The following is a 72,089-nucleotide window of genomic DNA, read 5'->3' as shown; positions in this document are numbered from 1 at the left end:
TGAATGGACTTGGGACACTTCCCCTCTCCCGGCCCACCTCTCCTCATTCTGAGAAGCTAGGTAAGTTTCACCCTCTGATCCTTGCACTGACCTGTTGGGGCCTGCCTGTTGAGATTGGACCCCTTTCTCAACGAGACTTGTCTGCCCAATGCCCCTCTTGTCTTCACGCCTCCCAACTGCAGGGGTCATGGTTCAAGCAGAAGCACCACAAACCTGATCTGAGCCGGGTGCAGCCTGGACCATCTGTAACTGCTAGGCTCCTCCTATCTGGAGTTAGCCAGCCCACCTCAGAACCACACTCATTTACTAAGGGGCAAATCTACGAGTGACAGCGCAGTCATCTCCCTCTGGTCTATATCCTCCTCTTCAGACATGAGCAGCAAGAGCGAGCCACCCTCAAGGGCCCTTGGGACCCCCATCACCCTTCTTATCACACAGGACTACAAGAAGAAATTCCTAGACAACATTTACCTTCAGATTGGCTCACTCAAAATTGACTACAAGAGCTGTATTCACTATCTTACCGTTGTGGGTACAAGAGTGGATGACCTAGAGTGAATGATGGATTCGCATGCTGATGACCAAGAAATGCTGTGGCGACTGATGACCACCCTAGAGAAACCACCGATTAAACTACAGGCCAAACAGGAGGACCTCGAGAACCACAGCCTCCACAACTGCATGTGCATTAAGGGGGTTCCGTGGGGTGCTGATGAGGGAACATTAAGACACTCACAAGAGACCTGCTGCAGGCAATCTGGGGAGGGGTGGAGGACCAAACCCTGATCCTGTTAGGGCACAGCACATTGCAGCAATGGCTGGCTGCCCCGACGGCTCCCCTTGAGAAGGCACACAGCATTACAGCAATGGCTGGCTGCCCTGATGGCACCTCTGATATTCTTACCAGAGTCCACTTCTTCCAAAACAAGGAAACCATTTTGAGGGCAGCATGTGCGGTAGTAGACATCATCTTCCGAGGACACAGAGTACAAATCTTCTAGGGCCTTTCTTTGTTGATTCTTAAAAAGAGGCAAGACTTAAAGTCTATCATGGATAGGCTACGTGACCAGGGTATTAAATACCAATGTGCTTACGCATTTGGGCTACTCTTTCAGTGGAATGGCAAACAGAGAATGGTGAGGTCTCTGATGGAGGCCAAACGTATGCTGGGCCTGCCTCAGGGGTCACACGAATGGGACCCCTCGTCCCCCACCTGAGAGACCCAATGGATGACGCCCTGTCAGACAAACTGTGTGTGGCTATGACCCAGACCGCACTCCAAAGCTAGAGCCCTTCACAAAGCTAAGTAACACACTATATCACACCTGCACAACATGAAACAGAAATCCTCCTAACCTCCCATCGGTAACGCATGATCACCAATGCGACTTCTTTATTTTTTCTGATTCTTACCACTTTTATATTTCTATTCACAGATTTCTGCCCTAACACTGCCATCCTGTTCTCCTCCCCCTTCCGGGGCTTTTCTTCATTGAGGGTGGTTCCTCTGTAGAGACTGGTGAGTCCTTCCATCCATCCATTAATGGAGTGGTCCACCATGTTGGGCCCTGTTGGCCCCTTCAATTTATTGACGCTTAGAACCTTCCTGTTAAGCCTCCTAGTATGCACCTCATTGGAACTGGGGATCGAACATACTATTGCTATGACCTGTTTTGGCCGAAGCTGTTATTCTGCTACAATGCCTGCTCCTCGTAAGTCATGAGGACCCTGACCAACGTGAAGCTCCTGTTCTGAAATCTCCAAGGGCTCAACTCCCCCAGTAAGCATATGTAAAGATAGCAGTATCTTCTCCAGCAAGATCCTGACATAATTTCCCTACAAGAGACACATCTGCTTAGGGATGACTGTCACCAAATGGCCCATCCCAGAAACCCTTTCCAACACTGAGCATACACTAACTGTAAAAGACTAGGCATTTCTATCCTATTTAATTAAACAAAGCTTTTATTTTAAACAGATCAATGTTTCTAGGGCCCCAAGCAGATGGTTCCTGACACTGACGGTCAAGAGGGGGAGAGGACCAGTCTAACCTACCTTAATCTATATGACACTAAACAAGCAGATGGCATATTTTTGGGAAGGTGCTCAAAGACCAACTAGGCACTGCTAAGGGGGAACTCATAGTGGGGGGACATTTTAACCTAGTATGGGACCCTGAGCTCTACAGGAACACAGCGCATTTTCAGGGTACCATGTCCAGACAGCTTAGAGGGAGCGGTTGGACTCTGAACAGGTTGCTGCATGGCGCTACCTACAATAAGACATGAGAGACTACTTTTATTCTCATGTACACCTTTCCTACTCCCATATTGACTATATATTCATTGCCCGCTCCCTCATTTGAGGCCTTGACTACACACGGATATCTGACATCTCCATTTCAGACCAGGCTCACATTGAACTGACAGGGGTGCAACGCACGAACGTGCCACACAGCCTCCCCGCTGGTACCTCTTTCTCAACTCCTACGTGGCCCAGTGGATACGGCCTCTATCAAAGAGGTCATCACCTAATATTTCGTGCTCAATGCCCTCCCATACACCCCCCATATACCTTGGGACAGTTTTAAGACAACTATACAGGATATCATCTCTTCCATCTCTATTGCAAGAGCTCAAGAGGTGCACTTGTTGGAAGCTAACCTCACCAAAAAGATCCCCTTCTTGGAATGTACAGACAAGTAACACCCCTTGGCGTGTACCAAATGGCAGCTGGCTGTGCTGCAGGGCCAACTAAAGGTGCAACAGGTCAACAAAGCCAAACGGTCTCTTCTGGCACTTAAACAAATTTACTATGATGGGGGAGACAAGGTGGGCACCCTCCTTGCCCAGTGATTGCACACCTATATGCTTGATTCTATATCTCCAAAATCCACACAGAGGATTCTGGTTGTGATATTTGAGAGTCTGCCAATCAAGAGACCTTTCAGACGTATCAACACCTCTACACTAGCAATAGGGAAGACCTGTTCAGGACTTGGAGGCATCGTTCCCAGCAGCAGAGCTCTGCAGAACTCTTAAGAAGCTCTCCGTAGGGAAATCTCCAGGCCCAGATGGCTTGCGACTACTTTCTATTAGGTGTTCTTCTCCCAAATGAAAGATGATTTGCTTTGGCTCTATAACTCTTTTATTCACACCACTGGGCTCATGCCAACGATGTCTGCTGCTGAAATCACACTCATTCCCAAGCCTGGCAAAGACCATACCCTCTCTTCAGCGTACTGACTGATAGCTTTGTTGAATACCAATGCTAAAATTTACACTAAAATGTTGGCAAACCGATTCGAGTCCCTTCTGCCTGGTCTGATAGACCCTGACCAAGTTGGTTTCAATAAGTACTGACAAGGTCACAATAATATCAGACATCTTGCCAATATAGTGGAAAAGACCCTTAAGCACAAAATCTCTGCCTTTCTTCTTTCTCTGAATACAGAGAAGGCATTTGATAGGGTGAGCTGGATCTTTTTTGCACACAATTCTCCATAAGATTAATCTGAGTCCCAACATGATTAGCAAATTATGGCCTACTATGCAGCGCATCCTGATAGCACGCAACTCTGACATCTCACCTGAGCTCCTCCAGGCTCCTTCCTGAGCTGGGAAAGGAGCGAATGCAGGATCTTACTGGACCATTTCCAGGGACTGACAATTAAATCATTTGAACAATGTAAAACTGGCTTCAATATCCCTGACACACTACAACACCAATACTTGCAACTGAGTCATTGGGCATTGTCCCCCCCAAGACTTTAAGGGTCACTCGGGCCTTCACAACCTTTGAAACCTTGGTTTGCAACTTCAAAGGGTCACAAGGCCTTATTTCCAAAACAACAGTCCTGCTTGTTCCCTAGCCACCATTCCAAGATGAAATGGGAGCTTGATAGTATCCAGGACATTTCACAGAAACACTGGGAACTTCTGTGGCGTGAAGTCCCCAAAACCGACAGAAGCATCTCCCACCAAGAAACGGCATACAAGCTTATGCTACAATGGTATTACACCCCTGCACACCCACATTCTATCTGCTCTGTATCCACAGTAATTTGCTGGAGGTGCAGAACACAGGACGGAGATTTTCAATACATATGGTAGTCCTGCCCCTCTCATCATAATATACTTGAAAGAAATCCTGGGTCACATCAAAAACACCCTGTGGTACCCGATCTCAGCAGACTATTGCACAGTTATTCTAGGAGCACACTCTGTAACACGCGAGGCAATGACCCACGCAGATTGGTACCTCATATAGCATATGATGATAGCAGCAAAACAGCTCATAGCCTTAGCTTGGAAATCCCCCCATCAGTCCTCCTATCACGGCCTGGTTCACACAGCTTTGGCACACTTTAGCCATGGAGCAATTGTACCATAAACTCTCACTCTCAGAAAATAAATTTACATGCCTCTGGCAGCCCTTAATTGACTACATGTCCCGGATAGAATACCTCTGTTTCATTCTGCTGAGACTTCATGCTATTCACTTGTTTAAGTAAATGCTTGGTGTGGTAGCACAACAGCCTGATGAGCTGTGCCATGGTAGTCTCATGCGGCCCTGACGGTACTTCCCCCTGCCCCTCAGTGTGGCCAAAGTGCGCTCTTCACAGCACAGCTGGAGACTTGTTTGTTAAGTTCCACTTTATTCCCTAACAAAGTTGGGCCTGTTGGCCTCTTTATTCCCATGTCCGGATGCTGCTGGGCAGAGTCCTACAGCCTTTCTTCCACAACCCCCACCTATAGTGGTTCCCCTCCCTTGAGCAGGATAAAGGGTGGTATGGAATGGGCTAAGCCCCCCTGATTATTAGTCAGGTGATACAGACATTGGGTTTCCTTTAACTCTTCCTGGCTGCTTACACCATGGTGCCATCATACATTCTCTCTAGTCAACCTCTTCCTCCACCGGATAGCTACTAGTATATTATATTAACTCTTTGTTTGTATTACATTCTATGTTTGTAAAATAAGCTTTTGCCTTGGCACCTGTAGCTCATGCTATCCTTATATATGGCTGCATTTTTTTATGAAAACTTAATAAACCCATTTGGAAAAAAGAAAATAGGCATTACAAGAAAATTGGAAAAAGTTGATCATAACACTTTACCAACCACCATCATAAAAGGACACAGATCCTTATTAATGCAGTGTTCACCCAATGTAACTTAGTCCACTATAATACAGCTCGTTTACCGATCACCCCCTCATAACAATGCCTATCAGGGTGTCCTTCTGGATTCTAACACAGACATTATCATTGATTGGGAACATTAATCCATTTTGGGTGACTTCAGCACCACAACCCTTACCTCTAACTGTGAAACTCTTGATCTCCAACAGCTAGTCACTGGCCATGCTCTAAATGCAATCACAGCCCTCAAGGCACTGATTTCAGCAACAAGTAGCTTCCCCACAACCTAGAGTGTTCATCACATCATTAACTTCAACCAGAACCTTTCCATCTCATCCACCACCTTTTTTACACAAACACTTACCAGACCATGGGAAAAATTAGCGTGGGTACCTTTTGGAGAGAGCTACCTGCTAAATAACTGGTGGACCCATGGTGACAGTGTTAGTGCGTCTGACCTTATTTGGTTTCTTATTGTTAGATTATAAGGTGACGCGTTAGAAGTTCGATAGATCTTTTGACTAAGCTTAGAGTAGTTCCTACCATAAGACCCAATCCTAAAACAAACCAATGGCAATACCAATCCATAACATCAATAATCTTGGGAGTCAATAATTTCCATGCACAATGACCCCTTGGCATGAATAACCACACCTTTTTAGTTAGAATGTTTATTTCCTTATATTAACAATGCTAGTATCACGCAACTTAGCCTCAAAATCAAATGATAAACAGAAACAATACTGAAATCATCAATAAAGAATCATAATGTAATCAAAGCTTGGACCACTACACATTCTAAAGTTACAGTACATAGCAATGGCAAGAATAACTGTGCAAACGAAATGGCATACATTTAGATTCAGCAAAGAAAAGACATCAACTGTTGTTAATCTTTAGCAAGCATCATCAGTGAGTATCCTAACTAACCTTCTGATTAGAATAGCATGTTTGGGCTTCATGCAAAACAATTTAATCAACAGAAATTTGGAAAACATCTAACTATAGCTCTATCAAAATTAGCGGTTGGTACCTAAGGACAAAAGCAAATAGACATAATAATCAGTAACATCGTCTTTTACCTTGCCTCAGTATGGTTCAGCAAACGGTAACAGTCTTCACCAATTGGACATCTTGTTCAGTCAGTAAAATATCGGAATTCAGCAATGAAGTTCAAGAAAGAGCTGTCTCAAGAATAGACAAAATAGAATGTCTCTTCTAGACAACAAAGTTTAGGAAAGTTAAGCACATCTCGTCTCAGGACGGTCAAGAAGGATAATGCAGAATGGCCCCTCTCCTCTCGGAGCAGTCTGGCTAAGTTACATTCCATAAAAACTATTTCCCACGTTGCTATTGTTCAAGGAATCGTACATTTACGTTTAGTCCAATGAAAATAGAGCCCCAAATCAAAGAATTTACTGAACCCAGTGTTCACATGTCGATGATTGGCTCCTCTTCTGTTTCCGTCGTCGTACTTGTCAGGTAACAATACTGTATTGGCTTATACTTGAGTCATTGCTTCCATTGTCGCTCCTGGGAACCATACCTTTACACACATGAAGTTATACATAGTATCCACAGCTAGTACAACATTTTCTAGCGAGCAGTTCTCATGGGAAACAATTTCAGCTACTAGAATTTGGTAAACGCAGTGGAAAATCACAATTTAATTCTTCAAGCAGCCATCTTATGTTTCGTTTAAGCAATGCAACTTGACATGAGGCCATATAACTAGGTACTAGACCTCGCTAAATTGACGCCTATGATTAATAAAGCAAATACATAATACATAACCATTAATATGACATATTACTACATTCATCCAAATATAAACTCAACATTTTACATTATAATCTGTTTGTAAGTATACTTCGTGATTATTGTTGGTCACTCAAGTAGGCACATTTTCACACTTGTGTATTAATTTTCTACGTTAACTCATTTTCCATGCAGATTCAACATTCAGAATAGATGAATATTTATCAGTAAAATTTTAGCATTGGCAATAGTTAAATAATTCTATCATAGTCTTTCGGAGTGAATCCCGAAGTGAATCCCCGCCAGGTCTCATGAAATCAATAACACCGTTGGAAGGCAGGCTGGCTTAATGTGGATGTAAATTTACAAACATCAGAACCCAGATACACACAACACTGCAGAAAAACTACAACAGGGTCCATCATCTGTTAATCAGAATTCAGACACTACTGCCACTCCTGTTGATCCCCACTTATGAAAATGCTCGATTGTGTGGGTGATGCTTCTCGGTACAAAGTTGCAAGCTTTAGAACATGCTCATTAACCAAATGATTATCAATAACCAACTTGAGTTCAGAAGGCTTTGAAGACATCCATGCTTTCTGTATTATAATACCAACTAGACTAAACTCAGAAGGACCACTGGTCATATTATGCAAGTTGCAGTTTTATATTTCACTCTGTAATGCTTCCCTCTAAAAAGATACATGCAACATAGTTCTCATCTGCAGGCCTATGTGTAGTGATACTTTATGTACCACATTTATGCCATACCTCCAAAACACATGCACCTTGCCTAGTGTATTACCCAGACACCTAACTATAACAAAAGCATATTCACACATGCATTCCAAAGGGATACTCACGAACCCAATGCAGATCGAAGCACTCCACGACCTCACCTGGGTTTTGGATGTTTATACAAAAGAAACAAAATGGAGTACATGGCTGACCAGAAAGCCCCATGTGTCTTGCAAGGGAAATGAAAGTTCTGTACAAATACAAATAGAATGTAATGCAATCTATTTGCAGAGGTCTGTCTTGCTGATACAAAAAGGTACTCAACTGAATTGGAAGAGCAGAAGCTGATAATGGTAGCACACAAAACTTAAAGGAATATGATTTTTATATTAAATTGATAAAATGTGAATGCTACGTACAAGAAGGAGAATGTCTAGGATATGTGCTATCTTCTGGGATAGTAGCAAAGGATCAACGCAACATGCAGCCAGTACAACCTTTTGTACAACTTAATAATCTGAAATATATCCTGTCTGGAGCTGCAGTTTTGCACAGGAGGTTCATGTCTAGATAGTCAACTTTGGTGGCTCCTTCGACTAGACTGTAAAGAAGAGAATGTTGAATTAGAACAAAAACAGAGTAGGTGCTACATGAAGATCACCTCAGGTATCTGTCATGCAGTAACAGCCTAAATGATCACATATTAGAGTCAGAGTGCAAGGACATGGCTTACAAATAGACCTTGTTGCTATGGGGAAACTGATCAACAAAATGTAATTTTGGTTGAGTTTTCAAAATTCCACGCACATTAGCTTCATTTGAGGTGAATAACATTGGCTTTTGAAGAGCTGAAAGCTGCTTTATAGCAAGCGCCACTGCAACAGTAACCAAATTGTTCTCTTCTATCTTCTCCCACATCTGCCTCCTTCACACTTCGTCTCCTTTTCACTCTTTTGCTTTATTCTTTTCCTCTTCCTTTCTCTGGGCCTGAATCACAAAGGTAAACTTAGACCAAAAGTCTAAGTTTAGACTAAAAGTCTAACTTCACTTGTAGTAACGTTAGACTTTTGGTCTAAGTTTAGACTTTTCGTCTAAACTTAGACTGTTGGTAGAAGTTTACCTTTGTGAATCGGGCCCATTCTTTCTACTCACTTTTTATTTTTCACTCTACCCTCTGTCTTTTTCTTACATCCCAATCCTTTCTTCCTCTTCCCCTATACTCCCTCTCTCACTTTTTTCTTATACTATCTTCTCTCTCTCTTGCCTACTCTTGTCTTTATCTACTTTGAAATTACATACTGTTTTCAGTTACTTCTGTCTCTTCACTCTGCTACTGCTTTCCTTACCTACTTTCTCAATTGTTCTCTCTCAGTTTCCTTCCTTCTTGTCAAGTTCTGCACTTATCCCTCATCACAATGTCTCCTATAAAATTGCCTCCCTCCTTTTTCCTCTCCTTCATTGCCCTCACCCTTCTCCCAATTTCTAGCAATCTCCTCTGCCCCTGCTTTCATTCTCTCATTCTTCTCTCGCTTCCCTTTCTCATTATTCCTGTCCACATTTTTACTCACTCACTCAACTTCTTTCAATTTTCTTTTCCCTACTCTCCTTTTCTCACTTCTTTTCTCTTTCTCTTTCTGTTTCATCCCCTCACTTTCTCAGTGTCCATCCGCCTTTCCTTTATGTATAAGTTAAATGACATTGTCAAGAAATGCTGAGATGTGCTGGTACTGGCTCTACATTAGCACTGCACTGAAGCACTGATAAATTGTCTCTTCAAAAATACAACAGTGCTGTTTCCTAACATTATAAATGAGAACAAGCATTTGCCATGCAATCGGTCTCGGGTTTGCTTGAGTTAGAGCTTTAGCGTTGTAAATTCCTAACTGGACTTTTCCTGCCACATAAATTGAAAATGAAAAGTAAAACAGTTGACATAAGCGAGCCAATTCAAAGCGCCACGGCCACCATGAGCATGAGTGCGAAGGAGAGACACAAAAGGAAAAAGAAGTTTGCTCGCAGTCAAACGTATTGGCAAAAGTGCAGTTATCCATGTAACAGTGTCGATGGCCAAGGCAGAAACTAAACTGCCCCAAGCAGGGACAAACGTAAAGCATTTACCAATGATAACAAAGGATGTTTGAAAGGCAAGCCTATGAACAAGTGATAGTGATGAACGTGCGGTGGGTGTGGTTAAAAGCCCACAAATAGATTACAACACGTCAGAGCGCTTGCGCGCTCGACCTTAAAAAGAGCATTGGAGTTAGCAAAATATAGGCATACAATCTATGGAATGAAAATATCTGAACACAAGTATTTTTTTCCCCCGGGCCTGTGTAGGTGGAAGGGCATAAGAAATATGCAGACATAGCTACCAACTAAGGGCCAAGTTTACTGGAGCATTTTGTGGCTGAAATCCCTACGATTCAGAAATTCACAGGATTTTCAACTGCAAAATGACATTTTAGTGTATTCTAAACACCATTTATGATTCGGGAAAAACTCTTCCCAAAACACAAATGGTATTTCACCACTCTTTCCCAACTGCAATTAGGAATTGGCATGAAAGGAATGCACCTTCTTAATTACAAATTAGTATGAGATGTATCAATTGATTGCCATCGCTATTGCTCTTGTAAATAATTGAATCGTTATTAACTCCAAAAAGGAAGTGATATTAGGTCAAAGGATAAGCTGCCCCCATTGAACTTAACCTTAGAGAACCATGTCAAATGACCTGGGGAGGAGCAGGCAGTGGCCAAGGAGACCACGGCCGGCTCCTTCTGATATATTCTCAGCCAGGGTTCTTGTAAGCAACATCAGGTTCTTTAACGAAAAGAGGCTGCTCCAAGAAATATAGACTGTCTGGTTTCCCGTTAGTGCAGGGATGGTGGTTTTCTGCTTCTTGAAAGCTACCATCCCTGTGACAATTGCGAGGGGTTGCAAATGAGATCTGTTTCATTAATTATTTAGACAGATCATTCTGCTACCCCCTACAATTGGGCATTTTGCTATGCGACCTATACATAGATAGGTAGCATCATAACAAAAGACTGGTCTCAAAAAGTCGATGCTTAATTTTCGATTGCTATTTGCAATCGGCCTTTTACAACATCTGGAAGTAAGTACAGAATAGACAGAGCTAGAGAGCAAGTAGAGCCTGTCGTATTGCAGCAGACAGGAAAATTAGCAAACCCAGAGGGGTGTTACTCATACCAGCTGCGCATCAAATGTGTATATTCATCCAGTTTAATTTTTTATGTATATAAAAACACTTAAAATGTCTAAATGTAAGGCACACTTCAGCTACTGTAATAGTTGTCAGCAACATTTTACTTTGTGCTTTTTTATTTAAACCATGTTCTAATTTATTTGTTACACACTCTTCATATTTTAGTTTTATTTTGCAGCAAATGCACAAAATGTCTTTCTTCTGACAGCATTAAAAGTAGATATGTTTTGTGGAACTAAAGGCAGAAGAAGTAACTTTAACAGTTAATTTGCCACAAATTCTACATTTTTACCTAGTTTTACTCTATACACCCGGGATCTGGAAGAACAACCCTAAATTCATCAGGACCACCCCAGCGCTGCTTCGATTAGGAAAGAGTTGACCACTCTTAATTTTATGAAGAGTACTACATCAAAATGAATTGACCCTCCAAAGCTCAGCTTCCTCTCCTAGTACTTACCAACTTTAACATTGTCTTTGACCGTGTATAGTGTTCCGCTGCATTTTGGCTAGGTTTGCGCTATAGAAATATCATATGCACACTTCCATGCATTTGTACACGAATAGTTGTTTGTGATTGAAATTGGACAGTATGAATGAAAGCTTTTTATTATAACTTTTTATAGCTAGATCCAATCACTGAATAAATAGATTGTTATTATGTTGACACTTGATTGTTTCCCATAGCTTTTATGCTTTAAAATGTCTTTCTAAAGCATCCTGTCCTGGAGTGGCGTTACAGAGGTTATTTCAGTTCTAGATTATTTCTAATTAAGATAATGACTATATAGGCGTACACGTATTTCATGTTTTTTCATAGTAGATTATGAAATACATTTCAAATATGTAAGTGCTTAGGCTACATCATATCTCTGAAACACAACTTTGAATGAAAGAACAACTGTTGTATAGAAAGTTTTATTACATTCATGTTCTTTGAGAAATTCACTGTAGAGGGGCAAGGTTTTAACTTTAAAGGCCACCAGATAGTGTTGTGGAGTGAGAGATCCATTAGGACTGTAAAACATTGCAAGTCCTCAAAAGGAGACTCAGAATATCATGGCCAATCCCTAGGAATGGTTAGGAAGGGTGGTGGGCTGCAGCCTTCTTGCAAGGGAGGAGTAGAATTGGTTCTATGCATTATGGCCTATTTCCCCGATGGCAAGAGACCTTTCTTTGCATGGAAGATAACTGATGCCACTGGAGGGAAGCAGAATCAACCCAAGACTGGTGCACAGTTGTTGAGTCCCAGAATGCCAGGTCCTGCAGCAACACATACATTTCAGGCAAACACCCGGCACGAAGACATAGCTGCAGAGCAGGCTATTTCAAAGGATCCCTGCATGTGTACATGTGTAAGAAGCCACCAGGTTGCAGAAATGGTGGGTACTGTCTTGATGGCGATCGTGGCCACTGACTATGGGTATGAGGAGGGCAACATAATCTTGTGAGAAGCTTGTATTTAGGCACACATTCTTCTGGGTGACTGGCACATACACCTGCTGATAGGATGATGCTATTTTAGAAAGAGGCAATAAACCATGAACCATTGGTTCATGAAATTTCCTACAAGAGCTCTGCGGCCATTTTGTGATCAGGCAAAAAGAACCATTGGTGGCTCACATGACTAACTACCTTTGATTTATGGAGGACTACCAACCTCAATCACTGCATAGCAGACTCTTAAAAAAAGTATTAGAAATTCTGCAAATGTGCAGCATAGATTATCCAATTAAAGTTTTACCAAAAACAGTCGAAGAAGGCAAAGCAGAAAATCAGCAGGCATTCAGAATCCAGGATTGCAAGTTAGGAAAGCATGACGAGAAGTATGACTGAATTCTGGCTCCCCACCTTATAAATAAGTACACAGGAGGTAAGAAGGAAAAGGGTGAACACGTAAAAAGAACGGAAAACGGATTGAGATGTGACCAATTAAACTCCACTCAAGGCATGGGTCCACAAATGTTGCAAGCACAGACCACCATTAGAGAAGGTCTGCAAATCCTCATTCGCATGGCGAGAGAGCAGCCAACTTCTCTTAATGCTCCCAATGGCAGGAGGATCAGACTTGCTGCCCCATCTCACCAAAGCCAAAATACGAGTACATTTTCTTGGTGTACCTAAACAGAAGAACTTTGTATAATCACCGATCAGACAAAGAGGTGAGAGCGGCCATTCAAGCTCAACTGCATGTTTGGAAGGCCTACATTTCAAAATTGATTTGGTAATGGAGGTGGAATTGCACCATGGTTTGTGAATGCTTGACCACGATCAATTTGTCAGTCTCATTTTCGTTGATGGCATCTCAAAGCCGTTTTAAAAACGTTTTAACATATACCTTGCTTTCTTAGTCAGAGAGACTACTGTTGGGCACTTGCTGTAGCACATAGGAACACTTCTAATCTCAGTGTGAGCTATACAGATTCTGCAAATATGAACATTAATATATCACCAAACAATCAAACAGTCCCCACTGCAGTGGAGACCAGAGACATGCCCTTGGACCACCAACTGATTTAACAAACCTAGGCAGGCAGGATTCGTCAGGCTTTCGTGCAGATCGCGATACACAATCTCTTCCCATACTGTGCGTACTTAGGCAAACAAGTACGCCGTAAATATGCATGGATTAGTTGAGACAAGTGAGGCTATTCAAGACATGCAGAAGACCGGAAGCTGATATAATAGACGTTAAATCCATTGAGCACGAGAGGAACGGATACACGAAAAACCTTACTGATAGCAAAGCATGTTTATGCTTAAGACGCGTGTTGCTATGAAAACACACAAAGTGTGCAAAAAATATGAAGAGAGCTAATAGCTATTTAAGCAAAACACTTGAAAAGCTGAAACCTCCCACACCCTGCCTGCATTCCTCACAGTCCTTCAATAAGTACAGCCAGGCTGGCCTTGGAATGCTCCACACACTGGATAACAGCAATCTTTATTATAGGACACTTCGACTTATTTCATAATGATTTTCTTCCGGTCGACCAGCTGCGGTTGCTCAAGGCAGATTAACCAGAGCGGTACTGACTAGCCCTTGTGCAGGATGCCGGCTTATGACTTAATTACACAGGATATCGGCAGAAATAATGTCAGCCTTCTGCATAGAAATATTTACGGCTTGGTCTAAATGTCAAGACTTTGTGGCATGCGTTCCCAAGTATTCAGCGGTTCTGGCATAAGAGAAGAGGGCAGCCATTTGCCTTCGCCGGCCATTTCAAGTGAACTATCACTCAGTTGTCTCTGACAGGCATGTAGTCTGAATGAAATCATAAAAGGGAACTTCACACCATGAGAAACGATGCAGTTTTCAAAATGTCTCCTGGAAAATGTGCGTCTGTCTTGTCTTTTTGCTGTGACTGATCTCAAGAGTCACGTGTACCTCAAGAATGTTCAGTTTTCTTCATTGTTGCCTATGGATTTAGGTGGTGGGCATCGGCACTCGTTAGGCTAAACCCTGTGAATGAAAGCATTCCACCAGTTTTTAAGTCGAGCATAGCAGCGTGCAAGCGCTGCTTTCCGGACTTGTTGGTATGTATCTGGGCTTTTAACAACGACCACATCACGCCCTTCACTACCACTCGTTCGTCGGCTTGCCCTTCAAAATGATATTGGTAAATGGCTTGAGTATGTCCCTCCTTGGGGAGGTTTTGTTACCGCCTTGGCCATGCCCCTGTTACAAGGCTAATTGCACCTCTGTCGATAAGTTTGACTGCAAGCAAACTTCTTTTTCCTTTTGCGTGTCTCTTCATGATGATGCTCATGACTGCTGTGGCACTGTGAATCGGCACACTTATGTGAAACTGTTTTAACTTTCAATTTATTTTCAAGAAAAGTCAGTTTAGTAGTTTATAACACTAATGTCTCTAACTTGAACAAATACGAGACCCGTTGCATTGCAAATGCTTGTTTACCATTGGCTGACATTGTTTTGCTTTTTATTTTTTGCCTTTGTTTTAGGCTGTCCAGGTTCAGTTTGGCACTCACAAGGAGCAAAGCCTTTTACACTACCTCTCCTTGTAGTCTTCCATTTGTGCTCCTTTCTGTAGAAAGGCCTGCAAATTTTGTTCTTATCTTATCACATATGTTGTGCATTCAAAAACAGAGGTCAAATAACAGGCTCTGTCTTCCAAGAGAGTTTGGTGTTTTTATTCTCTGACTTCAAATTGAGAGGATTTATGTGACAATCTTGCTGGATAGTGGGGGGTAGGAAAGAGTTTTTTTCTAGCACACAGCAGCATTTAAGTGAACTGTGCAAGTATTTAAGAATATATCAGCATTAGCAAAGCACAAATTAAGCATTTTTTAAATTAATTCAGAAGTGTGTTGGAAACAAATACTTTAAAATGATCAAAACAAATCAGTACACTAACTGTTGCCATTCCACACATTATTGTTTGTGGTTTTTACGAAAACTGTTTGTCTGTGCAAATGTAATAGTGATTTCAATTGAAAATGTATTGTCTGTAATGACAGTGTGCTACCACACCATGCAAACCCCACTGTCAGCCACCCCACTCTGTGCCACTCCACTCTACACCACTCAGATTTACACCACACTACTGCACTCTAGCCCACTCCGCACCACTCGCTCTATGCTACTTCAGTCTATGCCACTGCACTCTATGCCTCTGTACTCTACTATGCACCACTCTTCTTCATGCCAATGCACTCTACGCCACTCTATACTACTGCACTCTAGACCACTTGACTCTACTCTGCACAACTTCACTCTACACCATTCCATTCTACAACACTGCACTGTAAGCCACTGCACTCTATGCTAATACACTCCATGCCAATGCACTCCACTTGTATCACTCCACTCTACGCCCCAGCACTCTATGCTAATCCACTGTATGCCACTCTAATCTACTCAGTACCACTGCACTCTATACCACTCTATATTATTACAATATGCCACTCTACTCTATGCAATTGCACCCTACCCTGCACAACTCCACTCTACACCACTGCACTCTACCCTGCACCACTCTACTCTGACAGTTCACTCTGTCCTGCACCACTCAATTCTACATCACTGCACACTATGCCACTCCACACCACTGCTCTCTACGGCACTCTACTCTGCAACACTCCAGTCTATGATACTCTACACCACTGAACTCTGCCATACGCCACTGCACTCTATGCCATTTTACTCTGCACCACTCTATACCACTGCACTCTATTCTATGGCACTCTACACCACTGCACTCTATGCCAATGTACACTGTGTCACTCCACTGTGCACCACTGCATTCAATGCCACTTCGGTCCAATATTCATCACTCTATTCTATATCACTGTTTTCTACAATGCTGCATTGTATGTGGCTGAATTCCATGCTGCTGTACTCCATGCCACTACATTGTACTTCACTACACTCTGCAACACTCTCCCCAATGCACTCTACATCAGTCCACTCTACTGTACCTATTCCACTCCGCTGCACTCTACTACACTGCACTATGTAGTTCTATAACACTGTACTCTAAGCCACTGAACTGTATATCACTTCACTCTACTCTGCATCACTTCACTCTACGCCACTGCACTCTGCAGCACTCCACTGTGCACCACTGCACTCTGCAGCATTCCACTGTACACCACTACTCTATATGCCACTGCACTGTACATCATTATACTCTACTCTGTGCCACTCTACGCCACTCTTTTCTGCACCACTCTGTGTCACTGCACTTTTGCCACTCTACTCTGCACCACTGCACTCTATGCCCCTGTACTCTATGCAACTCTAATTTACACCGCTCCACTCTACACTACTCCACTCTATGCCACCGCACTCTGCACCACTGCACTCTACTATGCAACACTCCAGTGTATACACTGCATTGTACACCACTAAATCTTATACAGCTGCTCTCTTCGTCAGTGCACTCTACATCACTATACTCTGCAACACTCTATGTCAATGGACTCTACACCAGTCCAGTTTACTATACGCCACTCCACTGTATTCCACTCTACATAACTCTACTGCTTAATTTGAGCAGGTGGTTTCTGATGCTCGGAACCAGCGCATTATTATCAACACTGGCTCTTATAAAAGCTTGCCACATGTTGGCACGGTTTGTCTAATTTTGTGAGGAGCACAACAACAATAATTATTAATAGTGAAATATACTTTTAAATCACTAATACCTGCCACACAAAGTTGTAAGAATAGTTTGGGTGGCATGCATTAGTCATTTTCAATGTATATTTAAAGTCTAACTTGTCACACTTGTATAAGTGTGATGATTAGTTGTGATGGTGCTGTCACTGAGAGCACTAGTAGAGGCAATGGGTGGTACAGACTGCAGTGGCCTTCTGACAAGGGCCCTAGCACTTAGTTTTTTTACAAATTAAGTACTGCACTTCAGTACACAACACTCTTTGCCATTCCACTCTACAACACTCCACACTACTCTCCTTCATACCACTAACTTTAAGCCATGCTGAATAGCAGCCACGCTGGTGTGCAACATGTCTATAACACATTGGCAAAGCCAATAGCTCTTTGTATGGGTGAGATCTATTTGCTTTGCCAATGCTTGTTTTTGAAAATCAGAACTTCTGTTTTTATCAGCAGAATTTGATGCAGAGCAAGAGAGGGAAAAGCAAAAAAGGATGAAAAAAGAGATGAAAATAAAGGCACCTTTTACCACCATATTATGAAAGCAGGTTTCTAGAGAAGTTTATGTGTGACAATGTTTGTGCATATTTGTTGTGTGCCATTGTGATGTATTATGTTGTTTTTTTGTGCTGTTTTGCTTTATGCTGAACCAATGCAACGAGATGTTGTGTTGTACTATGGTTGTTGTGTTCGTGTTTTGACTATTTTTGTCACATTCAAGCAGACTTGAGAGAAACTACATGGTTCCCACCAAGAATAGATTTCACGCCCTTTCCTTAGAAGAAGTCGATTGACTGGTAACAGTTCAAGGAGTGGGTAGGACTAGGTATATTCCTAAGTGCACCATACCTGATCTATCGAAGGGTGGTGATGGTTCAGTGGGGGGGGTCCAGGAGTTGAAAAGATGGTTACGGGAATATTAGTAACACAGAATTTTAGGGATGAATCTCTAATAGATGGAGTGCCTGCTCAAATGACCTCTCTTACATCAACTTTCACATCTCACATAAAGAGTAATATTCCCCCACCAACAATGAACGCAACACAACATGCACTTCTGGGACAGGGCATAAATACATTGAGAGATCATATTTTATTTTGGAACGTTGCGGGCTTGCGCACTAAAATTGAGAATAAGGATTGGCTAGATTTCATCGGACCTTTCTCCTGTGTGTGCTTACAAGAAACTTGGTCAGTGGACCCAATCCACATAAATGGGTTTAGGACATTTCACGCCCCTGCAGTTCCTGGTTCACGGGGTAGGGCGAAAGGTGGATTGTGTACTTTTATCTCTAATAAGTTTGATTTAATAAGGCACATCAGTTTAATTTCTAATACGTTTTACTAACTGATCAAATGCGAATTAAAAAATAAAGCCCAATTGGTGATTATTAATTTTTATAATAATGCCCCCCAATCAAGATTCTTATCTATACTTACGCTATTGCAGGATGACCTGGATTGCGTATGTGAGTCTACACATAAAGAGACTTTTATTGTTTGGGGGGGTGATTTTAATGTACACCTGTGCCCTCAAACTGATGTGAAATTTTGTTCTTCTGGCACAGGAGGGAATGAAGATTCACTTCATTTTATACATAATCACCATGGTAATTTGCTGAATGATGTATTATTCAAATTTGACCTTCTTTTATGTAATAGCCTAAACGATAGTAATTTTCAGCTAATACCAACTTTTAATGGAAGATGCGCTAATACTGTAATTGATTTTATACTAGTGTCTAATAATTTTGTTTTTTGTATATTTGAGTACAGAATTCATGATATCGCCTTTAGTGATCATTACCCTCAAAGTTTAAGCCTCATGTTGCCCCAGCCTACAAAAAAATATGAGGGTCCAGTAGAGAAGGTAGTGAACATTGAACTGGGTGCAAGAAATGGTAATACTATTCGGTGGTCACAGATTGAACCTATAGATTTTACGACCCAGCTGCTGAGCAAATTCACTAATGAGTTTGAAATTTGCCTATCAGATAACATCAGACCACAGGATTGTATTAAAGCATTCACCCCAATCACTACTGGAATCAAACAGTCTCTCACTGTAAGTTGGGGTAAATCTCGATCTCGGGGAGAAAATAGATGGTTTGATAGCGAATGTACACAAGCCCACAAGAGACTTAAACAGCACTGACATAGCCAAAACCCCGATAAACATGGAACTACTCTCCTTAGGAAAGAGTATTACAAGACCATACAAAATAGGAAACAGACCCTAAAAAACGAGGCCTGGCACTCTCTTCACGAAGCAAGTCTCCAGAACGATAATGTTAAATTCTGGAGGATTGTGAATTCCCCCCTTCTGTATGATGGAATGTCACCAACTATTGAATTAGCCATCACGGAAGAGGAGTGGGTCACCTATTTCTTTGGAATATACTCCTCAAACAACTTAGCCTCGGACTCAAACGCTGATAGACTGGATTTTCATTGCATTACCCCACCATTTAGCTTAAATGAGGTTACCAATGCTATTAACGCGAGTGAGAGTGGGAAAGCTCCAGGCCCGGATGGGGTTCCAATTGACATCTATAAGTCCAATGTTTTGCTATGGGGTCCACTATTGACACAGGTCTTGCAAGCCTGCTGCGCAACAGCCCTTATTCCAACCTGGGCAGAGTCCATCGTTGTCCCAATATTTAAAAAAGGAGATCGCCATAATCCTGCATGCTATCACCCAATCTCATTGCTTGATACTCTTGCAAAGATTGCTGGACGGAAGCCAAAAATATTCTCTCAGACCTACAATATGGCTTCAGGGCCGGGATAGGGACTATGGAACAGGCCTTGAATTTAGATTTTATAATCGGTAAATATACGAAGGCTAAGTCAGGAGCCTTATATCTTATATTCGTGGACCTGACCTCTGCCTTCGACTGTGTGATCCATAGCAAACTTTGGTCTATTTTATTGGATCTGGGGTAGATATCACCATAGTTCACTTCATTAGGGAACTATATACTGGAGCTAATACTAGGGTACGTTACGGGTCTCAGGGGGAATGCACCTCCGTTTTCCCTAGAAAACGGGGGGTACACCAAGGTTGTGTTTTAGCTCCTCTACTGTTTGCTTTATATATTAATAAATTAGAGGAGGTACTATCCACTGCTTGCAGAGACTTCCCACAAGTTGGCCCCCGCAAGATTCCAGCACTTTTATATGAAGATGATGCTGTCCTGATGGCACTTACCCCAGTAGCCTTGCAGCGATTATTAACAACCTTCGATAATTACATGGAATACTAAGGCCTCAGAATTAATTATTCTAAAACATTTTCAATGACATTTGGCAAAAAAAACTGCAAAAAAAACCCAACTCATGTTAAAAGGCCTGAAAATAGATGACACAGAAACATTCTCATATTTAGGCGTCATGTTTGACAACAAAGGTTCCTGGCAGCAAGCTATGAGGTCTAGAAAATTATTATTTATGAAAACTATCACAGCTGTCAAAAATCTTTCTAAAAAGGTTGGTAGGGTTATCCCCAAAGACATGATGGAAATTTACAATGCAAAATATGTTTCTGTTGCACTATATGGGGCAGGCCTTTGGGGATATAGGAACTGTAATGCCCTACAGCTAGTTGAAAATGATTTTTTAAAGTGTATCCTAAGTGTTCCAAAATCTACCTCAACCTTGTGTGCCAAACAGAAATGGGGGTAACATACATTACAGATCTAATAAATATGCAACCTATTATACTTTGGCACAAAGTTTGGACCTCTGACTCTGCTAGGTTGAATAGGGCCATTATAGAAGATGTTCAATTACTAACTTACTTGTTGCAAATTCCATGGTTGAACTATATAAAGAACTTTTTAACGGACCTGGGCCACCCTGAGCTTTATTATACTCCAGAGAAAATGGAATCAATTTCTAGGAAAAATTTGAAAGCCATCTGCCTTGCTCATCTGGCGGATTTGAGGTGGACCACTGAGGCAAAGAAATCTAGTGTAAGGAGGAATCTTCTGCTGCAGCAAGTTGATGGCATGGAACCATATCTAAAATATGTACTGAACCCGAGACATCGTTATGTCCTTACACGCCTAAGATTAGAGAATTTTCATCGTCTTGTCACTTTCCCGCACACCAATGACTGGACTTTAGCTCTGGAAAAATGCCCCTGTGATTTAGTGTCTGATCAAAGCAACATGCACATTGTCTTTTTTTGTAAATTTTATTCTGAGCTGAGGAAAGTGTTCGTGATTCCTCTTTTAAATTCAATGCATTTTAAACAATGTCACCCAGCTTTTATATACTTGCTTTCTCTCCCATCAATTATGATTTGTAATGGATTAGCTTTATATTTATGTGCAATAATTAAGGCCAGATCTCATTATTAGGTAACCCAGTGAAGCCTTTAACTCCTGTAATCTTTTAAGTCAAATTTTTATTTTCCTTCTAACCACACCGTTCTAACGATTTTAAACTGTTTTTTAAGAATTAATATATGAACTTGTCTTTTGTAGTGAACCTATCATATGAAACCAATTGTTGTACGGTTTGATCTATCTTATATTTCTCTTTTTTTCTCTCTATATGATTGTTGATTGGTGCTAATTGTATGTACTACCTGCTTTTATGATTGCAAGATACAATCGAATAAAGGCCCTCATTCTGACCTTGGCGGGCGGCGGAGGCCGCCCGCCAAAGTCCCGCCGTCAGGTTACCGTTCCGCGGTCGAAAGACCGCGGCGGTAATTCTGACTTTCCCGCTGGGCTGGCGGGCGGTCGCCTTCAGACCGCCAGCCAGCCCAGCGGGAAAGAGGCTTCCACGATGAAGCCGGCTCGGAATCGAGCCGGCGGAGTGGAAGCTGTGCGACGGGTGCAGTTGCACCCGTCGCGTATTTCACTGTCTGCGCAGCAGACAGTGAAATACATGTAGGGGCCCTCTTACGGGGGCCCCTGTAATGCCCATGCCAGTGGCATGGGCCCTGCAGGGGCCCCCAGGGGCCCCGCGACCCCCCCTACCGCCATCTGGATCTCGGCGGTCCGACCGCCGGGATCTGGATGGCGGTAGGGGGGGTCGGAATCCCCGCGGCGGTGCAGCAAGCTGCGCCGCCGCGGAGGATTCAATGGGGCCGCGGTACACTGGCGGGACCCCGCCAGTGGTGCTGGTCCGACCGCGGCTTTACCGCCGCGGTCGGAATCCCCATTGGAGCACCGCCGGCCTGTCGGCGGTGCTCCCGCGGTCCTCCGCCCTGGCGGTCAAAGACCGCCAGGGTCAGACTGACCATCAAAGTGATTTATGATGGTGATGACTATTTTTGTCTGTTGTTTCCTATTATTGCCTTTTTAATTGTGAAGTTATGTTGCTTTGTGTTGCTATTGTGTTATGTTCTGTCATTTACTTTAGAGACGTCAACAAATGCTGCTACATTTCCAGCCAAATGAAACATATGCTTTTAAATTTCCTGTGCTAAGCAGCCATGCACTATCTAATGTGGTAAAATGGCGCTGCTTCAGCTCTTCAACTATTTTGTACACCAGTCAGCCTAAAATTGTGGCATCGATGTGTCTTAAATAAGCACTTTTCCTGCTCACTATATGGGATACAGTCATAAAGTGTAGGATGATAGAAGAAAGGTGCATGATGTGGAATCAAGATGAGGGAGCTTTGGTATTTGGCAGCCCTGGCATTCAGCAGCTTGTGCCAGCAACTTACTCATTAGAGAAACTTTGGGCTCCTGACCTGTTCTTATGTTTTTTAATTTACAAATCAAGCACTGCTTGTGTGGCATACAAACACCTGGTACGCTTATTTGTTGCACTAAAATAAGGGACACTTTTTGCATCTTCACCCTGCAATGCGGCCGCATTTGCTGCATGCAACAGTCACTTAGGACACACTCACAAACTTTCTACTGTACTATTCCTTTTTTCATTAGATTGATGCCACATAACATATGTTATTATATCTGCACTGTAATGTATACACTTTATTTCCATTTTCCACTGTAGCTAACCAAAATTAAAGTTTTCAGAAATCATATTTTTTTAAAACAAAGATCCTTGTGAAATTATGCAAAATTACCCGTACATTTGTGTAATATACTTCGGGTAAGTGAAAAGTAAATATGAGGCAAAAAAGAGAAATTAATCAGGAATTTCACAAAGCATTTTTTCAATGTACATTTTCTATGCAATTCTAATTCTACAGTAAAAGGTAAGAACATTGTGAATTCTATTTATTACGTTCTGCCTGTGTCAGTCGTTTTTTCTACTTTCTACGCTCTTATGTCCCAAGACCTCGGAAAAATGAAAATTATACCCAAATGATCACATCAGTACAACTCTCTGCAGTGACACCAGTATGGCCATGGCAGAATGCCGAGATATAACTCGTTTGTGTGACATCCCACATCTATAAATAAATAAATTATAACACAAATAAAGCTAAGGTTTTCTGAACGGTTTTCTGTACTTAACCAAACTCCGCACGTTTGCGCTCAACATACCCCTTCGGATTAGAATAATACTTCCAGGCCTCAAACAGAAAGAAAACCACAAAATCCATATGCTGTCACAGTTGTTAAGGCAGAATTTGTAATGAGTTTTACTGATGTATATTTACGTATTTTGAGTGCTGAATTTGTGTAGAAAATGTACAAAGTTAGAGAAAAATAATGCACGCATTTGAAAGTGCGCCCACCTGAGTGGCCGTCAATGTTCACAAAGTGTACTTATTAATAAGAAATATTGAGCTTATGTTTGATTAATGTAATAGTATGTCATATTAAGGGTTATGCATTATGTATTAGCTTTATTAATTGTAGGACTTAACTTAGCGAGGTCTTGGCCTAGATGCATGGCCTCATGTCAAGCTGCATTTCTTATGCATTTTATCAAGTAGATGCTTAGAGAATTAAATTATGATTTTCCACTGTACTGTCCATGTGCTCTTAGCTGAAGTCCATTCTCATGAGAAACTGCCTGCTAGTAGATAATGTACTTCTAGTGCAACAATGTTTAATGTAATGTGTGTAAGACTGACTTTCCTAGGAAAAGACAATTCACTGACTGGAGTATAAGCTGCAACAATATTGTTACCTGATGAGAGAGACGAAGAAAGGTGGCAATAATCGACATGTGAACCATGGACTAGTAACATTTGTAGATTGTTGATTTGCTGATCCAAACTGAGGAGAGGTATACTGACTATGATGTTGATTGCTATGTCTATTTGCTTTTGTTTCTAGCTACCAACTTCTATTTTGGTAGAGCCATAGTTAGATGTTTTCCAAATTTGTGTGACCATGGAGTTTTGCATGAAGCCCAGACATGCATGGAGTTTTGCATGAAGCCCAGACATGCAATGCTAATCTGACGTTAGTTAGGGTTCTCAGGGATGAAGTTTGCTACATGTAATAACAGCTGATGTATTTTCTTTGCTGAATCTAATTGTATGTAATATCGATTGCGCCGTTATTCCTGTTAATAATTTGTACTGCAACTTTAGAATGTGTAGTAGCTCAAGCTTTGGTTAGATTGCGATTCTTTTGCTGCTTTGGACATATAGGGCCTCGCCCTCCAAAACACCACGCCGCGGTCAAAAGACCGCGGCGGGTATTACAAGTTTTCCCCTGGGCTGGCGGGCGGTTGCTGAAAAACCGCCCGCCAGCCCAGGGGAAAACGACCTTCCCACGAGGATGCCGGCTCGTAATCGAGCCGGCGGAGTGGGAAGGTGCGACGGGTGCAGTGGCACCCGTCGCGTATTTCAGTGTCTGCAAGGCAGACACTGAAATACTTTGCGGGGCCCTCTTACGGGGGCCCCTGCCGTGCCCATGCCATTGGCATGGGCACGGCAGGGGCCCCCAGGGGCCCCGCGACCCCCCCTACCGCAATCCTGTTCATGGCGGCTTTCCCGCCATGAACAGGATGGCGGTAGGGGGGGTCAGAATCCTCATGGCTGCGGAGCGCGCTCCGCAGCCATGGAGGATTCACACGAGCAGCGGAAAGTCAGTGGGAGACCGCTGACTTTCCGCTTCTGACCGCGGCTGAACCGCCGCGGTCAGAATGCTCGTTGGAGCACCGCCAGCCTGTTGGCGGTGCTCCCGTGGTCGGTGGCCCTGGCGGCCACCGGCCGCCAGGGTCAGAATGACCCTCATAGTTTTGTTTCTGTCTGTTTATCAATTGATTTTGAGATTAAGCTATGTGACATTAGCATTGTTAATACAGGGAAATAAACATTCTAACTTTTACATAAAGGGGTGGTTATTCATGACTGCAAGGTTAGTCACATTAGTCAATTAGTTCCAAAACAGGCGAGGATCAAGAACGAGGGGTCATAATCCAAATTTTTATAGTAATATGAATGAAATGCAAAATATTCAACCCATGCAGCAGGTCTAAATGCCACGTGTACAAATGACACAGTTGCAACCAATGCAATGGTACCTGGACAGCAAATTCAAATACGTCAATCCCCAATGGAACAGCAGCATGGGATGCTTCCTCAACAGGTCACAGGTCAGAGATCTAACCCGAGTAATAACACAGTTCACCAATTCCCGTTATACAGTGAGAATGGAATAAACAATGATTGGGTAAGCAAGAGTTCGGATGAAGAGGAATGTGTGCTTGCAGCGTCTTTAGAAGTATATCAGAGAGGCCCCTATGTGAAGGGAAAAGTCATGGGTCACAGAGTTTTATTTTTTGACACAGGAGCTACACAATCTACAGTGAGAACTGCAGAAGTTCCAGGCTTGCCCCTTTCAGGAAAGACAGTCCAGATTGTGGGAGAAGTGAATCAGTATTTGAGCAACCCAATTACAGAACCAGTTCAGGTTAAACATGGCAACTTTAAAGAATTGCACAAATTCATAGTCTGTGATTTAAATCCAGTATCCCTACTGGGAAGAGACTTGTTGTGTAAAACAGGTGCCTGATTACTTGCTCAAATGACAGAATAGAGATACAGATGAATAGTGAAGATGAGGATGACCCAGCTCTAGAGAAAAAGTCTGAGATGATAAATGAGGAGTACCCCTGATTAATTTATTTCCAGTGTTCACAGAGAAGGAGCTTTCTCCTGATTTGCAGGGGATGGTTAAAGAGAAAGTGTGGGATCTGACAGGGAAAGAATTAGGTCTGATAAAGGGAGTTGCACCAGTTAAAGTTCCTGTAAAGCCGAACGCAATTTTTCCTTAGATGCCCCAGTACCACATGCCACAGGATACCCATATGATATCCTCATGAAGGCTCAACTCACCCGTTAAGGTCTCAAGGCGCTCAGGGGGGAGTGTAGCGTATACCGGTGAGGTGTTTTTAAAAAGCCATGAAGGTTGCTCAAATAATTGCAGGATTTGTAAAACAAGGGGTCATGAAAGAGATGTTGAGCAGCCCATGTAATTAACTGATAATGGGATTGAAAAAGCCCTGTGGGAAAGTTCGGATTGTCCAGGATTTGAGATAAATAAATCACATTGTGATCAGATGTTGCCCTGTGGTGCCAAATCCAACTGTGATTCTGTTTCAGATTCCATGTGATGCTGAGTGGTTCACTGTCATAGACTTGTCACAAGCCTTCTTTTCTGTGCCTCTTTATGAGGACAACCAATTTCTCTTTTGTTTCAAATTTTTAGACAGAGTTTAATGTTGGTGTTGAATTCCTCAAGGGTTTTCAGAATCACCTTCCATATTCAACCAGATCTTGCAAAAGAATCTGGCGTCACTGGAATTGCCTTTACAGTCGACTTTGGTACAGTACATCGACAACTTAATTGCGTTTAAAACAAGGGACGAGTGCAAGAATGACACGATTGCCTTACTGAACCATTTGGGAAAGAACGGTCATAATGGTGGTCATTACAACCCTGGCAGACGGTGTTAAAGCGGCGGTAAGACCGCCAACAGGCCGGCGGACAAAAAAAGAGAATTATGACCCTGGCGGGAGCCGCCAACAAAGACAGCCACTTTAACACACCTCCCGCCACGGCGGTACAGACAAGCAGCGCGGCGGTCACCGCCAACAGACAGGCGGAGGACAATGTACCGCCCATAGTATCACAACCCGCCAATCCGCCACCTTTTCCGGGGCGGATTCACCGTGGATAAAAACACTGCGGAAACAGCTTTGGCAATGGGAAAACGCTCACCTCAACACATCCCACGAGGACTCCATGGACCCGGAAATCCAAATACTCCCTGCCCTTGTCTTTCTGCTCCTCTACGACCATCATCTACGTAGGTGCCGCAGACAACGGTGAGTACTGCACCTACGACATGGGGGAGGGGGGAGGGGGGAGGCAAAAGTTAGGGGGACACCCACCAAACACCCCCACCCCCAACCTCGCATTATACAACATACACACCAAAGCATTCACAAATATCACAGTAACAACCTACAATCCCGCCGGAAGAATGAAAAGACAAAGCGAAATTCGGGCAAACACTGTAATGTGGCAATATACATGTCATACAAAAATATACAGATATATATGAAAATCAGTCATAATTATATACAGTACGAGAAGTAGTGCAGATATGTACACAACAATGTCCGTGCACCAACAGTCCAAAAATGCATGGGCGAGGCCCACAAAGGATACCTGACCACAATCGGAGAGAACACTGCCGGGGCATCAGATAGAAATACTACAGGCACCTCAGGGGGAAGGGAAGGGGGGGCACCTCAGCCGAATGACTGCAAAGCCGGATCCACGACGGGGCTCCATGCCCATTTATGTATCCTGGGGAGTGCAAAGCCACAGTCTCTCAAGTCCTTCCAGTGGGTGGCTTGCCCACTGTGCCATCCTGGGGAGAGCAAAGCCACAGTCTCTAAAGTCTTTCCAGTGGGTGGCTTGCCCACTGTGCCATCCTGGGGAGTGCAAAGCTACAGTCTCTCAAGTCTTTCCAGTGGGTGGCTTGCCCACTGTGCCATCCTGGGGAGTGCAACGCCACAGTCTCTCAAGTCTCTCCAGTGGGTGGTTTGCCCACTGTGCCATCCTGGGGAGTGCAAAGCCACAGTCTCTTCAGTAGATGCAGGTCTCCACTGGTACTGGGGGGGGACTGGTGCCCAGACTGGATGAGTCTCCCCGTGAAAGTTCCTGTCCTGTCACTGTCCCAGCTGCACATGGGATAAGGATGCCTGATGTGGCGGTCTAATCATTCCTACCTGGTGCTTGCCCTGTTCAGCGGTGCTTCGACATGGCGGTTCAGGACTGTTCAGCGGTGCTGTGCCTTGGCAGTCTTTGCCCTGTTCAGCGGTGCTTCGACATGGCGGTTCAGGACTGTTCAGCGGTGCTTCGACATGGCGGTTCAGGACTGTTCAGCGGTGCTGTGCCTTGGCGGTCTTTGCCCTGTTCAGCGGTGCTTCGACATGGCGGTTCAGGACTGTTCAGCGGTGCTTCGACATGGCGGTTCAGGACTGTTCAGCGGTGCTTTGCCATGGCGGTCTTTGCCCTGTTCAGCGGTGCTTCGACATGGCGGTTCAGGACTGTTCAGCGGTGCTTCAACATGGCGGTTCAGGACTGTTCAGCGGTGCTTTGCCATGGCGGTCTTTGCCCTGTTCACTGGTGCTTCGACATGGCGGTTCTGGTACGGACATTGGTGTGTGGCATGACGTTCCATCATAGCCCAACTGGGCTGTGGCAGCCGGGGCCCTCCTGTGCTGTGACTCCGGCGGTGGTCTCCTGACCAGTGACGATACTTGTGCCCTCCTGGGCAATGACTCTGGCGGTGGTCTCCTGACCAGTGACGATACTTGTGCCCTCCTGGGCTGTGACTCTGGCGGTGGTCTCCTGACCAGTGACGATACTTGTGCCCTCCTGGGCAGTGACTCTGGCGGTGGTCTCCTGACCAGTGACGATACTTGTGCCCTCCTGGGCTGTGACTCTGGCGGTGGTCTCCTGACCAGTGACGATACTTGTGCCCTCCTGGGCTGTGACTCTGACGGTGGTCTCCTGATCAGTGACGATACTTGTGCCCTCCTGGGCAGTGACTCTGGCGGTGGTCTCCTGACCAGTGACGATACTTGTGCCCTCCTGGGCAATGACTCTGGCGGTGGTCTCCTGACCAGTGACGATACTTGTGCCCTCCTGGGCAATGACTCTGGCGGTGGTCTCCTGACCAGTGACGATACTTGTGCCCTCCTGGGCATTGACTCTGGCGGTGGTCTCTGGACCAGTGACGACGGTGCTGGCAGTTGTGTCTAGACCGCCGGAAATGATGGCGCACTTCTCTGCCGTGACACTCACAACAGGCTGGGCAGACTTCCTCTGGCCCTTCCCCACCTTTGGTGGAGTCACAGCTGACTCTCCAATCCCCTTGGAACCCATGTGAGTTGGTTTCCCACCAGGATTCTTCACACGGTCCCATCGTCCACTCTCCAATTTTAGAGCCTTTACAGGGGGTGGGCTGCCAGTGCCTTGGCTCCGGGTCCTACTGCCTGCCCTGGTGGACGGAGCACTCCACAAACCTTGAACAGGCACCACTGGTATTGGAGGCTTTTTGGCTGAGGCGCTACAATAGGACTGATGAATTGGAGGGGTGGGGGGGCAAAAAGGTCAACTTTACAGAGGGACAGTTTCTGACGAACACTGGGATGGGTAGTTGGAGGGGGCCTGGGAGTGGAGGAAGAGGAGGTGGTTGTAGGAGGTGTCACTTTAGGTGTTTTGGGTGCAGGTGCAGGTACTGGAGGCTCTCGTGAGGTGGATGGATGTTGGGTGAGTGATTGCCGGCGTTTGTGTACTTTGGGAGGGGGCGTCACAGACACACTGGGAGAGGACACAGGGGACGTGTAAATGGGAGTAGATGTGGTGAGTGCAGGTGAGCGGGGTGTGGTACTGGGTGTTCTGGTGCGAGTCCTGGTGCCTGTAGATGTAGTGCATGCAGGTGAGAGTGTAGACGAGACTGGGAGGGAGGAGGGAGACGATGAGGAGGGGGACACAGTGGAGGCAGTGGATGTTGCTGTGTCTGTATGTGGGTGATGCTTGTGTGAGTGCCTGTGGGATGTGTGGTGCCTATGTTTGCTTGAGCTACCTGTGTGTGCCGACTTGTGTGCATGCTGGTCTGTAGGTGTGCTTGGGATGGGCTGGGGTACAGGAGATTGGGTCTGGGTGGAGGAGGTTGGAGGGGGTAGGCTAGACACAGGGACAATGGCTGCCATCAGTGCTGAGGCCAGAGTTTGCAGGGTTCGCAGAAGGACATCCTGACCAGAGTGAATGCCCTCCAGGAATGCATTCCCGTGTTGCAACTCTCGTTCTACACCCTGGATGGCATTCACAATGGTAGACTGCCCAACAGTGAGTGACCTGAGGAGGTCAATGGCCTCCTCACTGAGGGCAGCAGGGGTGACTGGGGCAGGGGCTGAGGGGCTGGTGGGAGGGCGGTGCTGGTAGGGGAGGTGGCGGCTGTACCTGAAGAAGTCGGGCGCACAGATGGTGCCGCCACCACAAGGGAGCCCCCATCGGCGTACGAGTCCGTGTCGCTGCTTGGTGATTCGGTGGCCGACGTGAAGCTCCCCTCGCCCTCCGTCCCACTGGTGCATTCAGAGTCCGTGGTCTGGCCCTCCATGGCCATGTGGGATGCAGCTCCCTCGTGCTCCGGTGCCACTGTACCTCTGCCTGATGATGCTGATGTACAAAAGGACAGGGAGAGCACAAAAAGGGGGGGAGACAGAAGAAAGAGAGTTTTAGTGCATGGCATACCGCTACCGTTGGCAGACAAGACAGACACAGCAGCCCCCTGCATTACGCCGTGCTCCTGCCCTCTGCACATGCAATTCCTGGGATATGGCCTACATGGCAATGGTGGACATCTGCGCACATGGATGCCACAGGGGCAACTATACCTCGACTTGGCACTCTGCTAAGGTGGGGTAGAGTGCCACATGGCCTACATTACGGAGGGGCCTTGCCTACCGAACTCGCCCTGGCCTTGGGACACCCACAGCCCACCTCCCACACCCAGACACCTCCACTGCACGCAAAGTCCACTGAATGAGAGTGTACTCACCCCCATGTGTCTGCTGTGATGCCCTCAAGCGCCCATCCAACTCCGGGTAGGCCACCGCCAGGATCCCGAACATCAGGGGGGTCATGGTGCGACGGCCACCCCTCCCACGTTGGGAGGCCATCCCCAGCTGAGCCTCCGCCGTCTTCTTGCTTCAGTGGCGAATGTCCTCCCATCTCTTACGGCACTGGGTACCCCGTCTCTGGTGGGCCCCCAGGGTCCGGACCTCCTTGGCGATGGCACGCCAAATGTCCCTCTTCTGGTGGGCGCTGACCTACATGACATGCACAAGGAAAGAGGAACAGTCATTAACAGCTGCATCGTCGCTGTGACTAGCCCCCCTCCCTACTCTGGCCATGTGGCCCATTCATTCCCATACATTAATGTACTATGAACTCTGCCCCCTTCCCTCTTCCAACCAGCCCTCTCCACCCAGGCCTAGCCCATCCCACGTGCTCCCTGTGTACTAACCTGTTGGTCTGGAGGACCGTAGAGTAGTGTGTACTGGGGGAGGACCCCGTCTACCAGTTTCTCCAAGTCCTGTGCAGTGAAGGCAGGGGCCCTTTCCCCAGACGCAGCAGCCATCGTCGCATCCAGACCGAGGTCACAGCAGCACTAGCAGTGTAGGTCCTCTCCTGTCGAAGGTCAGGTATCTAGTGATTGAACAGATAGAAAATGGCGGTGACGTCCGCGGCGGTGACGTCCGCGGCGGTGCGCATCATCACCGCCGGCGCACCTGTTCATTGGCCCCTGGAACCCATAGGGTCCAAAGTTAACCAATGCAGCATTGCGCCGCGGTCTACGACCGCCTACCGCGACGGTGTGCAACGCCAGCGCTGTTACCCCACAATCCCATTGTCCCAGTTTGGAGGTCAGGCAGCCGCCATTTCAGGGGCCCACATGGCTTAATTTACCTCTGCGTCACACATAGCTAGGCCTACACTCAACACACATAAAGGAAGGGTTCTGTGAGTGGTGTAGTCTTGTGTGTAACTGTGGGTACATACCTGGAGGAATAATGACTGATTTTTCGCTGTTGTCCTTCGTAGGCACCGTCAGCTGGGACAGTTGAGAAGATGGCGGAATCCTCCGGTGTACCGACCCCTGGTGGACCTGTTGACAATGGAAGAGCGACATGTCATCGTGACCTACAGGTTTGACCGTGCCACAATCCAGGAACTATGTACCCAGTTGGAGCCAGACCTGATGTCACCAATCCGCCATCCGACTGGAATCCCCCCTGACGTGCAGGTGCTGTCAGTGCTCCATTTCCTTGCAAGTGGGTCTTTTCAGACAACAGTGGCCATGGCATCAGGGATGTCCCAGCCTATGTTTTCCAACGTGTTGTCCAGAGTGCTGTCTGCGCTGCTGAAACACGTACGGATATACATAATTTTTCCTGAGGTGGCAGATTTGCCTACAGTTAAAGGTGACTTCTATGCCCTTGGACATATCCCCAACATCATAGGTGCCATTGATGGCACCCATGTAGCTCTGGTCCCCCCTCACAGGAGTGAACAGGTGTATAGGAACAGGAAGAGTTATCATTCTATGAATGTCCAGATGGTCTGTTTGGCAGACCAGTACATCTCGCAGGTAAATGCTATGTTCCCTGGCTCAGTGCATGACGCCTACATCCTGCGAAATAGCAGCATCCCTGATATGATGGGTCAACTCCAGAGGCACCGTGTATGGCTATTGGGGGACTCTGGTTACCCCAACCTTTCCCGGCTATTGACCCCAGTGAGGAATCCCATAACCAGGGCAGAGGAACGCTACAATGAGGCCCATGGGCGGACTAGGAGGGTGATCAAACGCACCTTCGGCCTCCTGGAGGCTAGGTTCAGGTGCCTCCATATGACAGGTGGATCCCTATTCTACTCACCGAAGAAGGTGTGCGAGATCATCATCGCCTGCTCCATGCTCCATAATTTGGCTGTGCGACGCCAGGTGCCTTTTCTGCAGGAGGATGATCCAGATGACGGTGTTGTTGCAGCTGTGGACCCTGTGGAGCCTGTGGACAGTGATGAGCAGGAACCTGAGGAAGAAGACAATGACAACAGGGAGTCAGTCATACAGCAATATTTCTAGTGACACACAGGTGAGAACATTTGCATGTTTAACATTACATTGACTTTCACACGTCTACCTCTATCCGATTTGTCGATTTCAAACACTATTTGGTAACTGAGTTGTACCTTTCCATTAAGGTTTCACAGGTGTGGTTACCAACGTGTCATCTGCTTGCATCCTTCAAGGACTTGTGATGTGTGACATAGGTATGTTAGCCTTACAATGGGAAACGCATTATGACACTGTCATTGATAATACATAATTAGTAAATCACAGACTGACTCAAGATTGTTTTGTGTTTCAAGGGTGTTTATTGAAGTGCTCAGAAATGTGAGGGGGTTGTAAAAAGAGGATGGGTGATGGCGTAGGAATGTCCATGGCAGAGTCCAGTCTATTAGTCTCACAGATGCACTGCCCATCTGGGCATAGGAAGTGGAGCTGGGGCAGTTTAAGTATGGACAGGGTAACAAGGTGGTAGTGTGGGAGGACAAACAGGGTGGTCTCATTTCTTGGCGGGGTCTTGCCATCTTGCTCTGTCCTGTTCCTGGATCTCAGGGACCGCTTGCGTGGTGGTTGTCCGTCTGCAGGGGGTGGGGTGCTGGTGTGTTGGTCCTGTGGCGGGGCGTCCTGTCCACTAGCGCCGGCGGAGGTGGTGGGCAGTTCATCGTCCTGGCTAGTGTCAGGGGCCCCTTGGAGTGCCACGGTGTCCCTCATGGTGTTCTGTATGTCCTTCAGCACCCCTACGATGGTGCCCAAGGCGGAGCTGATGGTCCTGAGCTCCTCCCTGAACCCCAAATACTGTTCCTCCTGCAGGTGCAGGGTCTCCTGAAACTTGGCCAGGACCGTCGCCATCGTCTCCTGGGAGTGGTGGTATGCTCCCATGATGGAGGAGAGGGCCTCGTGGAGAGTGGGTTCCCTTGGCCTGTCCGCCCCCTGTCGCACAGCAGACCTCCCAGTTCCCCTGTGTTCCTGGGCCTCGTCCCCTGGACCGTGTGCCCACTACCACTGCCCCCAGGTCCCTGTTGTTGTTGGGGCGGTGGGTTATCCTGGGTTCCCTGTAGTGGTGGACACACCGCTGATTGACCTGTCCTGGGTAGGGAGGTTTGGGCCTGCTGGGTGGGTGCTGTGCTGGTGTTACCAGAGGGTGGAAGGTCAGTGTTGGGCTGTGCCTGTGCAAGGGGAACCGACTGTCCCGAGGCCCACGATGGTCCGGGCTGGTCATCAGGATCCAGTAGGGCAGAGCTGCTATCATCACTGTGGGCCTCTTCTGGGGGTGGAGTGGTGTTGTCTGGACCCTCTGGTGTGGTGACGGTCCTTCGGGTTCCTGCAGGGGCATAAGGGCATGATTATTGCATGTGTGTGCAATGGGTGGGTGTCTGTGTACCCCAGTGCAAGCATTCCAGTGTGTGGGCTTGTGTGATGATGGTTAGGGGGTTGTTCTGGGTATGTGCAGTGAGCATGCTTTAGTGCTGGGTGTCCATGCTTTGTTGTGTCATGCAGGGCTTGGTGTTGGGATGTGTGGTTTGTGTTCTTAGTACATTAGTGAGGAGTTGGAGTGATAGGGGAGGGTGTGAGGGTGGGGTGTGTGAGAGCATGCAGTGGGGGATCTGATAGTTAAGATTTGACTTACCAGTGTCCCATCCTCCACCGACTCCTCCGAGCCCTCTGGATGCATGATGGTCAAGACTTGCTCCTCCCATGTTGTTAGTTGTGGGGGAGGAGGTGGGGGTTCGCCGCCAGTCCGCTGCACCGCGATGTTGTGCCTGGAGACCGTTGAACGCACCTTCCCCCGTAGGTCATTCCACCTCTTCCTGATGTCCTCCCTATTTCTTGGGTGCTGTCCCACGGCGTTGACCCTGTCCACTATTCTGCACCATAGCTCCATCTTCCTGGCTATTGATGTGTGCTGTACCTGTGAGCCAAATAGCTGTGGCTCTACCCGGATGATTTCCTCCACCATGACCCTGAGCTCCTCCTCGGAGAAGCGGGGGTGTCTTTGGCGTGACATGGGGTGGTGTGGGTGATGTGTGGGGTGGTGTATGTGGTGATGAGTGTGGTGATGTGTAGTGGTGTGTGGTGTTTTGTGCGTGGATGTAGTGTGGGTGATGGTGTTGTGTGCCTCTGTGTGATGGGGTTGTCTATTCTGTGGTCTCTCTCTGGCCTTCGTTCGTGATTTTTCGGTCGTAGGGGTTTGTGGGTGATGTGGGTGTGTGTTTTATATTGTATTGGGTGTGTGGGAGTGGTGTTTGTATGTGTATCAGGTGTGTGTATTTTGAATTGTCCAATGTGGTGGTGTTTTGGAGATGTGTGTGTATTTTGAGCGCGGCGGTGTGTACCGCCAATTGAATACTGCGGTTGAAAGACCGCCGCGTGGATTCGTGTGTCGTGATAGTGTGGGCGTATTTCTGTTGCCGTGGAGGTGGAGGTTTTGTTTTCGCCAGTTTATCACTGACCTTTGGTGTGGCGGACTTGTGTGGGTGTCTGAATCTCGGCGGATTCCGAGCTGTGGGTCATAATGGCTGTGGCGGAATTCCACGGCCGCGGCGGGGTATTGGTGGTCTTCTGCACGGCGGTAAGCAGCATTTACCGCCAATGTTGTAATGACCCTCTATGTGTGTACTCAGATTCCTTCATCAGTCGAAGAAGGAGTTTTTTATCATAGTTTGCCTCTAACTTATGGGATAAGTTGTAGCCTGTTACTAACCAAATTCTATAACCAGGAGTAAATTCAGTATTACTACACCAATCATGATGTCATGTTTTCGTTTGTCCCCATAATTAGGTCCCTGAGTAGAATAGCCAAGAATAATGACATAGCATTAGTGAGGGGTTTATTTGAGCCTACATTAACTTTTGGCACAGTTTACACTCACAGAAATAATCTGGCATGCTTGCTTACACCTTTAGAAAAGAGCTTCTTAGATCACACAGATGACAGAAGAAAGGCATTGAAGGAGATGTTAGAAAAGGGCCTGGATAAATGGACTTTTAGGAATGATTATGCTTATAGTGCAATCAAAACACAAGGGAAATTAGCTTTAGATGCACAACTCGTAGGGAAGCTTTGTGTATGTAGGCCTAAGTCTAGCACTGACACTTTGTTCGTGGGAATGAGTGAATGTAGACATGTGTTTTTATTTCAGGGTGAATGGACATTTATGTTGAATGGACAGGATCCAGCAATTCCTGGCATTTATTACATCTGTGGGCTTAATGCTTATTACTGTCTTACAAGAGGATGGTATGGTACATGTTATTTGGGGATATTTTTCCCAAAGATTTTCCAACTGGATGACTTAAAGAGATTACCAAAATTGACTGAGTTACATCACATTAGAGAAAGGAGAGCGTCTCCTTCTGGTGTAGTGGGAGTTATATTTGGAGCCATGATTACTTCAGTAGGAGTTGTTCTGCATTCGATAAAGATTCGAAAGTTGTCTACTATTGAGGATAACATGTTGACAAATTTTTCAGGAGCCATGATCCTGATAGATAATGAATTAGCTGCGGAAAGAGTATGACTCCTCAGAACCGCCTTGGGTTAGACATTCTTTTAGCAAAGGATGGTGGAGTTTACAAAATTCTTAATTCGAAGCACTGCTGTTCATTCATTCATTATAATAGTAAAGAAATTAGAAGCTTACATACAAATCTGACTGATGAGAGTGCTGATTTCAAAGAGCTGAAAGAGCCAGGTGTTTGGGAGAAAGTTGGCAAAGGATTTGCTTCAGTGGAAAATTGGCTCAGCAACATTGGGAGAGGGAAGAAATGAAAAGAGAAAAATTGTTTAGGGGAAACTCAAAAAGGGAACGAAGGTGCGAGGGGATAGAGATGACAACATTTTAGCTAATGCAAATATTTGTGTGGGGAGATTTGGTGTGATTACATATTTAGTCATCAGAGGAGAAATTGTTAACGCAGAATTTTTTATGAGTTTTCCTAATAAATATTCATGTATTTTGAGTGTGGAATTTGGGTAGAAAATGTACTAACTTAGAGAAAAAAAATGCACGCATTTGAATGTGTGGCCACAAGAGTGGCCGTCACTGTTCACAAAGTGTACCTATTAATAGCTTGTTGATATGAAATATTGAGCTTATGTTTGATTAATGTAGTAAAATGTCATATTAAGGGTTATGCATTATGTATTAGCTTTATCGTAGGCCTTAACTTAGCGAGGTCTTGGCCTAGTTGCATGGCCTCATGTCAAGTTGCATTTCTTAGGCATTCCACTGTACTGTTCATGTGCTCGTAGCTGAAGTCCTTTCTCATGGGAAACTGCTTGCTATAAGATGATGTTCTTGCTAGTACAACAATGTTTAATGTAATGTGTGAAAGACTGACTTTCACAGGAAAAGACAATGAATTCACTGACTGAATTATAAGCTGCAACAATATTGTTACCTGATGAGCACGAATGACGAGAACGGAAGAAAGGAGCCAATCATCGACATGTGAACCATGTGCTAGTAAAATTTGTAGATTTGAAGTTTTAGTTTCATTGGACTAAGTATGAACATGCGATCCCCAGACCAATTAGGATTTGGGAAGTAGTTTTAGGAAATCGGACTGCATGAAAAGAAGCCACCATTTGCCCATTTGTGTATCTTGCCGTAAGGCCATTATTTTCTTGATCATCTTGAGAAGAGACGTGCTTAACTTTACTGCTTAGAGAGACTTTGCCTTTTTGAACTTTGATTCTGAATCCTGATGCCTTGCTGACCAGACTGATGTCTTGATGATGAAGACTGTCACAGCCTGCTGATCCAAACTGAGAACAGGTATACTGACTATGACATTGATTGCTATGTCTATTTGTTTTTGTTTCTAGGTACCAACCGCTATTTTAGTAGAGCCATAGTTAGATGTTTTCCAAATTTGTGTGACTAAAGTGTTTTGCATGAAGCCCAAACATGCAATGCTAATCTGACGTTAGTTAGTTGCTACATGTAATAATAGCTGATGTATTTTCTTTGCTTAATCTAAATGTATGTAATATCGTTTGTGCAGGTATTCTTGCTGTTAATTTGTACTGTAACGTGTAGTAGTTCAAGCTTTGATTAGACTGTGATTCTTTTGCCGCTTTGGACAGCCAGTGTTGTTTCTGTCTGTTTATCAATTGATTTTCAGCTTAAGCTACGTGACGTTAGCATTGTTAATACAGGGAAATAAACATTCTAACTTTTACATAAAGGGTTGGTTATTCATGACTGCAAGGTCATGGTGTGTGACAATTACTGACTCCTATTGATTGATAATGTCATTGATTATTATTGGTTATTGATCTGTATTTGTACGGGATATATGGTGTGAAAACCACAAAGCGAGTCAATAGGCTCATCGACCTAATGCGCTAACACTATCCAACAATCAAGGAATGAAGCCTCACAAAGGGAGCAGGATCCTGTGTGCAGGTTTGAAGATTCTACCCAGGTGACTGACCACAGGGCACACCGGTGTAAAAAGGAGTCCAGTTGTGTATGGACAAGGCTTGATCCAAGCCATCCATTCTTGAGGAGTAATGCCTTCTGAGCAACCAGACTTTTCTCTCCACACGATAACCTCATCTGCAATAAAATCATGAATCGTACAATGAGTCTATGAAAAGGAGTGCATAGGTTGTTGCCCCTTAATTGCAGCCACTCCATAAATTAAGACAGCAACCATGTTTTCATGCATATGCACAATGAGTTGTAGTCACTTCTGATGTAAAATGACTGCCTCCTCGAAGAATCACTTTCAGCGAGTTTTCATGACTTCCACAGCCATGTGGCAGCCATGATCCGACAAGGAAACTAATGGTCACTGTTTTTGTCACAGCTTTGGCTATTGAATGGTCTGCAAACCAGACACAAAGCCTGGTGATATCAAATTCTCATCCATCAGGTGTTAAAGCAGCACCTGGTTGTTATGACAGAAAATCCACGTGTTTTTAGTGCCAGAATAGCTCATGACTTAAAATCTATGTCCTTCAATTGAAGTATGAATTTTTCGAAGCTTGAATCTCAATGGGGTGCCAAGGCATTGAAAATGGGGATCAAGTGCTTGTGTTTCGTAACCTCTGTCAGGAGTACTGATAAAGATACAAATCAATACACCTGTCCCCCCCAATATTATAATGGATTAAAGCCCTATCGGAGAATAAATTTGCTCCAAAGGGGTGAGGGCTCTGCTGGCATATGTAGGAAAGTGCCCTTTTTGACATGGTCTGCCCCACGGTTTTGTCACTGGTACTGAAGTTTTTTGACTGAAGCTGCACTTGGTTCCTGCTAACCAGGTGTCAAGTGCGAGTGCTCAAAGTAAAATGGTCTAATTCTGTACAAATGGCACACATTTTAGCACCCCTATAAGTCTCTAGTCAATGGTATCCCTAGTATGTAGGACTTGGGTACTAAAAAGGGTCTCTAAGGACTGCAGCATGTATTATGACACCCTAAGGAACCCCTCTACAAATTGCATGCAGACTGCCACTGCAGGCTGCATGACATGGTGCAAACCATGTGTGAAAACACCACATGGCACACTCATTGTGTGCCACGCCAAGGTCACTGAATATAGTATATGTTACTCACTCCTACAGCAGGCCTTAGAGCCCCAAGGCAAGGTGCATCATATTTTAGGTGAGGAAATATCTGCATGAGCAGATATGCCCCTGTGATGTTTAGTAAGATTGCGATTGAACAGGGAATCCATCAAAAGTTATGTACTGGGCACTGGTCATTGCGAGTTACCCAGCTACATAATGTCTTCACTGAAACATATGGTGCTTGGTATCAAACACCATGTCTTAATAAACCAATACTGAGGCCAAAATAAGATTTATTATGACATGCACCCAGAGGTCACCTTAGAGGTGCCCTTTGAAAATCTACTTGTCTTCTAGTGTACTGGTTGACTGGTATCAACCAACCTGCCACCACAGACAAGTTTCTGACCCCCTGGAGGTGAGAGTTGGCACTCTCAGAGGCCAGAAACAATGCCTACTCTGGAGGCAGGTGTTATCACCTACTCCAGCAGGATGGCGAGTAAATCAGCATATCTGGACTGGAGGCTTCAAAGTCTTTGCCACCCTTCCAAGTGTGACCGTGGTGTCCCCCAGATCTGGGGAATGCCACTCCTTGCCCTGAGGCCCATTTGGCTCCAGGACAGGTGGGAGATTAGCTACACAGTAGGTGTGTTGCACCTCTAGGTTAGTCACACCCCTAAGGTGGGCTGCCTGATGTGCTCCACAAAAGAACGGTTCCACCATCTTGTTTTTGGTGGAATTAGGTACTCTGGGACAGGGTTATACCCACTCCCAGAGTAGTGGTCATCTAGGGGGTGTAGACACCCCAGGAGTAAGTAGCCCATTGGCTACTACCCACACTCCCCTTAACACCCCTAAATGCAATATTTAGGTAGCCCCCTGACACCAGGAACTTAGATTTGCTTGACTACAAGAAGAATAAGGACAAAGAAGAGACAACCAGAACAGTAACTGTGGACTAGCTGTGAATTTTGGCGCCAAACCCTGCCTACCTGCTCCTGTCCTGACAATTGCAAAGACCCGACTCATCCTGTAGTTGCGTGTCCTCCCCCAGCCTTGGAGGCCTGGCAGCACTTCACCAACCAGCCACCATCTCCCTTGATGTGGAGGAGCTACTTCCCTGCATCAGCAGGCATCAACCACAACTGCCCAGTTTCCCATTTTACTGACCAACAGATCCACTGGGAGGGGCCAGCTCCATGCCAGAAGTCATCTTGCTGTGTTTCTTTCCCCTCTTCTGCAGTTACCTCAATACCTGTGAGAGCCTCAAACTTGCTAACCTATGCACCCGAGCCCTTCAGTCAGAGTCCATCAAAATCGATGGTGTCTCTGTGGTCCTGAGACCCTCAAGAGCCGAGCCCCCTTTGGGTTCTTCCGGACTGGTCACTCAGTCCCCACTTGCAACTTTTTCCTACAGGTACTTTTTCCACTGACTTTAATATGTAGCTTTCAAGGCTACCACTGCTGGAAGCCCCTTTGCACCAGACAGACCAGGGCAAGTAAACCCGAACTGTTGGTGCTTCCTTGGGCCTTGGCACCTACTTACCTTAAGTCCTGAAGAACAGTCCTGTAAGTTGTTTGCAAATGACCACATGCAGTTTATGTTTTCCCCATAGGGTAACATTACCACATTCGAGGCTCATGCCTCAAGTCTGACAACTGTATTTTCTGTGCCTTTAATATCGTTAACTCAGAAAGTAATTACATAATCATGGAGATTTTGGTGTGTAGATTAATACAAAAATCTAGGTTATTTTTTCTAAATTGTCTCTAATTGAGTTTCTTCTTGAGTGTTTGCCTCTTTTATTGAATTTGAGTGTTCAACAAATACTTAACACTACCCTCTGATAACTCTGAACTGCTCGCACACACTATCACAAAGAGAGCATTTGGTATTAATAATTTAAGACCTGTTAGCCAATAAGGGTCGACTGGACTATCTGCATGGTGTTCCCCTACATTGGTACGCTACATAGATAACCAGCTTACTACAGCATACACAATAGGACAACCTTTATTCCCTCTTGAACTGCGAGACTAATCAGTTCATGCAGGCTAACTTCATCTCGCTCCATAGCGATTTTAGTGGGATAGAATTACATAAGCAATGTCAGAAGTCAGAGCATTCTTGACTTCCTAAAAATACCTTCAGCTCTTCTACTTCCCACACCAGTTGGAATTTTATTTTAAGGAGTGGCTGTGTCGGTGATGATAAGCCTGGGATGAAATACCCACAACATGTGCAGTTTCCAGAAACCTGAAGACCACTAGAAGTTTGCAGCTGATGCTGCCTTGTTGCTGTCTTACAACCTGTAATTATTATTTTTTTTTATTTAGTTTTTGCTGCAAATGCCAGAATAATTAAATAATATAATATAATTACAAGGTCTAGATTTGCCTGAAGCTAGACACTATTGCCTATGTCCAAAGACCACTGCACACAGTAAAAATTAAATAGCAGTGTCCTTAGTGGACATAGGACCAAACATTGATTTCTAGAACTCATTTAATCAGCGACGGATGCAGGGCTGGGTGAAGAGATGGTTGTCTGTTAGTCCCCTTGCCATTGACTCAGCTGTTTACAGGTCTTCAGGCATGCAAAACATTAAACACCCTCCCAAAAGAGAGCTTCTTAGAAGAATGAAGTACCCCATAGAAATGTCACAGTGGGGAAATATCCTCCTAAATCACATTTATTTGAATTATCTATGTGGTACCATGTGACAATCTTCCTGCCTGTAGGTCCTCACAAATACAACTAGCAATAGCCCTATCCAGGCCTATTGAAAAGAAAACTTCCTAATCTACACAGTGAGACCTACAGACCTTGTCAAGATAATCACAGTAAATAAAAAGGGACCTGCCTTTGACATTACATTTACATTTGTCAAACTAGACTCACAGATTTTAATACAATTGAACCATTAACCAAACCCTACCCTAAAGGGACCAAAAACAACTTTCAGATAGATTTAAAGCATTTAAACAGTAACAATCAGTCCTTCACATGAGAGACTAACATAACAGGCCTTTGTTGAGACTCATTGCCTAACAACCTCTCACAGCTAAATAGTGTCAAACACTCTATCCTGTTGCAAAAATATTGTTGGACATAAATATTGTGTCAAAAACATAGTGATGTCAAGAATATCATGGGCCTGCTTATCACAGGTAAGAATATTGTTTTTGAAGTGTTTGATATTGTTTTATAATATGCTTGCATTTAATAGTATTTGTTAATTATTTTGTTTAATTACTTTTTGTATTAAAAGCAATTATTTTTTTAATGTGAATTAAGTATACTTTTTTAATATAGTTTATTTTATTCCTAATTTGGTAATATAATTAAAGATTTTTTTTACTTTATTTGATTTGTTTATGTATTGGCAGGTTGCTGTAATGTACTGCATCCGTGCTCCAGGGAGGGACAAACACAAAAGAGTAAGGAAGCCTATGGAAGCTGTTGAATAAGAAGCAAGCAAATGAGAGTGACAATGAAGCCAACCAATGGTAATTGATAGGCGACCTGTAAGTCCCATGTAAGGTAACAAAAGGTCTTGCAAGAGACAGCACATGCGCTGTCATAGGCAAGGCCTAAAACTGAACTAAAATTGTTAAACAGTACTGTGATTCATCATGGCACATTGCTCTAAAAACTCGCCTGCTGCTACAAAAGGGCTGCAATAGTTCAGGCTGGTACAGTGTAAATACTACAGTGCCTGATCATGGTACACCATTCTAAAAGAATCACCCGCGATAAAAGCAGGGCTGAAGTGCTAAAGAATAAGCGATTATTGAAAAAGCTTATCACAAAACAGGAAGGTCTGAAAACATTACCCAAAGCTAAAACAGTGATATAACAGTACAGGACAAGCAGTGATCAGCACAGTACAGCGCTTTGTCACAGCACAGTGCTCTAAACGCTCAGCCATGACCAAAGCTTGACAGCAGCAGTGCTCAGTTCAATGCCTAACACAATGTCTTGCACATGGTAGAGGCAAGACTCTGTTATCTTTTTTCAGACCGGAAGAGGCCTTCTGACCTGCAATCTGCTGATAGACAATAAAGTCCACAGTCCCCAGGGAAGGAACATGAACGCCTTCACTTTACACTGTAGCTCTCACTCTGTATTCTTCTTTTCTTATCGTGTGTGGCTCTTGGCAGCTAAAGCTGTCTCTAGCCAGACCTAAAAAATTCTGCACTCATGAGGAAACAAATTCTGCCTCCAAAATCGCCCCTCCAATATCAACCCCGTTATTTATAAAGGAAAGTAAATATGTATACTTCACAACTGATATACTGTCCATAAAGTAAATCAGGGCATGTTTTTGATGTATATATTACGTTCAATATATGACAAAAATAGAGTCCTCCAGGTAGCCTCCAAAATGATTGAGTGCATTTAGATAATACTGCTCAAATTGGCAGTGAGTGACCAGTGCAAAAACATCATTTTTCAGTGGCAGTCCAAATCAGATGTTGCAAATGTTGGCGCAATACTGCTCCACCACCAGTGCAATATATGAAATCTGGAAATGCTGGCACACAATTGCACCACCTTTGTAATTTGGCCCATAGTGTAACCTGCAGCTCAAGGATTCGAATTCCATCATGGCCAACTCAGCATATTTTGTCATTCAGAGGTCGATAAATTGGTTATAATTAGGTTCGGTGGTACAACTCGGATTTACAGTGCTTTAAAGTGGTGCAACTGAGGTAGTGCTATGTACAAAAGCTAGATGCTATTATTTTTATTATGGTTACATACAGTCGTCATAGACACAGGAAGCTATGCGGTAGCTGCATTTCTTTTTCATAAATACAATTTAATACAATTACAGTGGTGGATGGATGCACATTTGAATTTTTGGGATTCACTCAATACATATCAGAATAATAAATCGAACAAACCTCTCTGGTTTGAAAATCAGTGTCTTGTACTACACATAAATGGGAGTACAAAAAAACAACGAAGCGGTGCAGGAATGTACAGCCAAACTTTAAGAAACATTCTCTATTTGGTGCTTGACAAACATGGGCTTTAGAAGTGTCCGCTGTGAAAACGTTAGCCTGGCAAGCTCTTTGCAAAGATGCACATATTGAGTTGGACACCCGGGACATCCACATCTGCATAGAAAATGATTCAGAGGGCCAACTTAAAATCATACATTGCCAACCCCTTCCTTGTTGCATCAGAAAAAGCTTCATCTGTCTAAACACAGCGAAAATAAATCATAACTAAACTCTAAAAGGTACCAATCTAGTTATCTTCTTTCAAACACATTTTTCACTCCTCAAATCAGTGCCTTAATTAAGAGTGTAAATGTACAACTCTCTGTCTTCCACAAAATGTGTCCGCTCCAGCAAACATCTTATGAGATTAATCTCACAAATGTCTTATCATGAGAAGAAATGGCGGCAGTGATGTAATAAAACCATTCCAATCTTATACAAATACCACAAAGACTTGAAAATCAGGCCACCAGAGTGAGCCTTTACCTGCTGAGATATGACCAAATTAAACCAGCCCTGAAAGCTTACCATCAGCTCCTGTTGTGGAAAAAACACATTTCTAAGTTAATACCAGAATACACATTCATTTACATGAGCTGAGGTAGTGCCTTAACCGATGACGAAAATGTGTCACCAGGCTCCTCCTGAGACTCAAAACAAAGCCATTATTTATAAAAATCTTCATGGTCAGGGGTTACCTGGTCCCCATAAGATGAGGTCTGTATGATGTCTTTATGGCTTAACAGCTGAGCAATATAACTTAAGCAAAGCTTCTTGCAATTAGAAACAGTTCCACCTTCCCAAAACACCATAAGTAAAACACTTGATAGGTCAGTCCTGTACAGTGATATATGGTTAGCTATGTGTGTGAACAGAGTATGTCTCAAAGCAGAAACAGTTAGTTTGATTTCTTCCAGGGTCAACACAGGATATTCTTGGTGTTGAGGAAAGGATCTCTGGTGAAGTTTAGATCTGCACACAAGCATGTTTTTATTTTGTTTTTTCTCATCTCGGCCACTGTCATGCTTTTCAGTTAACTTCCACACAAGAGTGTTCATTAAAAACATAAGAGCACCGGAGCAACCCAATAATGCCTTGAGAGCTACAGTAACAGTATCAACTGTTATAAAGGCCAACAAAAGGATCATTCAGTACATTTAATTGGGTTATTGAAATCCATGTAGGTAACTTGATTACACATATAAATCTGAAGCTTTGTTTTTCAGAGCTTAGGTTTACCTGCAGATACATCTTTGTGGCGAGATGACTTGGGTTCTCCTGTACTACCTAAAGAAATGGTTTAAAAAACCAACTATCTTTTAAGCCCCAGGTGAGAAATATCACAGCTGCATGCTTTCTCCTCTTAAAATCTTTAAAGACGACTTCAGTATTTCTATCTGACCTCTGTAGCAAAATTATAATTCATGCTATGATCAAGACTAAGCTAGAGTACACAAATTCACTGTACCTAGGGTCACCAAAAGGAATTCTCAATAAACTACAACTAGTCCAAAATGATGCTGCCCATCTTATTTTGAAATGTCATAAAAGACAATCCTCTAGGCAAAGCATGAAGACCCTACACTGGGTCCCCATCAAACAGAGGATACTGTTCAAAACTCTCATCATCACCTACAGGGACTTACATCTTTCTGGCTCTCTCTGTCTACAAAGGAGATTTAAAAAATGTATCCCTAGCAGGTCTCTACGTTTCTCCAAGCAGGGCTTAGTATATGTCCCTAAGAGACACAAGGAGTGGCTGGAGGGTGCTCCTTTGCTTATTTCACAGCAAAAAACTGGAACCTTCTCCTTAAGGAAGAATATGAACAGAGTACCGTTAATAAGGTCAAAATATGAGTAGATTACATACTGTTTAGTAATCTGATTCTGGAGGTTGATGGATTACAATTAATTGATTCTATGTGTGAAAAAGGAGGTAAGGGGGAAGTTAGTGAAAATATAAGCTGTATGTTGTCCTCTCTTTCCCATAAACAGAATATGCTTAACTTACAGTAGTGCAGGAACATTCAATTGGAAATAATCGCTTTGGAACACAATGCCAAAAAGGTGTTATCAAAACTACAGACAAAAAATGTCAATCATTGAAAAAAGGTAAATAGCTGTGGTATACAACCTCTATTCCCAACGAGGACTCAGCATTAGAAGGTATTTAATTGATAAATTGGCACAGCGGGGAGACTCATGCATCTGAAGTTATTTTTTCTGTGAGCAAAGTAGTTCTATGGGTATTGTGAACACAATTTTTCCTTCGCAGGAATCAAATGCACAACAAGGATGATGGACCTTTGGACCCAGAAAGATGTGTGGTGAACCATCAACAATACACCACTCCAACAATTTAGACACCATGACCAATTTGGCCACGGAAGGAATACACCAGTCAGGAATAGAAATAAAAATAAAAGATTTATTACAAACACAAGCTCGAAGTCATGTAGACAATGTGCAAAACCAAATTATAGAGATACATAATCACCAAGGGTTTCCCAAGGCGACAAAATAAATTCAAACAAACTAACATTAATAAAACTAAACATTCAAGAATAATAATACATAAAGTCAATAATAATATCTGTGACACACGTATTACATGATGCTCAGAATTTACAATACTTAATCAATTCAAATTTAGCAAAGTCAATAATTCTTGGCTGGGCACTGGGCACAGGTCAACCCTACAGGAACACATGCAGGCAAAATACAAATAATACCAAAAGGACAAAAGTAGTTTGGAAAAATATAATCTTGGACCACAGAATATTTACTAAATTAGGCAAAAGATAGGTAAAAAGAGAAAGCGTCAGCATATCAGAAGCTCAGTCATGAGTCTTCTGAAAGGGTGCAAATAAAGGATTACTAAATTTAAAAAGGGCATTTCAAGAGTAAGGGCAAATGGCAGAGAAAAACATACCTCTCCAAGGAATACAGCATTCAGGGAATCTTCATCAGCAAGACATCAGGACCAGCACGCATAAGGACAATATCTGCAAGCCACAAAAGTCTGTGCAGGACTGTTCAGCAAAATGCTGCAGACTGATTAAAGTTCAAAAGTCCATTGATATAACAATTCACAAGAAATATTCTGATTTGTCAAAGTGTCAGTTCACATTACGTTAAATAGGCATCATCCAATCATATTTCATCACCAGACTCCAGGTTACAACAGTTTGACAATTTCCCAAGTCTGGCATGAGAACATCTCTTTTCCATGTGACTCCAAGAGGTTTGAAACAAATGTATACAACCTCAGTCAATTTTCTTGCAATGAAAAGTTTCCAGGGACAAATGGGTATATCTCTTCACATTTAAACAATTAACTTATTACAAAAGGAATTTGCTTCCCATGGGAATGAAATCTGAAAGAAGACTTCACGTTATGAAAAAATTATTCAATACTTATACATGACTGCAAAATACAAGCTCTTCAGGCCTAACTTATGCTAACACAAGAAAAAACATATAATGTACTTAATTCATAAGTTTTAGTAAACCACATATAATATGCAAACTTATAAATTCAACATTAATAATATTTAATCAGTATAAATAATATATTTCATTCAAAACGAACAACATTTTTTTATAGAATTCCATTAAGTATAACAGACAATTGCACTTCTTTCACTTGCACATATTTTCAAACTCATTATTCTTTCATTAATCACAGGAAATTCAATGCCATTTCTAGATGCACTGTTAGTTTAGAGTCTAAATTACATTTTAACATCAGTTTTAACTTTCTAGGATGTGATTTAATTCAAAAAGCACCTAAGTCAAACTTTGGAATACAAGCAATTTTCATAAATGAAAACTTGTCAGAGTCTGATGGCTTTTGTGACAGGAGGAACAGCACTACAATTTACGCTCGCTCTATTAGTATATAAAAAATGTTTTAGTGCATAGAAAGCAAGTGCGTCCTGGTAGTGCATGGAAAAAAGGCTAGAATGAGACTTCATTGTAAACAGCAGCCATATTGGAATGCACCCGTTTTTAAAAAAGTTAGCTTACTATTAACAGAGGTCAGCTACAGGGATTAAAATGGCAAAACCAGCAGAAAGCAAGTATTGCAGTGAAATTGTTGACAATTGGTGTCAAATTTGACTCCAGAAATTATTGTGGCCAAAGTAACAGAACTTTTTACTCTTTTGTTCAAGGAGGGATTTTTTCCCTCTAAATGGATGCAAGAGTCTCTACTCCCTCTAATAAAAAAACCTAACCTCAATGCCTTGGGTCCTAGCAGCTACAGGCCAATGTCTAGACTACCATTTTCTGCTACAATAATAGAAAAAAATCATGAATAAACAGTTTACTAATCACATTGAAAATAATCATATTCTAGATCCTACACAATTTGGATTGTAATCAAGACACAGCACTGAGACAGTGCTTATTAAATCCACAGAGGAAGAAAGAATGCTACTTTACCAAGGGGGGAGAGCAGCGCTCATTTTACTTAACCTATAGGCAGCATTTGATACAATCACAAGTTGCTGCTGCATCGCCTTTTCCAGTTAGGGATCAAAGGATCAGCTTGGGATCTGCTTAGCTCCTTTCTTATGGGCCGAGAACAATTGGTGGCCCTCAGCAAATTTACTTCACCTTCCTTTTCTCTTACATGCGGGGTCCCCCCGGGATCTTCAATGAGCCCAACACTGTTTAATATTTATATGACCTCCCTGGCCAATTTTATTAAGATCCTTTGGCTTTTCTCTCATGTCCTATGCTGACGATACTCAAATTGTAGTCTCACTCACCAATAACGACACAAAAACAGGACCCAAATTCCTTGACTGCATGTTAGCGGTCAGTGACTGGATGAATAAAAATTGTTTGAAGCTGAACTCAGGGAGGATGGAGGTTCTCCTATGTAGCAACCAAACCTCCTTCTAGCCTGCAGCCTGATGGCCACGGGATTTGGTCCCACTCTTGGCTCTATGTTAGGAAAATCCAGAACCTGGGGTTTTAATTGATGAAAAAAGAACATATACAGATCATATACATTCATTTGTTTCCTCTGCCTTTTATGTTCTAAGAACAATTTCAAAATGCTTCCCTTCATTCCAACCGACCTGCAGAAAACAGTTGTCAGTTCCGTGGTTCTTGCAAAACTCGACTACTGTAATGGCCTATATCTTTACATGCAGCAACAATTAGTGAACAGATTACAAATGGTACAGAATGCTGAGGCAAGACTGCTCCACGGTCCTTACAATCAGCCTCATCAAAAAACCTTGTTATCCCCAGATTTAAGAAAGCCTCCTGGGGAGGCAAAAGTTTTACTTTGGGAGCCATCAAAGCCTGGAACTCTTACTTCTCAGTATAACATCTGTGCCAAATCTCCTTAAGGCCTTAAAAACCTGGCTTTTCAAAGATTAGAATTGGTCCTCAATTTAATGGGACATCAGAGCTAGCACCAAGACACCCATGGCTAATCAAGCGCTTTACAAGTACCTATAACATAACATAACATAACATAACATATCATAACATAACATAACATGACATAACATACTCACTAGTCCTACATACCACAATGCTGCACAGTCCAACGGCACAGGTAAAAGCTCCCAACAACATAATCTCCCTTGCCTGTTAATAGTCATGTTGAGACACTATGACCCCTCTATCGCCCACTACTGAATTGGAAGAAATTGATGTTAGGCTGCTAGGGTACGCTTGAAGCACAACAGACCACCATCCACGAGGGAATGTGCTATCAAGTAACCTACTAGGAGGTCTAGCATCCATAGATGATGTGCAGAATGAGGTTAGAGTTGTTCAAGGGCTATAAGGAGAGCTTGGAACCTCACCACCTAAGCCTTCCATGGCTGGTCTGACCTGGCCAACCTGCTCTGCATTTCCTCTCCCTCCTGTCCACTCTCACACTTGCTCTTGTTTTTTCCACTAAACGTATTTGTTTATCATACCTGTACTCTGTTTTCTGTTACTATTCTTTGTTTTTAAAAAAAGAACCCACGTTTTTACCTGAAAGATTCAATGTTTTATTTGCACAAATTATATTTTTTCATTAACATTTCAGATTGAATTGGGAAGCAGAATAATATTCTATGTGCACTTGCTTTTTGTTGTCGTTACTGGCATTAGGGCCAATAGGTTCATGGTCAAGGATGAGGATTTACCCATGAGCTACACAGGACAGAGAAAAAATAGGCAGTCAAGTGAAGTTGCCCAAGGTGGCCTGGGCAAAAATATTGAGGATGCCTGAGACATTCTATGCCAGAGGTTGGACCTGCTCTGCTCTGTTTTCATCCAACTTGAATACAGCTATCAAAGTCTCAGAGTTTAAGAGTTTCTGTTTTCTAACTGCTTATCCCATTTGATATTCACCTACACTGGCACACACACGCCCACACTCATGCACACACACAAACACAGCGGCAAGGAAAACTGTGAATGTACTGTTGAATTTTAGAAAATTGATGCTTGTACTGTTTATGCTTGGTCTCTGACCGGAGACTTCACATTTGTAATATATATCCCCCGCTGCATTTGCTCAAAGTGCCAGACTGTTGTCTCTCTCTCTCTGGCCTTCTCTGGACTCACTGGCAGGCGCTCCCCTTGCTTTATCAAAGTGCATTTTTTGTGTTTCATAGTTTGATTCATGCTACTTTTAAATACCCTTTGTAGGCAGTCAGTCAAGAATCCTTTATCCAGCTATCATTTGTCCTAAAAGTGTAGTACGACAAGTGCGACTGAAAATATAGGACATACTTAAAAACCCTTTGTAATTTTCTTACCTCTGAGCTCTTATCTTTGAGCTTACACTGTTAGCGCATCTAACCTTAATAAGTAAACTTACAAGGGGACGCGAATAGGTTGATGAACCTTTTGACTCGCAATTAAGATGTTCTTACCATAGCTCCAGTACATAATCAATAACCAATACACAATATCAATTAATCAACAACAATCAATAACAGTAGTAATCAATGGAGTGAGTAATTGTCACGCACCATGACCTTTCAGTCATGAATAACCACACTCTTTAGTAAAAGTTAGAATATTTATTTCCCTATAGTAACAATGCTAAGGTCAAGTAGATCAATCTCAAAATCAAAAGAAACACATAAAGAAACAAGACTGGCTGTCCAAAGCGGTGGGAGAAACGTAATCTAATCAAAGCTTAAACTACAATACATTCTAAGGTTATGATACAAATTAATAACAAAGTCAACTACGTCAGAGTGATTACATACATTCGAGTTCAGCAGAGAAATTCATCAAGCATTATTCCCTATTAGCACAATTTCATTAGTGAGGATCCTTAACTAACATCAGATTAGCATCAGCATGTTAGGCTTCATGCTAAACAATTTAGCAACATCAATTTGGAAAACATCTAACTATGGCTGTATCAAAACAGTGCAGTTTGTACCTAGAAAGGAAAAGCAAATATGCATAATAATCAACAGTCTAATTCATAATACCTATCCTCAATGTGGATCAGCAAGAAGAGTCAGTCTTCGTCCTCAGGACATCAGTCGATCAGCAAGGAAATCAGGATTCAGCATCAAAGTTCAGAAAACGCAAAGTCTTTAAGCATTTAAGTTAAGCACGTCTCTTGTCAGGATGCAGAATGGGCAAGAATGAACTATCCCTTTCCCGTGCAGTTCTGTTAAATTAAAACTAGTAAAACTACTTCCCAAATCCCCATTGGTCAATTAATCGCATGTTCACACTTTGTCCAATAAAACTAAAACTCCAAATCTATGAATTCTACTACTACTCCATTCACATGTTGTTGATCCTGCAATTTCCTCATCATCCGGCTTGCAGGTAACAATATTGTTGCAACTTCTACTCCAGTCAGTATCTCCACTGTTCTCCTCCTGAGAAAGTCAGTTTCACACACATTACACTGAAAATGTTACATTAGCAAGAGCAGCATCTTCTAGCAGTCGGTTCTCATGAGAACCTTTAGTTATGAGCACATTTAAACAAAGCAAATGGAAAATCACAGTTTAACTCTCTAGGACAGCCATTCATCAAAAGTTAAGAAATACAGCTTTGACATAAGGCCTGGAAAATAGGCCAGTACCTTTGCTAAGGTAAGCCCTACAATTAATAAAGCTAGGACATAATGCATTACCCTTAATATGACATATTACTACATTAGTTAAACATATATTCAACATTTCACAATATTAAACTATTAATAAGTATACTTTGTGAACACTGGCGGTCACCCATCGTAATCACATTTTCAAATGCGTGCATTATTTTTTCTACGTTATTATTAACTACACAAATCCTTTATTCAGAATACATGATCACTCATTAATCATTTTTATTAATACACCTGCGCTAGCAACACCCCTATCGTTTCACTTGCTACCTGCCTTTTAATGCTAACCTTTCCATCTCCAGAGTCGATGTGCTGCCCTGCTGATTTCTGAGCCAATCAGGCTAGCTCTGAGTCAACGTGCTAACACACCCATCTCCAAGCCTGAATGTAAACCATTCAACTTTGAACAGTACATGTTAACTCGTCTGTTTGTGGGCCTGTTCACTATCCCTCTACTTCATATTTAAAGTGCCACTGCTAACCCACTCTCTCCTGAGTTGCTTACTAACCTCCTCTCCATTACCTGAGACTCTGCTAATTGTCAGTCTCTTCATCCTGTAACCCTGCCATTCTCTGAGATGTGGAAGTTGTTTCCTCCAAGGCTTTTCTTTCTCCATTTGGCTCTACCGAGCTTAAAGTCTTTGCTGAAACACAAATTTATTTTTGGCTTTTTTAAATAAATCAATAGACTAGTAAGGCATCTGGGAGAGGTAAGGTGTGTGGCTTTACAGATGACGCAGAGGGTGTTTAGTTTAACTTGTTGACTGATGGACAGAGATTTTAATTTGGCCCACCAGGAAGAAATGTATTTGTGTATTTTTTAGGACAAATGTGTTTCTTATTGCTCTGTTTTGGACCATTCACAATTCTGTCATGGTCTTCGAAAAGCATTTTCTCATAGTACCTGAGAGGGTGTATCTTGCAATGATTATGTTTGCGGTTCAGCAACTTCTTTATAATTTTTGAAAAAGTTATTTTTCATGAGTTTGTCGCTGTTTCAAAGACAACTTAGTAGTAGCTTTTTTGGCTATGTGAATTTCTTTTTTGTAAGTAGAGTCTGCATAGTTGTTTATTAGTTCTAGAGTTGGGTTTTTGCCATCTGCGTTTACAGGTACGTCCTTTTTGTTTCAACACTTGTAGTTTGAGAACCAAGGGTTATGAGGATTTTTGCGTTCTGTAGGTTTTCTTTTTTTCATCGGTCTGAACTTTATTCTTTAGTTTTTTTATAACCTTGGCAAGCACCATGTGTATGTCGTCTTGGATGAAATATTTCTGTCAATTTCCAAAATAGTAAAATCAGACTCAATCACTGTTAAGGTTGCATCCACATAACAAGGCTGCTAAACAAAAATATGTATCTGTCTGCCTAAAAAAACATAACCAAATCCCAGCAAAATGTTTATCATCATCATTATTATTATTGTTAATAAAAATAATATTATACAGAAGGGGGCTTTGGTACAACCTCCTTTAGTTACTGGTATGTTGGAGTGTCAATCTGATTACTGTGCAGCCCACAGGGTTGCAAACATGGGGTTGTGCAATAGGTCAGTCCTTTCCAGACAATTTGGTGGGAGTGGAACCCAGCGTAGGCCAACCTGATAACGCGTCCAGCCCTTATAAATTACTTGTACCTGGACACGCTGGAGGTCGGTGAACCTTTTAGCCGAGTTGGGCTCTCCTCATCCTAGAATAGTCGGATCGCTTAAACCAATAATCAATAACTATTGTAATCAATACCCAATACTCTATTTCTAGATCAGAATAACACATTAGGAATCAATAACAGTCGGTATTTTGACGCAACATGACCTTTCAGTCATGAATAACCACACCAGTTTATTAAAAGTTAATGAGTTTATTTCCCTATATTAACAAAGCTATGATATATGTATACGAACATTACTAGCTGTCCATAACGACGAAAGAAGCGCAATCTACGCAAAATCTGAATTATAATACACTCGGTTATAGCAATGCAAATCACTAATATGAGTAACTGAATTTGACTAATTGCATACATCGGTCAGCATAACAAGAATTCAATTCAACATGGTGCGTCAAGTGAATACCTCGACTAACCTCTAATTAGCATTGGCATGTGGGGCTTCATGCAAAACGAATTTAGTCAACACAAATTTGGAAAACTTCTAGCTTGGGCTCTATCAAAATAGCAGTTGGTACCTAAAAGGAAAAACACAATGCATAATACAATTAACCTTTCATAATTACCAAATACAATCAGCATACAAGGAAAGTCTTCGTCCTTCAGGTACCGGTTCGATCAGCATGGGGCAGATTTCAAAGGGGCAGAGTTAAGGGCAAGTTTCCTTGCGGCAGCAAGGAGAATGGGGCAAAGTTACTGCATGGGCAAGACGGGGCAAATTAAATTTAAAGTCTCTAGGGTGAGAATTCTTAAAGTCTCTTTCTCTGCGACAGAGAAAAGGGCATCAAGATGTCGTCCAAGATGGCGTCTGGCATTTGGCTTCAAAGATGGCATCAAGTAAAAATGGCTGACTTCTCTTTGTCCGGTGGGTTTAAGTAAGAAACATTCCAAATACTTCAGGGTCTTCCATTGGAGGGTTCATAGGGTGGCTTCAAATTGACCAATGAATAGTGTCTTTCTCCTAGTACTCATTTATGCATACATTGTCCTTGGAGCCTTGGAACACAAGTTGCAACAAAGTTTGCCAATTATTTCGGTATCAGTGCTTTTATTGTCCGCACCTGCAGGAGCTGATCTTGTATCAAAGGGGATGAAACTGGCCTAGCACGAAACCTTGGAGATAAGTGTATTAGTAATCTCTACTGGAAAAATACAGAATAATGTATTTTTGTTCATCAAAGTGAAAACCACGCAGTTAAATTTGAGACCAGGCGACTAGGCCAAAGTCTCTACTAAATTTAAGCTAAGCATAAAACAGTTTCAACAAGAAAATCATAGAACACATTTGCAATTATGACGGATTACTACATTTGTCAATTCTTCATGATTAATTAAGCTCATTTATAATAATGGCGAACTACTCCGAGGGCACAATTTCCCACGTACATTATTTTCTTTACTAAAATCACACTACATTATACGATTTTGGTTACATGATATATGAATATATGTTAGTCCTTCTTTTCTGAGTCATCAATCCCTCCTCTGATGACTAATTATGTCATCACATCAGACCTTCCCACAAATTTTATTCCATTAAAATTCTGTTTTAGTAATTTGGCACTTCAGTCAATTCCCTCTTTCTTTTGGTTCCCTTTGATTTTTCTCTGTATATTTCTACTATTTTGTTTTGTATTTTCTCTTCTCTTCTTCTTTTGTTCCTTGTTTTCAATATTTTAATAGCTTTCCATATTCCCCAAATACCTAATAAACAAATTAATACTATTAATATTCCTTTTACTGTTTTCAGTAATAATCCATTCCAAATGTTGCTGAGCCAATTTCCCACAGAAGCAAATCCTTTTCCAATCTTCTCCCATACTCCTGGTTCTTTCAGTTCTTTCAAATCTGCACTCTCGTTAGTTAAATTTGTAAGCATGTTTCTAATTTGCCCGCTGTTGTTCGGAATATAAGTACAACAGTGACGTGTACCAAGCATTTTGCAAACGCTGCCATCGTTTGCTAAAAGAATGTCTAAGGCAAGCCGATTTTGAAGAGACATAGCTCTTTCTGCAGCAAGTTCAGCATCCATCAGGATTATAGCTCCTGAGAATTTTGTCAGCATGTTATCCACAATAGTAGACAACTTTCGTATTTTAATTGAATTCAATATGACTCCCACTAAAGGAATCATTGCTCCAAATATATATCCTACCACACCAGAAGCTGTCTCCCTTTTCTGAACATGATGTGATTCAGACAGCTTTGGGAATTTCTTTAAGTCGTCCAATTGATAAACCTTTGGGAACACTATTCCCAAATAACATCTCCCATACCATCCTTTAGGAAGACGATAATAGGCGTTAAGTCCACAAATATAATATACCCCTTGAATAACTGGGTCTTGTCCATTCAGCATGAACGTCCATTTGGGTTGAAACAAAAACGTATGTTTACATTCACTCGTTCCCACAAAAACTGTGTCATAATATGATTTATGTCTATGTACACAGAACCTCCCTACGTGTAATGCATCTAAAGCTATTTTCCATTGTGTCTTTATCGCGGCAAAAGCATAATTATCTACAGATGTCCTCTTGTGTAATTCCCTTTCTAATTTCTCTTTCCCTGCTTTCCTCCTATCGTCAGTGTGATCTAAAAAGCTTTTCTCCATCGATGAAAGCAAGCATGTAGGGTTTTCTCTGTGTGCGTAAGCTGTGTGAAAAGGTGATAATGGCTCAAAGAAACCCCTCATTAATTTTATATAATAATCTCTTACTACTTTACTCAGGTACTCTATTATAGGGATATATGCGAATACAACATCCTGACTGGAATAAAAATAGTGAATATACTCCTGACCATAAAATCTGGTCATTATTAAACTACATGTAATTCCATACGTAAGAGGCATGCTATGATATGTCACCCCTTCCATTACTGAGGTAGGTATTTGTGTGCATACATAACAATCTTTCGCATCCATTGTCTCAACATACTCACTCAACAAGCGATAGAAAACGTTGGACGAAAGTTCCTTCTTATCATGCATATGTCTTTCGTCTTGTTCGAGTTTCTTCAAAGGAGTTAGTTCAGTAATAGGTTTAGAAGTAGAAGCATCATTCGCGTCTCTCTCATTCTTTCCATGCATTCCAAAAACTATTGCTATAATGATTAGTACACATGCAGTTATTAGACTTATACACATGTATTTACAACACTTCATTTTATGTCCCTGTGTAGTGTAGCCTGTCATGATCTATATAGAATCAGAAAGTTGAAGACACTTTATCAAATCAGATTTGCAGATAAATATATATAAAGCTGAACGAGTTCAATGTTCACACGGTTCTTTTAGCAGCATTAGTCTCTTATCGTTTTAGCAGCTTTGTCTCAAAATCAGTTTCAAAGTCAATCAAGTTAGCAATGTCTCATCCGGTTCAAAGGTCAATCAGGTTATCAATGTCTTATTTGGTAAGGTTCATGGAATTTCACTTCTCAAGTGCCAAAGTGACGTTCTGCTTCTTCGTTCTCAAGACTGAGAGATAGGAATTTGTCTGACCAATCGTTAGTGGCTATGTATGCCCACTCCGGACCAGAATATTTTCTGCTCAGTATTCTTTTCCTTTTCAATTTTGCATCTCTTTTTGATTCTTTCTCGCTGGTACTTTCTTCCTTGGCCGGGTCTTTCTCTTCACTTGGTGTTGTTATTGCGACAGACACTTCTTTTCTTTTCTCTTTCAACTTTGGCCCTTCACTTTCGTTTAATATTTCCCTAGTTCTTAATTTCACTGGCGATATGCTTTGTCTCCGTTTCGCACTGTTTTCACCTGATGGACCTGCAACCGGTTCTGGAAGATTTTGAACAGTTTCACTCTGTCCTGCCTTGTCTTCTCCCCGTAGGAGGTCAATCAGGTTTTCCTTTCCTTTTCCTGTATCGTCTGCTTCTGGGAAAGCCCTCCTCTGATCAGGTTCTCCTGCTCTTTCACCTGTCTCAGGCTCTTTGTCACCTTCAGGACCTTCGTCACTTCCTGAGGCTTCTCCTTGGTCCTCCTCAAATGAATCAGTTGTTTCTTCCTCAGAAAATATCTCTCCTTCCTCTATTTCTGCTTGTTCGCCTCCAGGTTCTCTTTGTTCTGTCTCGGTGCCCGGTACTCTTTTGTCAGTCACTGGTGATTTCAGTGCTTCAACTTCCTCTTCTGTGGGGCACGTCACCCTTTTCGTGTGGCTGGCGTGAATCCAGTTGGGAACTCCCGCACACTTCAAAGCGGTGGTAGTTGTCAGAATCACTTGGAAAGGTCCTTTCCAACGGGGTTCCAGACATGACTTCCTCACGTGCTTCTTTATCACGACCCAGTCACCTGCTTTCAGGGCGTGTCCTGGACCTTGGATCGGTGGCAAGGTGGTTACCTCCACCTGGTGAGAAAAAGAGCGCACCACATCAGCTAGACCTTTGCAGTAGTCCAACACCATATCATCTGTAATATTCAAAAGAGCATTTGCAGGAACCGCTGGAAGCCTCATGGCTCTGCCCATGAGGATCTCATGTGGGGACAGTCCAGTCTTTCTATCAGGGGTGTTTCTCATTGACATTAACACCAAGGGCAATGCATCAGGCCATTTCAAGTTTGCTGATGCACATATTTTCGCCATCCTCGATTTCAATGTGCCATTCATTTGCTCCACTAGTCCTGATGCTTCAGGGTGGTAGCTACAATGCAATTTTTGCTCAATGTTCAGTGCTGCACACAGTAATTTTATTACTTCGTTATTGAAGTGACTTCCCCTATCTGATTCTAAGGAGATCGGGAATCCGAAACGTGGTATTGGTTCTCTCAAGAGTAGTTTTGCAACTGTACGGCTGTCATTTCTACGTGTGGGGTATGCTTCAATCCAGTGACTAAAAATACACACAATCACCAACACATACTTCAAGCCTCCATGCACAGGCATCTCAATAAAATCCATTTGCATCCTGCTGAATGGACCACCTGCTCTTCCAATGTGGCTCAAATTTACTACTGTTCCCTTCCCTGCGTTCATTTGTTGGCAAATGACGCAACGATGGCAAACTGCTTCAGCAACTTGACGGAATTTGGGATTAAACCAATCAATTTTGAATAGCCTAACCATGGCATCCCTTCCAAGATGGGCTTGTCCATGATACAGTCTGGCCAACTGCGTCAAAAGACTGTTTGGTAGAACCAATCTCCCTTCACTTGAAACCCACAAATCATCTGGTTTCTTTACGCATTGTAATTTGCTCCATGAGAGTTTCTCATCTTCACTAACATCGTTCTGTAGGGATTTCAATTCATCGATTGTATCTACAACCTTTAGAGCAAAAGCTTCACTTGGTTCAACTTCTGGCTCATTAATCAAGTTCCATTCGTCTCTGAGCAATATACAGTTCAATGCGCAAAACCTTGCGACTTGATCCGCATACCCATTTCCCAAAGAAACATAGTCTTGTGATTTTGAGTTTGCGCTGCATTTTACCACTGCTACTTCTCCTGGTAACTGGATGGCATGTAACAATTCTCTTATTCTTTCGCCATTTTTCACTTGTGATCCTGAAGAGGTCATGAAGCCTCTTTGTGACCACAACTGCCCAAAGTCATGTACTATTCCAAATCCGTACTGACTGTCAGTGTAAATGGTGACTTTTATTAATGCGGAAAGTTGGCAAGCTCTAGTAAGTGCTACCAGTTCCGCTACTTGTGCAGAGTAAACTCCTTGAAGCCAAGATGCTTCCAGAACACCTACTATTGTACATACAGCATATCCTGCTTTCAATATTCCTAGTGCATCTCTTAAACATGAACCATCAACAAAAATAACTTGATTGTTTTCTTCCAATCGGGTGTCTTTGATGTCAGGTCTTGGTTTTGTACAAAATTCAGTCACCTGAAGACAGTCGTGCTCGATGTCTTCAGCGTTCCCAATTTCAACATTTTCACTGGGAAACAAGGTTGCTGGATTCATCGTAGTGCACCTTTTCAGCAGCACATTAGGTGAACCCAAAATTATTGTCTTGTACCTTATAAGCCTAGCACCGGTCATGTGCTGTGTTCGGGAACGTGTCAAAAGTATCTCGACTGAGTGAGGGACCATGACTGTTAAAGGATGTCCAATCACTATTCCTTCACTCTGATTTAGACTGATACCAACTGCTGCTACGGCACGCAAGCACCCTGGCAGTGCTGCTGCGACTGGATACAAAGTAGCTGAAAAATATGCTACTGGTCTGTTTACGCCACCATGGGCTTGAGTCAAGACAGACAAGGAACATGCATCACGTTCATGACAAAACAATGTAAAAGGTTTTGGTAATCAGGCATACCTAAAGCTGGAGCCCTGCACATGCATTCCTTTAATTCAATAAAAGCATCCATCTCATCTCTTTTCAGCACTATTTCATCCAGCGTATCTTTCTGGGTCAGTTTCAGTAAAGGTTTTGTTAGAGTTGAGAAATTAGGAATCCATTGGCGACAGTAGCTCACCATTCCCAACAACTTTCTCACCTCTCTTCTCGTCTTCCGTTGACTCATTTGAAGTACGCTTGTTATTCTCTCTTTCATAATTCTTCTCGACCCTTTCTCTATTTGGTGACCCAAATATTTCACTTTCTTCTGGCAGATCTGTAATTTTGAAGGGGAAACTTTGGGGGTCAATCTGACCCCGGCCGGCGGCGGAAGCCGCCGGCCTGGCTGGAACCGCCAGAATACCGCTGCGCGGTCAAAAGACCGCCGCGGGTATTCTGGGTTTCCCGCTGGGCTGGCGGGCGACCGCCAGAAGGCCGCCCGCCAGCCCAGCGGGAAACACCCTTCCATGAGGATGCCAGCTCCGAATGGAGCCGGCGGAGTGGAAGGGGTGCGACGGGTGCAGTTGCACCCGTCGCGATTTTCAGTGATCTTGGTGGGGCCCTGTTATGGGGGCCCCTGCAGTGCCCATGCCATTGGCATGGGCACTGCAGGGGCCCCCAGGGGCCCCATGACACCCCATACCGCCATCCTGTGCCTGGCGGCCAAAACCACCAGGAACAGGATGGCGGTATGGGGGTCGGAATCCCCATGGCGGCGCAGCAAGCTGCGCCGCCATGGAGGATTCCCGAGGGCAGTGGAAAACCGGCGGTACACCGCCGGTTTTCCGTTTCTGACCGCGGCTGTACCGCCGCGGTCAGAATGCCCAAGGGAGCACCGCAAGCCTGTTGGCGGTGCTCCCGCGGTCGTTGGCCCTGGCTGATTTTACCGCCAGGGTCAGAATGACCCCCTTTGTGTCCGTTCCTTCCCAAATGGTTCAATAGGGCAATGGTGTCAGCTGTACAGTCATTTTCTGTCTTGGACGCGATGAGCAAATCGTCAATATACTGTACCAAGGTTGATTCAAATGGTAATTCCAATGATTCTTTCTTTAGAATCTGATTGAAAATTGATGGTGACTCTGAAAACCCTTGAGGAATTCGACACCAACTGTAGACCCTGGCCAAAAATTTGAAACAAAAGAGAAATTGGCTGTCCTCATGAAGAGGCACAGAAAAGAAAGCTTGTGATAAGTCGATGACTGAGAACCACTCAGCATCACAGGGAATTTTAAACATTATCACAGCTGGATTTGGTACTACGGGACAACATTTGACTATTATGTCATTTATTTTCCTCAAATCCTGAACAATCCAGACCTTTCCACTCGGTTTTATTAGTCCCATGATTGGTGAATTACATGGACTACTTAACACTTCTTTCAGTACTCCCTGTTTCACAAACTCATCCATAAGTTGGGCGACTTTCATGAGGGTGTCTTGCGGCATGTGGTATTGTGGTGTCTGGGGAAAATTTACATTGGGTTTTACAGTCACTTTCACTGGTTCTACTCCTTTGACCAATCCTAGTTCTTTCAACTGTTTCCTGTAACTCAGCAGGAATATCTGCTTCAGTGAGCATTGGATAAAAAGTAATCAGGGGATACTCTTCATCAACAGTTTCCACTTCTTCTCCTCCTAAACTGTCCTCTTCTTCCTCCTCACTGTTTGTCTGAATTTTAATTCCATCATTTGAACACATAATTGAGCATCCCAATTTACACAATAAGTCTCTCCCTAATAGTGATATCGGGCTTGAGTCACACACCACAACTTTATGTGACCCTTGATAGTTACCAATTCTGACTTGCACTGGATCTGTGATTGGGTTTGTCAGGTACCTATCTGCTACTCCCACTACTTGAACTGTTCTCCCTGAAAGTGGCAAATTTGGTACTTCGATGCTTCTAACTGTAGAACGTGTAGCTCCGGTGTCAACCAAGAACGAAACACGGTGACCCATAACTCTTCCTTCCACATATGGACCCTTTTGGTCAACTTCCAAGGATGCTGCAAGCATACAATTTCCCTCCTCATCTGAACTTTCACTCTCCCACGCATCGTTTATTCCATTCTCACTGTGTAACGGGAATTGATGTACTGTGTCATTTTGGTTCATCCCTTGACCCGCGACCTGTTGAGGAAGCATTACTTGTTGCTGATTCATTGGTGCTAAGGGTATTTGCATTTGCTGATTAGGTACCATAGGAAACTGCTGTTGCATTGGCTGCAACTGTGCCATTTGTGCACGGGGCATTTGCACCTGCTGCGGTTGTATGGGTTGTAAACCCTGCATCTGATTTATATTATTTTGAAAATTTGGATTTGGACCTCTCAATTTCAGTCCTCTCTTATTCTGAAACGCATTGACATCATTGTTTTGCTGACCTACACCTTCCTGCACCATCATTGGGAACTCCCGTTTCCAATGCCCGACGATTCCGCACTTGTGACATGGCATCACCTTCTTCATTGCCTGTATACCATTTGGAATCATAACAGTATTTAAATCAGGACCATTATTCACAAAACCTCCTCGGCCTCTGCCTCTCATTTGTGGCTGAAACATAGCATTTCCCTGCTGTTGCTGCTGTGGCAACTGTTGCTGAAAACCTTGTAAACCTTGAAAACCTGTCTGAGCTGCTCTAAGCTGCATTACCATCACTTTTTCTTTCAACCTTTTCTGCTTTGTCTCAATCTCATCACTGCAGTATTTTGCGTAGTTCAACACTTCGTCGATCGATTTTGACTGCCAACAAATCAAATGCATTTTAATCATCTGACTGATCTCGGGTCTCAACCCTTCCACAAATCTGAACACAAAATGGAGCATGTCCTTTGCCTCAATCATTTCCGTGCCACTGTAATTTTTAAACGCTTTCAACAATCTCTCATAGTACGCATGTATTGACTCTTTAACTTCTTGTGCCGTTCTGTCAATCCTCTGCCAATCCACATTTTTCGACGCAACCTTTGTTTTCAAGTGCTCAATCACCTTATGGTATAAACTCATTACCGTAGGTGATGGTGCACCTGTGTCCCTATCTCTTTCTGGTTCCCTTGTCAGCCAACCTACAGCCCTTTTACAGTCTTCCCACAAATCTGCCGGAACTACGATTTCGAATAAAGTATTTAGGTCTTCCCAAAGACATTTTGCGAGTTTCACAAATCTATCTGTTTGTTGATACCATTCAATCGGTTTCTCTCTTAATTTAGGGAAATCATCCGTAAAGGATTGAATATCGCACCTGTGCCACGGTACATGTACAAGTTTTCCCCCTGCTGTTTCTCTCATTGGCAACATGGTTATCAGGTCGTCATTCTGTTGTGCCTTTTCATTCCGATCTGGGGTATTTTCTTTCTTTTTGTCCTTTTTCTTAACCCATCTACTTTCCCACTTGTCTAAACATCTCCAGATCTGCACGCTCTGCAGTATCTCCTTAAGGTGTGTTTTCATCCCTGCAGATCTCATGTGTTCAAAATCTTTTGTCTCAAAGTCTAGCCTGTAACTTCTGCTCAAGTGTTTAGTCTTACCTATATCGATCTTGTTTCTATCTGCAATTTCTTGTTACTTCTTATGTACCCTGCTTACTTCTCTTGTAATCCTAGGGCACATGTATCTCAGCTCTTCTTCTGTGTATGATTCTAACCTGTTCAGACCCATCGTTCCCTCTACTAGTTCATCTGCTTCCATGCCCAATCTTATTTTATTCAGGTATTCTTCTCCCTTCCCGCTGGGTGTACTCTGTGGGGAGTTCAGACTGTTGAACCATTGTGTTAACTGTTGTGCGTTCAGTCCCATCAATGTAGCATTTACATCAACTGCTACTCAGGGTTGCTGTAACGTTTCAGTTTTTGAAGTTAGCGGTACTATTAGTGGTGGATTTGACCTTACCACAGTTGACGGAGCACAAATTGGAATTGGACTAAATTCCGACAAAGACCCAGATCCATTTGGCAGTGTTCCTACCGGAGTCGTTTCAGGAGTGTTTTCTATGCATCTTCTCCCTGTCTCACTTTGTGTCATTACCCCTTGATCGCATACATTTGGGTTTGCCTGTATATACAATGGCGCTGGTGGACCTACAGTGATAGGCAAAGATATTGCATCTGGATTCTGTCTGTTCCCCGAATTCTGTGGCATGTTAATCCCCACATTGTGGTTCATCATTGCTGGCATACCTAACTGGCTCTCTGTTACTCGGGTTTACCTCGGCACTTCTTGTACCTGCTTTTGAGGCATCAAAATTTGTGTTGATTCGGCTTGAATCAATGTCGGTCTTTGATAATTCTGTCCTCCCTGCGCCATTACATCAGAAGTCATTCCCAGATTGTGCTCATCACAGCAGCGCCTTTGAACCTGCGACTGATAATTATCAACAGGATTCAATTTAGGCATGTCAGGATATATCCTCTGAATTTGTGGTATTTGTGGTGCAAAGGGCATATCGGAACTGCTCTGCCTCTGTGATATTCTCAAATTCGGTGTCACATTACCTTGTATTGGTTCTGGAGGGGCAGTACTAATGCTTGAGCCTTTTTCGCTTTCCACATATGGTGGCGGGCGATCATTTAGCAATTGTATAATGAACTCCTCATCGACTGACTCGTCTGACCTTTTCGAATTTCTGTTGTTTTCTCTATCTCTGGACTGACTCCTGTTTGTTTTATAGGTAGCTTTCCTTCCTTCCGTCTCTGCTTCGTCAGTAATTGCTGGAAACAATTTAATTCCCTGCAATACGTCTGATCTCCAAACCTTTTGTGTGCTATCCCACCTAGCATTCGCTAGTGTCTTTTCTACTTTTCTTATTCTTGTCTCCAATTTCTTTTGTTGTTGGTTTTTAGCTATTAGCTCCCAAATTGCTAATGCCTCAAACTGTGGTGGTCTTGGAGGTACTTTCATGTCGTATAGCGCAAATCTTAGATTCTCCAAAACCCTTAGATTAAATGACCCATGGATAGGGAACGCTACACTTCCATGTTTTTCTGTCAATTTGCACCATTGCTTTAACCAAAGACATGGTGCGACACCCTTTTCTTCAATCACGATGTAAGCTGGTGTACCCTCAGGCGGTGTTTCTTCTTCTATATTTGCTTTAATATATACATCTCCCCTCAAGACACTCTTAAATGCTTTGAGGAATTTCATCTTTCCGTCTTTTATTTTTCTAAAATATGTAATCAATAAGTGACTTTAATTCCCGGAATACTCTTCGCTTGCCTTTTCCCCACCAATTGCGCTTCACGGACTGCGTCCAATCCGTGCGTGACCCTTCTCACCAACCAACCTATCCCAGCGCGGCTCCTAGTGACGTCACACTCACACACTGCGGCTGACAAAGTCCCGCGGCTTGTCCTCCTTCATTCAGTTTCACTCAAAACTAATTTCCACAATATATCGCGAGCACTAACCAAAAAGAAGAAAACAAATCTGTCGGTTTACTACAGGAAGGGTAATACAATCGCTTCAGAAACCTTAGGGATTTTTCACTAGCCTCAGCAGTTATTCCATCTTTCTCGGTTTCCCGCTCTCGCAAGCAAAATTTGACCCGCAAACTTTACTCTCAACTGATCAATGAACTATTCTAGTGCACCTTAGAATTCGTCAAATCTCAAAGTCTAAATTTTTCTTTCATTCCTCAATATTCATACTGACTCGTTGACCACGCCCGATCAACCTATTAAACCGAACAGATTACAACATCAATCAAGTGTCTCATACACTTTTCAACATACTCCGGAGTCTCTTGACCTCGCAGGGCCCGTCTCAACATCAACAAACATGTGGACAATTTTTCCTGCACAAAGCGCTACACACATGTGAAGTTCAACGACTTCCCTACTCTCACACTTTGGAGTAACATTCCTCTAAAATCTTTTAATTGGAGTTCGTAACCCCCTAAAATCCTCACAAACTTCTCAATTAATCTGCGGCAATAAGCTGTGCAAGCGCAAAACCCTAACTTCTCTCATACCGTCACTAGAAACGCTGGAAACATTCTCACACCTTCATTTCCTCCATTCGCAAGCTCTGAGATTCCGGGAAAGTCATTGGGGATTTAGGGCATCATCATCTCTCCAACTTGTTTTGTCAAAGAAAATTCTAACTTGACTCCATCTATTGTTCGGATGGGGTCCCAAAGGGCGAAACCATCAATCTCTGCTACCATTTACTGATAACACGTCCAGCCCTTATAAATTACTTGTACCTGGACACGCTGGAGGTCGGTGAACCTTTTAGCCGAGTTGGGCTCTCCTCATCCTAGAATAGTCGGATTGCTTAAACCAATAATCAATAACTATTGTAATCAATACCCAATACTCTATTTCTAGATCAGAATAACACATTAGGAATCAATAACAGTCGGTATTTTGACGCAACATGACCTTTCAGTCATGAATAACCACACCAGTTTATTAAAAGTTAATGAGTTTATTTCCCTATATTAACAAAGCTAAAACAATATATATGAGTCTCAAAATCAAATGATATATGTATACGAACATTACTAGCTGTCCATAACGACGAAAGAAGCGCAATCTACGCAAAATCTGAATTATAATACACTCGGTTATAGCAATGCAAATCACTAATATGAGTAACTGAATTTGACTAATTGCATACATCGGTCAGCATAACAAGATTTCAATTCAACATGGTGCGTCAAGTGAATACCTCGACTAACCTTTAATTAGCATGGGCATGTGGGGCTTCAGGCAAAACGAATTTAGTCAACACAAATTTGAAAAACTTCTAGCTTGGGCTCTATCAAAATAGCAGTTGGTACCTAAAAGGAAAAACACAATGCATAATACAATTATCCTTTCATAATTACCAAATACAATCAGCATACAAGGAAAGTCTTCATTCTTCAGGTACCGGTTCGATCAGCATGGGGCAGATTTCAAAGGGGCAGAGTTAAGGGCAAGTTTCCATGCGGCAGCAAGGAGAATGGGGCAAAGTTACTGCATGGGCAAGACGGGGCAAATTAAATTTAAAGTCTCTAGGGTTAGAATTCTTAAAGACTCTTTCTCTGCGACAGAGAAAAGGGCATCAAGATGTCGTCCAAGATGGCATCTGGCATTTGGCTTCAAAGATGGTATCAAGGAAAAATGGCTGACTTCTCTTTGTCCGGTGGGTTTAAGTAAGAAACATTCCAAATACTTCAGGGTCTTCCATTGGAGGGTTCATAGGGTGGCTTCAAATTGACCAATGAATAGTGTCTTTCTCCTAGTACTCATTTATGCATACATTGTCCTTGGAGCCTTGGAACACAAGTTGCAACAAAGTTTGCCAATTATTTCGGTGCTTTTATTGTCCGCACCTGCAGGAGCTGACCTTGTATCAAAGGGGATGAAACCGGCCTAGCACGAAACCTTGGAGATAAGTGTATTAGTCATCTCTACTGGAAAAATACAGAATAATGTCTTTTTGTTCATCAAAGTGAAAACCACGCAGTTAAAATTGAGACCAGGCGACTAGGTCAAAGCCTCTACTAAATTTAAGCTAAGCATAAAACAGTTTCAACAAGAAAATCATAGATCACATTTGCAATTATGACGGATTACTACATTTGTCAATTCTTCATGATTAATTAAGCTCATTTATAATAATGGCGAACTACTCCGAGGGCACAATTTCCCACGTACATTATTTTCTTTACTAAAATCACACTATATTATACGATTTTGGTTACATGATATATGAATATATGTTGGTCCTTCTTTTCTGCGTCATCAAACCCACATGATATCCATTCAGTAAATAAAGTGCCACCGATGTTGAGTGATGCCACTGTGTCTCTGCCCTGCAGCCTAGTAGTGTCTGGCAAGAATTGTGCATGGTCATTTACGAAGTGGCAACCCACTTTTGTGTGTCTCATACCTGCTACTGGCAATTTTAAATGGACATTCGGCACTCGTGCTGGGTTAAAAAACATCCTCTACGCCGTGACTCTCCTCAGTCATAACATGGGGCTACTTGCTCCTCCAGGAGGGAAATAGTCCAATAGTGTCCTTGCTGCTGCTACTGAGAGGTGGGGAGCCAAGGAAGATACTTTTTGTGTTCATACTCCAACTTGCTCTAAAGTCTCCCACTCTGCAACTGAGAACAAAGAATGGGAACAACGTCACACACTCCTCAGTCAGTTTGGCCAATAATTATTTAGTGGGTTGTGTTTCAGCAGCCCTTGCTTCTTTCTCAATTGTCGCCGATTTGGAAGCTGAAGGCAAAATAGCAAGGGGTGTTGAGATACTGAAAAATAAATAAACAGAACTGGAACTGGTGACTACTGCGTTTCACTCTGGCGGTTTGTGTCAACAATATTTTCACTCCTGTAGCAGACAGACTGCACCCAGGTGTCATGTGACGTTTCAGCAGCTGTATATGGGAGTAGTGTTGTTCCTCGCCAATCACCACTAATCATTTTAAGCAACAGAAAATCCAATCAGCTGTGGCCTATTGGCATTGGCAATGCTTGTTTCGTTCCTTGTCAAACAGCTGCAATCCCAGCTGAAATCTGCAAGTGTTATTTTTTCGAAATTGTGCATTTGTGTCAAGCATGAATAACGTTGAGCTGCCTCGAGAGACCTCAATAGCCACATTGCAAGAGCAAATGGAATTCTATTATTTATAATTGCAAGGGCTTATTCATGAACATTAAAAAAAATATTAATTTGCTGTACATGGATGTGATAACTTTTACATTATAGTGTTACTTATGTTCAGAAACGAGCTAACTGACTATGTGTCCATGTTTGTCATTAATCGGGCATTAGGAGAACTCATGAAGGCACCTCAATCTAAAGAAGTACTGCATTGGAACAAAAATGCAGAATTTGTCCTTTCTGATGGATTCTGGATTAAAGTCCAAGCAATGAGTTATGAGGTACACCAAGTACAATTACTGATATAGTAACACAAGCCTCTTTCAAATTTACCCTTTCTCCAGATTTAGTACATCTTAATGTCATATTCCAGAAGATGGGAGGCAAAAGGGAATCACATTGGTATTTTTCTCATACGAGTTAAATTGTGTCTTCTCAGTGCATCAGTCACTTAGTTACCGATTATTCGCTATATTGACTTGAGAGGGACATCTAGTAGAAACCTGAGGTACTACACCCAATGTGCTGACATCAGAGAAGGTGATAGTAACAACCGAATTTTCTGAATACTTTCTAATAACTTCTGAGCGAACTCTAGTAATGATCTGAGGTGTCATGAGCATAAACACTGTGAGATCATTTAGAGTTTGGAAGGACAAGGGAGCAGTCATTAACCAGCAGTTCCTATGCCTAGACAAACTCATGATTTCCTTACCCCAATTTATAGGGAGAACTACCTCAGTCGCTCTACAACAAAAAAATCTCCTTTTTTGCAGCCTGCCAGCCTCATGTATGCTGGCTGCACTGCATCGGAAGGCCAATTGTTTGAAAGGTGGACCTTCCAAGACTTTTCCTTTGTGACCGCGACCCTAGTAATAGGCGCACAATTGTTGTGCAAATAAAAATAAAACAAAACGTACGCACAGGAACACAACTTACTACATATCAGGGTTATTGTTGATTTGTTTTGCAGAAGTAAACAACTTTTTGGGGAGTTTGTGTCTACAAAATTAAAAATAAGACAGAGAGGCCTCTAACATACGATGAGCAGCAGCATTTCAGTTTTGCTAAAAATGCTGCTATGGAACAATAGAAGCACTTTTGGAAAAACAATCCCTGAAGTCATAGCAAGGCTGTCTTTCTCCCATTAGAATAGGGACTCCGCTGACCCACTGATCTGGCAGGCCACCCACCATATTCGAAATGAATCCCATGGTATTTACATATGAAAATGGTTAACTATACATTAGTAACTCTGCCACTTTGCCTAAATGATTGAATGACTCCCTTGAAATTTAAGTATGAAAATGGCCTTCTGTAAATTAGTAAATCTAACATTTTGCCTATATGTTGGACTGTATCAGTAGGTAATGGTGTGAACATGGTAAATGTACCGACGACTAGTGTGTGAAAATCTCAATATGTACTAGTAATTACTGAGTAATAGTGCAAATCTGAACATGCACTAAAATTTTTGAGTTTTGGTGCAAATCAAATGTGAAATATTAAGTGATGCTGCATTTAAGGCCTCACAAAAGATTTCGTAGTCCACATCAGAACAGGATTTCAGGATGAACAAATGATGCTACAAACTGAAGACACACTAAATATTACTGTGCCATGGGGCAAATTTACAGATGCACAAATTTATAATTAATAAATAGTGGAGCAAACCAAAACATGCAGGTGGATTAATGACTGAGGTCACTTATTTGAACAAGCATTATTGAATGAACTTGCATAATCGTGGTAATTCCTGACTATATATATATATATATATATATATATTTTTTTTTTATATATATATATATATATTACGATTTTTAATGGATTGGAGGGTTGGGGTGTCCTCGATGATGATGAATATGCCTTCCTTAGGAATGATCATCCCCGAGTTCCAGCTTTTTATGTGTTACCAAAAGTACACAAAAACACCACTAACCCTCCGGGACATCCCAGTGTCTCTTCTAATGAAGGCTTCCTGCAGAATACGGCTATGTACATAGCCTATTTTTTATCCCCACTAGTGAAGGCCTTACCTTCATGTTGTAGAGACAATGGTGATTTTCTTACTAAGATTGACGATATCAACGGTCTAGATCATTGAGCTTTCTGGAACATAATTGCATACTCTTAAGCATGATACGTATTTGCCTCAGGGAAAATAGATTTATTCCTGATGGAACACTTTACCGCCAGAAGGTTGGGACCACAATGGGCACCTGCTTCACCATCAGCTTTGCGAATCTCATGATGGGCTGGTGGGAGGAGCAGGTAGCCTGGGCTGAGGACAATTTAGAGTACATGCAACATGTTTTGATTTGGACCAGGTATATTGATGATTGTTTTTATTGTGGAATGGTCTGTCACAGAAAGCACAGTCCATTGTGCAGAAACTGAATAGTAATACCTATAATCTTAGGTTCACCACCACCATTAATGATAGGGAGATTAACTTCCTAGATGTGAGATTGTGGGTGGCAAGGGAAAAGTACAGATTACTATCCATTGTAAGATCACTGCTGGCAACAGCATTTTGCATTAAAAGAGTCATCATCCCTGAGCCTTAAAGAATAGCATCCCCTATGTGGCGTTATTGTGGTTTAAAAGGGCTTGTAGCACTGATGAGGAGCTGAAAAATCAATTAGTGCAGTTGAGAAGTAGGCTTCGGGACAGGGGATATAGATCCAAGATTCTTGATGTGTCTGAAAAGAAGGTGAGCCCCTTAATATGAGATCAACTGCTTTATCCCAATAGAAGACCAAAGAAAAAGGACACTGGAATATGTTTTATTACTACTTTCAGTGC

This window comes from Pleurodeles waltl, chromosome 1_2 (genome assembly GCF_031143425.1).
Source record: "Pleurodeles waltl isolate 20211129_DDA chromosome 1_2, aPleWal1.hap1.20221129, whole genome shotgun sequence".
NCBI lineage: Eukaryota > Metazoa > Chordata > Amphibia > Caudata > Salamandridae > Pleurodeles > Pleurodeles waltl.
Note: the sequence above shows the minus strand (reverse complement) of the source record.